This window comes from Chrysoperla carnea, chromosome X, assembly GCF_905475395.1.
Source record: "Chrysoperla carnea chromosome X, inChrCarn1.1, whole genome shotgun sequence".
In the NCBI taxonomy this organism is placed as follows: Eukaryota; Metazoa; Arthropoda; class Insecta; order Neuroptera; family Chrysopidae; genus Chrysoperla; species Chrysoperla carnea.
In genome coordinates, this window is record NC_058342.1 from 1,138,837 (window position 1) to 1,210,925 (window position 72,089).

A 72,089-nucleotide genomic window follows, 5' to 3' on the forward strand; every position below is an offset into this window, starting at 1 on the left:
GTCCTTATTATTTATCAGGAGGTTGCCTAATTTTACGGCAGGCTTAAATGTAATATTAGTTATTTGTTTTCGTAATACACCTGCTATTTTATCGGAAATTTTTCCAAAATAGGTTACTGTTCTGAAAAAGTCATTTTCTTTGTCTTCCATAATAATTGAAGCCAGCGTTAATTTACGAAGAACCTTGTGTTTAATTTGATTTACTATTTTTGATTCAAACCCATTATTAGTCGCAATGATTTTTATAGTATTGAGCTCTTTTTCCAAATTTTCGTTTGATAGTGGTAGTGTTAAAGCTCTATAGATCATCGCATAATATGATGATAGCTTCTGGCTCAATGGATGAACCGAATCCACTGGAGTCGTTGTATCAGTGAATGTTGGCTTACGAAATATATCAAAAATAAATTTGTTATCTACATTTTTGATTCGTAGATCCAAGAACGTAATTTCCCTGTCACATTCCTTTTCCAACGTAAACTGGATTTTGTTGTTTATAGTGTTCACAAAATCCAGAAAACTTTCCAGTTGTCGGTTCGTACCATCGAAACATATGAGGATATCATCAACATAGCGGTACCAAAACTTTATGTATTGTTTGGCTTGTTTTGAGTTCAATACGAGTTCCTCGAAATGGTCCATATATACTTCTGCCAACAGAGGACTAAGAGGAGAACCCATAGCTAAGCCCGCTGTTTGTTTGTAAATTTTTTTGTTAAAAGAAAAATAATTTTGTTTTAGCACTAACCGTAGAGCATCTGTTATTTCACTAATCAATAATGGGTTTGTGTTCTTTCGTTCCAATAAATCAGAAATCTGTGTAACACATTCTTTAGCCGATATATTACTAAACATGTTTTGTACATCCAAGGACGCAAGTTTGTAACCAGGGCTTAGTTTGAAATTATTTAATTTTTGGACTAGTTCTATCGAATTCCTAATACCATTTTTACTTTTGAATTCTGTAGTGTCTCTAACAATTGTGTTCAGTTGTTTTGCCAATTTGTATGTTGGACACCCAATATATGATACTACAGGTCTGATAGGGGCCAAATCCTTATGTATCTTCACCAGTCCATATAAGATTGGTGTTCTAGGATTCATTTCCAATAATTTGGACTTTACAGAACTAGTAAAAAGGACTGAAGAATTTTTAATAAAATCTTTCACTTCTTGTTGAAACTTGTTAGTAGGATCCTTTGAGAGTCTTAATATTTTTTCCTTTTGAATAAAATCAGCAACTTTATTTATATAGTCCTGTTTCTTAAGAATAACTGTCGAGTTACCTTTGTCCGCTTTTGTAATTACCAAATTATTTTTTTCTATTTTCCTTTTTATTGATTTAATGGTTCTACCGTCAAGTTGTTCCGTTTTCTTTCCAGTTGGATTTTCCTTTATGATTTTTTTAATTAATTCAATCGTCAAGTTATCCTTTTTGTCTTTTAGAGCCACCTCCGAGTCTACAATTAATGTCTCCGTTTGGTTGTTAAAATTAAGTTTAGGAGCATATTTGACTCCTTTGTCCATAAGATGCATTTCTGAATTGTCAAAAACAACGTCAGACAAATTAATTGTTCTTGAACCAAAGGTGACTTCTTGAAAACTTCTTTGACTTAGGCTTGGGCCGACTTCCTGTTCAGCACATAATTTGTCCAATTTTTTCTTTTGGGATAAGTATTTTGTGTAAATAAGTTTTCCAACTTCTGAACCGTTCAATAAGGTTCAAAGTATTTTGATTGTAGGTTTGGTTGACAGTAATTAAAAATCAGTCAAATTATAGTAATAAGCGCGATCAAAATCATTATACGAATGGGGACAGAAAAACCCTATCTAAATCTAAACACACACACAAAATAAAAAAATAAAGAAAAATCATTCATTTAAAAAAGTTGAATTAAAATCACGCTAGCGTGTGAACGGACGTTAGTACACGCTAACGTGTGAATAGCCACCATGCGCAATAATTATTAAAATTTAACAAACGAAAAACAACGTAGTTCGCGTAGGAATACAGAACCGAGTAAAAAAGCCAAAAACAATTTAAAAATGAGGTCTCTTAAACAAATCACCCTTGAAGGGTACACTTCGAATAAAAATTTCATTAAAATTAATAATTTTACACGTTTGTGCCCGCAACGCGAGCACGTTTTTAATATTACATCGACAATTCATGGATTGGGATAATCAACGACGGAATTACTCTTGAACAAATCACCATTGAAGGGTACACATCGAATAGAAAATTTATTAAAAATTAATAATATACACGTTCGTGCCCGCAACGCGAGCACGTTTTAATATTACATCGATAATTATACTATCGTGGAGAAACTGGAAATCTTGCAGTCAATAATGTACTCTGGAAATAAAGATAATTGGTTTTAACTTCAAAGAAATGGACGTACATGAACGATTAATTAATTATACCTGGACATTTCATCAACGGCTGGTGTTGTTTGTTTTTGGTCGTGTATCGGTTATCCTATGGTGGTTTTGCTTGGATTTTTAAGGTACCTTTTATTTATCATATTTTCTCCACCCCATCCGTATAATATCGTTGTTGGAGATTTACCTTATAGAAATTCCAAAATTTAATATACGTATTTTTTTGAACTATCCAATTGAACATTTCCGATTTGATTTTAGTCAAGAATGGTAAAGATTGTTTTGTGAAGTGAATCAATACCGCGTTTAGAGGTGTAGCCGACAACGAGTTCAGACTGCCCATGGAAGGGTGTCAAAATCCTCGATTTGCGTTGCACCTCGCGGTTCGTCATCTTCACCATATTCGGCCCCGTGTTAATGCTTGACTACGTTGAGTCACGGGCCGGATACAGAAGATAAATTAGTTGGTTCACTACACAGAACAAAATTTACGTCATTTCGAGAACGTTTTTTGTTTTGTTTAACACCTAGATCGGAAATGTTCAATTCAAACTAGTATCATTTTATAATAATGTAACAAAAAAGAAAAACACTTACTTAATTAAATAAAACCTTGCACAAAGAGGTTATGTAACCTGTTGTAGTTGACTGTGATATTTTTAGTTTATATTTTTTTTAAATTCATTTAATGGTTTATTTAAAGCCATGTTTTAGAATTCTAAACCAAAGAATATTTATATTTTAATGAAATAAAGTAACTTAAGTGTAAAAATATATGTAAATGCGTTTTGTTGTTGTCAAATAATTTTGACATTTCACTGATTAATCCATAGAGTTGTAGTCGTTTTATAGACTTCTACTCAAATCCTAGACCTTTTTTTTTTCAACTTATTCTCTTTCAGATTCGATCACAATTACTAAGATCGCGGTTAAAAAACGCTTCCACTTGTCATCAAAGCCACAGTTGGTAATTTAATAGAAGATGTTTAATAGAAAGTCCTTTTAAAAATGCCACACTTCAATTCGAACTTTGTTATCAAAATCATTGAATTCTAGGTGATGTAATTGGAATGAGAGTTCGCAATGGACAATTTTTAAATAAACAAATAAATTATTTCGTTTAGCGTACCATTCTCTTAATTCTTCCTTTAACCATACAACCTTGGCAATTTTTATGGCTTTTTTTGATGTTAGACTATTCGATCTTGATTTTATCTGAACAAAATTTGGAAAACAATTCATCTTGAGACATTGTTTAATAAACCAAATATTCTGTGCAAATTGACGTGTTTTCTTCCTCAATCTGTAGTAAAACTTCAATAGCTCTGATACACATGCTTGTTTTAGATAATTGATTGATGAGAGCTTGAGTTTGTGGAAATCCATATTAAAACTTGTAAATAATTAGATACTAATTAATATTTATTTTGCAAAGTCCACTTTAATTAAAAATAATTGTGACAATTGTTTCCATTTTTACATCATATTCATACAAATGTGAAGTTTAACAAAATATTTCTGTTTATATAGTAAACATTAGAAAAAGGATATACATTGCTTATGTGTGTTAGACAAAAACAGACATAAAAATTTGTTTTTGTAAACAAAAAAAACAATCTTACAATAAAACGATAATACATTGAATTACCATATAAGGTAAGAATATTGGTTTTCGGATTAAAATATAAAAATACAATAACAGGTACACAAAAAAAAAACAAAAAAACTAAATAAATTAAATTAAGTCAAAATCTAAACATAAATATATTGCCATTACTTAAAGCAAAGGGAACAATCTGGAATTAAAAAGTTCCGTTTGTTCGTTTAGAAGGATTTGAGATTCCTTTTTGTTTTTGTAAACCTCCATAGCTTCTAGAACATCCAGTTTGAAGCCCTTATTTTGGACATGCAAAATTTCCATATCTGATGAAGGTTTGTGACCTTCCTCCATTAAATGATTGGCGAAAGTGGAGTCAGATTTTTTCAATCTTAGCGAGCGCCAATGTTCCTTTTTTCTTGTTTCAAAGGACCTTCCTGTTTGACCTATGTACACACCTTTGCAATCATAGCAAGTTAATTTGTAAACCCCTGATTTTTTATTCTTTTCACACCTGTCCTTATTATTTATCAGGAGGTTGCCTAATTTTACGGCAGGCTTAAATGTAATATTAGTTATTTGTTTTCGTAATACACCTGCTATTTTATCGGAAATTTTTCCAAAATAGGTTACTGTTCTGAAAAAGTCATTTTCTTTGTCTTCCATAATAATTGAAGCCAGCGTTAATTTACGAAGAACCTTGTGTTTAATTTGATTTACTATTTTTGATTCAAACCCATTATTAGTCGCAATGATTTTTATAGTATTGAGCTCTTTTTCCAAATTTTCGTTTGATAGTGGTAGTGTTAAAGCTCTATAGATCATCGCATAATATGATGATAGCTTCTGGCTCAATGGATGAACCGAATCCACTGGAGTCGTTGTATCAGTGAATGTTGGCTTACGAAATATATCAAAAATAAATTTGTTATCTACATTTTTGATTCGTAGATCCAAGAACGTAATTTCCCTGTCACATTCCTTTTCCAACGTAAACTGGATTTTGTTGTTTATAGTGTTCACAAAATCCAGAAAACTTTCCAGTTGTCGGTTCGTACCATCGAAACATATGAGGATATCATCAACATAGCGGTACCAAAACTTTATGTATTGTTTGGCTTGTTTTGAGTTCAATACGAGTTCCTCGAAATGGTCCATATATACTTCTGCCAACAGAGGACTAAGAGGAGAACCCATAGCTAAGCCCGCTGTTTGTTTGTAAATTTTTTTGTTAAAAGAAAAATAATTTTGTTTTAGCACTAACCGTAGAGCATCTGTTATTTCACTAATCAATAATGGGTTTGTGTTCTTTCGTTCCAATAAATCAGAAATCTGTGTAACACATTCTTTAGCCGATATATTACTAAACATGTTTTGTACATCCAAGGACGCAAGTTTGTAACCAGGGCTTAGTTTGAAATTATTTAATTTTTGGACTAGTTCTATCGAATTCCTAATACCATTTTTACTTTTGAATTCTGTAGTGTCTCTAACAATTGTGTTCAGTTGTTTTGCCAATTTGTATGTTGGACACCCAATATATGATACTACAGGTCTGATGGGGGCCAAATCCTTATGTATCTTCACCAGTCCATATAAGATTGGTGTTCTAGGATTCATTTCCAATAATTTGGACTTTACAGAACTAGTAAAAAGGACTGAAGAATTTTTAATAAAATCTTTCACTTCTTGTTGAAACTTGTTAGTAGGACCCTTTGAGAGTCTTAATATTTTTTCCTTTTGAATAAAATCAGCAACTTTATTTATATAGTCCTGTTTCTTAAGAATAACTGTCGAGTTACCTTTGTCCGCTTTTGTAATTACCAAATTATTTTCTTCTATTTTCCTTTTTATTGATTTAATGGTTCTACCGTCAAGTTGTTCCGTTTTCTTTCCAGTTGGATTTTCCTTTATGATTTTTTTAATTAATTCAATCGTCAAGTTATCCTTTTTGTCTTTTAAAGCCACCTCCGAGTCTACAATTAATGTCTCCGTTTGGTTGTTAAAATTAAGTTTAGGAGCATATTTGACTCCTTTGTCCATAAGATGCATTTCTGAATTGTCAAAAACCAAACGGAGACATTAATTGTAGACTCGGAGGTGGCTCTAAAAGACAAAAAGGATAACTTGACGATTGAATTAATTGTGAACACTATAAACAACAAAATCCAGTTTACGTTGGAAAAGGAATGTGACAGGGAAATTACGTTCTTGGATCTACGAATCAAAAATGTAGAGAACAAATTTATTTTTGATATATTTCGTAAGCCAACATTCACTGATACAACGATTCCAGTGGATTCGGTTCATCCATTGAGCCAGAAGCTATCATCATATTATGCGATGATCTATAGAGCTTTAACACTACCGCTATCAAACGAAAATTTGGAAAAAGAGCTCAATACTATAAAAATCATTGCGACTAATAATGGGTTTGAATCAAAAATAGTAAATCAAATTAAACACAACGTTCTTCGTAAATTAACGCTGGCTTCAATTACTATGGAAGACAAAGAAAATGACTTTTTCAGAACAGTAACCTATTTTGGAAAAATTTCCGATAAAATAGCAGGTGTATTACGAAAACAAATAACTAATATTACATTTAAGCCTGCCGTAAAATTAGGCAACCTCCTGATAAATAATAAGGACAGGTGTGAAAAGAATAAAAAATCAGGGGTTTACAAATTAACTTGCTATGATTGCAAAGGTGTGTACATAGGTCAAACAGGGAGGTCCTTTGAAACAAGAAAAAAGGAACATTGGCGCTCGCTAAGATTGAAAAAATCTGACTCCACTTTCGCCAATCATTTAATGGAGGAAGGTCACAAACCTTCATCAGATATGGAAATTTTGCATGTCCAAAATAAGGGCTTCAAACTGGATGTTCTAGAAGCTATGGAGGTTTACAAAAACAAAAAGGAATCTCAAATCCTTCTAAACGAACAAACGGAACTTTTTAATTCCAGATTGTTCCCTTTGCTTTAAGTAATGGCAATATATTTATGTTTAGATTTTGACTTAATTTAATTTAATTTAATTTATTTAGTTTTTTTGTTTTTTTTTTTGTGTACCTGTTATTGTATTTTTATATTTTAATCCGAAAACCAATATTCTTACCTTATATGGTAATTAAATGTATTATCGTTTTATTGTAAGATTGTTTTTTTGTTTACAAAAACAAATTTTTATGTCTGTTTTTGTCTAACACACATAAGCAATGTATATCCTTTTTCTAATGTTTACTATATAAACAGAAATATTTTGTTAAACTTCACATTTGTATGAATATGATGTAAAAATCGAAACAATTGTCACAATTATTTTTAATTAAAGTGGACTTTGCAAAATAAATATTAATTAGTTTCTAATTATTTACAAGTTTTAATATGGATTTCCACAAACTAAAGCTCTCATCAATCAATTAATTTTGTATTGAATTGTTTTGTATTGAATAAAAAAATTTATTCTGGGGGATTCGATCAAGAATGTTTACTTTACTGCATTATTTCGAATCAACAATTTGATATTTCATTTCATTCATTTCTTGCAATTACATTAATTATTCGCATTTTGTCTGAGATTTAAAAGTGGACAATTCAAATTCATTTTCAATATTTTTTCTTGAACTTCGAACATTCGAATTGTGATCTTATCCGTTACCGTATATCATTTAATATAAATTTCTTTATCAGTTTTACAATCTGTTTATTCATTTAATTAAAATCTATGCATTTTATTAAGATTTATTCATTCAATTGAAATTTATTCATTTAATTAACCTCTTCACTACTGGTGTATTTTACATAAAAATCTAGCATACGTATAGTACCAATTTTAGTCTAGAGGAGGAAAAAACTTTTTGGGCTCAAATTTGGTCATCTGGCATTATCCTTATTAAAATAAAACAAAAATTTTGCATTATTTTTTTAAATATATTTTTTGAAATATTTCAATAATAAACGCCTTTATGAATACAAATATCATAGAATATGGTTTATTAATATTCAAAAATAATTATATTAACTGGAAAATATATTTCACAAAAGTTTTGAAGTGAAGCTAGTTATTGTTCCTCATAGAGCAGATGTGCAATAAATTGTACAAAATGCATCAATGAGTGTCAAATTTTCAAATTAATTAAGTACTGAAGAGGTTAAAATTTATTAATTTAATTAAACTTATTCATTTGATTGAAATTTATTAATTCAATTGAATCAAATCATTTAATTGAAATTTATTCATTTAATAAAAATTTATTCATTTGATTGAATTTATTCATTTGATTGAATTTATTCCTTTGATTTAAATTCATTCATTTCAATTAACTTCAATACTTTATCTGAAGATCTCCTAATGTATGGAGAGGAAGCTGATGAAATCAGAAAAACTCTTATCTCTCAACTAGAAACAGTTTTCGCACGCGTCATTGCCATATATGATCTTTTCCAAACATTGTCTGAAAAGGATTTTGTTTACGCCGGAATTCGGACTTTGAACTTATCTTCAAATCCGATTCTGGTTTTTGGTGTTTACACAAATTTTGTTTAAAGAGAATTAAATCTTTTTTTTTTTTTTTTTTTTTTTAACGGAGATATTCTGTCTCCTTTTAATTTGAGTAATTGCCCTTTGCGCAATTTTTTACTTATCGAGAGTTAGTCAACGCAAACCGTTCGTTCTCATTGTGAATTTAAAGCGGACAGTGTGTCCCTCATTTTTGTGCTGTACAACAGTAGTGTAATCAGATAGTGCGTCTGTATACCAAGGACCGTGCGTCCTCATCTTCTATATGTGTTATTAGTTCGTACGTATAATTAACGTTCGGTAAACGGTTTACTTATCAAGTTACTACTTCAAACTAGTTCACTATAATATCCTATAATTATCCATCCTTTTATCCAAATTACGTGGGTGAAACCAGAAGAAGTTTGAAGATTATTACCGGAGTAGGCGTTCAAAAGGTTAGTGCAACCATTTCATTTCATTCACATTTTTCCGTATAAATTTATTCGAGAAGTATTCCGACTTTGAATATTACGTCCATTAGCCAGAGCCACTACATTTAATGGTCCTTCGAAGCGGATTGTGAGCCTGGGGAATACGTTTTTGCATGATTTATGCGGAGAATTGTCGAATTTTTGAGAAAAAATTGGAGTAAAAAACGTGTAAAAAACGCGCGAAAAGATATTTTTAATGATATAACTTGTTTTCGCCAGCAAACAAGCTTGCTAGATAGTTTTATCGTGTGCGCATGTCTACAACGTGAGAGTGAGACAACATTACATACCAATGATATGCGCAGTAGTTACTTAAAACACTGTTTTATTGAGTGAATAAACAGATATTTTTGTTTCACAATATCAAAATTTTCGACGGATTCAAGTCGGTGTTTATTGTTTATATTGTTTGAGTATTATTATCATTATCCTTTTTCTGTAGATTTGGGCATTATTGAGTTTTTGATGGAATAAATACTTTTTACAATATTTATTTCGAAGTAAAGTAAATGGTTATTTAAAACTGGTTACTTGTATTTAATTTAACACACACTTATTGAGTACGTATTGTTTGTGTACATGATAATCAAAGTGTTGATCTTTGTGTACGAAATACTTATAATATTTATTTCAAATCAACCATTTAATCGTTTGTTTACAAAATACAATGCACACTATTTAGTCTATTTGTGTATTACTTGTTTACGTACACCTGGTGTCACTGATTATTGACAATAATGGCTGAAGCTAAATTACAATCAAAATTAAAGGTTTTAACTTCGAAAAAGCAAACCCTTTTCAAAAGAGTACAGCTATTATTTGATAAAAGTCAAAACATTGCGGATGAGACAATTGTGAATGATTTTCTTATTCAGATATTCGACTTTGAACGAGACCTGCAATGAGTCTAAGCTCCTAGTTGATGATATAAATTTAATAAATTTAGAGTTAGATCCTGAATTTGAGCCAAATTGTCAAGAATTGAATGTAATAGATGAATTGTTTTGTTACATTAAATCCGTAGCTGATTCTCTTAAGGTGAAAAAATCCGAGCAAGTAAATGAATCGGTGAAATCGATTGGGGATATAGTTTCTCCTAGGCTACCTAAAATTACGATTCCATCGTTTGATGGCAACCCGTTAAGATGGCCTATATTTTATGCTACTTTCAAATCATTGGTGCATGAAAACATAAAATTGGATAGTATTTCCAAATTACATTATTTATTAGGAAGTTTAACTAACAATGCACTCGCTTTATGTAGTGGGGTACCTCCCACACCTGAAAATTATTCACTTATGTGGGATTCATTAATTGATAAATATCAAGATTCACGGCAGATAGCCTTTATGTATTTGGATCAAATTTTGAAATTCAAACCTTTTTTAGTGGAAAGTGGTCAAAATTTAAACTTATTTGTTGAAAAATTTGATAGTGCCGTTAACGCTTTAAAGGAAGTAAAGGTGGGAGAGTTATCCGATTTTATTTTAATGACAATTGCCTTACAAAAATTGGATGTGCATACACAGAAGTTATTTGAACTGGCTGAATGACTGGCTAAAGGGGTCATTCCCACTTACAATGAACTTTCCGTTTTTATCAAAACCCAAGCGAAAATACTGAGTCGAACTAGTGGTTCAGCTAATTCCAGTAAGCAAGCAAATTCTAAGGCGGTGATGCATTCATTTGCTATTAGTGCCGATTCAAATTCATCCGATGTTATGAGTAATAATACGTATGAGAAATTAATTTGTCCAAAATGTAAGGGAGATCATAAATTATTCAAGTGTCATAAATTTATGTCTTTAACGCCTGCGGAACGAGTCCATGTGGTTAAAGCACATAATTTATGTTTCAACTGTTTGCATTCCAATCACGGTGTAAAGAATTGTAGTTCAAACTCGAGCTGTCGTAAATGTTCAAAACGCCATCATACGCTTTTACATTTTCATCATAAGTCAGATGCCAATGGTAAAGATAATTCAGAAGTTTTAAAGGGTAATCCCTCCACATCGAGTGTGTCAGTTGAATCCAAGCCATCTCCTCCGGTGAGTTTGTGTTCGACATCAGAATTAGTGCAATCGAAATATACTGTATTATTGGCTACAGCTCAAGTACATGTTGTATCTCATTTTGGAGAAAATTTTTTATTTAGATTTTTGATTGACAGTGCAAGTCAATGCAGTTTCATAACTCAGAGGTGTTGTCAAAGACTCAAGTTACCAGTGAATCGAGCGTGTCTGACCGTGTCAGGAATTGGTGTTTCCGAAAAACGCGTCAACGGACAAGCTCAATTAAAATTTTATAGTAAATATGATATTCACAATAAATACACGATGGATGTTTTAATAGTTGATAAAATTACGGATCAGTTGCCAACCTGTGTGATTGATAGTGAAGTGTGTGATACATTTAAAAATTTGCGTTTGGCAGATGATGAATTTTATCGACCGAGTGAGATTGATGGAATGATAGGCGCCGAGTTAGTGCCCTACATTCTGAAGGGACTTCGAATCTCAGGTCCGGATTCGCCAGTCGCCCTTGATTCGACGTTAGGTTTCATTATTATGGGTAAAGCGAAAGCTGAAGTCACTAATAACATTATTCAATCTTATTGTTGTGTTAACTCTCCCCTTAATATGGATCAACTCATCCAACAATTTTGGGATATAGAGGAAGTGCCAAACGGTACCGTGTTAAACGCAGACGATTTAGAGTGCGAAAAATTATTTGCGGCGTCTGTTAAGCGAGACGTAAGTGGTCGATATGAGGTAGCTTTACCATTTAGAAAGATTTTTTCTGATTTAGGAGACTCTTATACTTCTGCTTTAAGACGATTCCAAAACTTAGAAAAACGATTCGCCTCTATGCCTTTGTTTAAAAAACAATATATGGAAGTTATACGTGACTATTTCGACCAAGGTCATCTGAAGACCATAAGTGGTCTACATCCTAAATCATGTGGCTACTTTATTCCTTATCACGGGGTTTTTAAGGCTAGCTCCAGTTCTACACCATTACGAGTGGTTTTCGATGCGACCGCGAAAACCGATAATGGAATATCTTTAAACGATGCTTTATATACCGGTCCGAAATTACAAACTGATATTTTTGACATTCTACTTAATTTTCGTTTCTTTCAATTTGCTATGACATCAGATGTGAAACAGATGTATAGACAAATTGAATTGTGTCCTCCTCATCAAAAATATCAATGTATTTTGTGGAGGTTTTCTGGTGAAGAACCTATTCAAATTTGCCAATTAACCACGGTTGTCTTTGGGGTTAAGAGTTCTCCCTACTTAGCTTTACGCACTTTACGCCAATTAGCTGACGATGAAGCGAAAAAATTTCCTTTAGCGTCCGAGATAATATTACGTGATATCTATATCGATGACAATTTGTTCTGTGGCCGAAAAGTCGATCGCGCATAACATTTATCGTGAATTAGTCGGTTTATTCCGAGCAGGAGGCATGGAACTAGTAAAATGGGCGACTAATTTACGTGAGTTATCTGATGAAATTCCTGATCATGCTCGTTCAAATCAAATTTTGGAATTCCCTACGGAGTTTTTGAAGGTGCTTGGCTTGTAGTGGCAAGCAAATAGCGACGTTCTAAGCTTTTCTATTAGTGTTGAAAATTTAGAATGTACAAAAAGAAATATTTTGAAAACTGTAATGCGTATCTGGGACCCTTTAGGTTTGCTTGTTCCGGTATCTTTACATATGAAATTACTAATTCAAGAATTGTGGCTACTCAAACTTGAGTGGGATGAACCTATTCCAAATTATTTACAAAATATTTGGAAAGTCTTTCAAAATGAGTTAAACGACTTAAGTCAAATAAAAATTCCACGTCATATTGGATTTAAAACGGGTTCTTCGCTAGAATTGTTGGCATTTTGCGATGCATCGTCCAAAGCATATGCCGCAGTTATATATTCCAGGATTATAGATCCGGACCGTCACATACAACTTCATATATTATGTGCTAAATCCAAAGTGGCTCCAGTTAAAACAATTTTAACTATCCCTCGTTTAGAGTTATGTGCGACATTATTATTAGCCAAACTTTTGAAGTGTGTTATTGCCCAATATTCGAATCGAGTGAATATTACTAATGTGTTTGCGTTTTCCGATTCAATGGTAGTGCTTAATTGGATCAATGGTTCCCCCCATAAGTGGAAGACTTTTGTAGCTAACCGTGTATCAAAAATTCAATCGTTAATTGATGTGTCGTCGTGGTATCATATTTCTAGTAGCGATAATCCAGCGATAATCTCGAGGATTATCACCGAAAGAATTTCTTGAACATCCGTTGTGGTTGAGTGGACCATCATGGTGTTCGCGTGATAGGTCAGAGTGGCCTCTAAAACCGTTTACAAAAAATATTGAGCAAGAAGTTGTCTGTGAGGCTAAGACAATTTCGTTACCCGTTTTTTAGAATATTGCCAAAACGGCAAAATATTATAGCTACAGATTTAACCAAAGCCGAGAATTACTTAATTTCTAGTGTTCAACGTGTTCATTTTCGAGAAGAGTTCCGTTTATTGAAGAATGACAAACTGTGTTCTCCGAAAATACGCTTTCTGAATCCTTTCATACAGGATAACATTATTCGGGTAGGAGGTCGTTTAGTCAATGCGGTGATTGCTTACGACCAACAACATCCCATGCTACTCCCCAAAAGAGATCATTTTGTTGATTTATTAATCGATTATAATCATCGATTCAATTTACATGCCGGACCTCATTTATTATTGTCCGTATTGCGTCAAAAATATTGGATTTTAGCCGCGAGAGGAACGGTCCGTTTTCGTGTACAAAAGTGTAATACTTGATTAAAACTAAACCGCGTTCACACGCACCCATTATGGCTGATTTACCCAGTGTCAGAGTATCTCAAGCTAAGGCATTTACTTATACAGGTGTCGATTATGGTGGTCCATTCTATATAACGTTAAGTAGGCATCGTGGAGTACGATCCCAAAAGGCTTACATCTGTCTTTTTACATGTTTGACAACCCGAGCGGTTCATTTAGAATTGGCATCAGATTTAAGTACGGATGTTTTTTTAGCTACGTTCAAGCGTTTTCTATCTAGACGTGGGCCGTGTTCTACAATTTATTCTGACTCAGGTACAAATTTTATTAGTGCTAAACGATATTTAAATGAGTTGTATGAATTTGTTCAATCTAATCTCTACCAATCAGCTATAAATTCAGAGTTGTCTTGTCGACGTATCATTTGGCGATTGAATCCATCCACTGGGAGCCATTTCGGAGGAGCTTGGGAGAGTATGATAAAATCAGTTAGGACTCACTTAACTGGAGTTATTGAGGAGCAAATTTTATCATATGAGGAATTTTCAACCGTGCTTATACAAATTGAAGCCTTGTTAAATTCACGCCCATTAGTCTGGCAATCTTCAGATGCGGCCGAGGGTTTGCCGTTAACCCCGGCTCATTTTTTAACGTTAACCCCTTTACAAAGTTTACCCGCATATAATGTACTTGATAAGCCACTAAATAAGTTACAAAGAAAGGAATTGCTTGATAGTTTGGTCCAATCGTATTGGAAACGATGGCACCAAGAATATTAAGGCGAGTTACAAACGCGACAAAAATGGAATACTCCAACCTGTCCTGTAACTCCGGGTACTTTAGTTTTAATTAAAAACGATAATTTACCGCCACTTCAATGGCTTACCGGTGTAATAGAAGAGGTATTTCCGGGAAATGATAACATTATTCGCGTCGCCACGGTCAAAACCAAAAATGGAGTATATAAAAGACCAGTGGTGAAGCTGTGCCCCCTACCATCCCAATAATTCTTTAAAGATTTCACAAACGGAATCATACGGCTCAATAAGTGTTAAGGACGTATGATCCTAAATTTGAATCTACCAGTTTATTTATTTATTGGTTTTATTTTTTTTATTATTAAGTTACAGAGTTCTTTTTTTTTTTTACTTAATTTTAAAACAGTGTTTTAAGGTGGGGGGAATGTTTACGCCGGAATTCGGACTTTGAACTTATCTTCAAATCCGACTCTGGTTTTTGGTGTTTACACAAATTTTGTTTAAAGAGAATTAAATCTATTTTTTTTTTTTTTTTTTGAACGGAGATATTCTGTCTCCTTTTAATTTGAGTAATTGCCCTTTGCACAATTTTTTACTTATCGAGAGTTAGTCAACGCGAACCGTTCGTTCTCATTGTGAATTTAAAGCAGACAGCGTGTCCCTCATTTTTGTGCTGTACAACAGTAGTGTAATCAGATAGTGCGTCTGTATACCAAGGACAGTGCGTCCTCATCTTCTATATGTGTTATTAGTTCGTACGTATAATTAACGTTCGGTAAACGGTTTACTTATCAAGTTACTACTTCAAACTAGTTCACTATAATATCCTATAATTATCCATCCTTTTATCCAAATTACGTGGGTGAAACCAGAAGAAGTTTGAAGATTATTACCGGAGTAGGCGTTCAAAAGGTTAGTGCAACCATTTCATTTCATTCACATTTTTCCGTATAAATTTATTCGAGAAGTATTCCGACTTTGGATATTACGTCCATTAGCCAGAGCCACTACAGATTTGTTGCAGTGTAAATTATTAGTCCAGGAGCTGGCACCTATTATCGATCAACATAATATTTTTCAAAAAGACATTTATTAATTCAATGCCACTCAAGATAAAAGAAAAGCAATCGATCATGCCAATCCTCAAATCTCTTTCGATCAATTAATATTTTCAATTAAATTGCTTCATAGTCAATTAAACGTTTTAGTCCCGGATAAGATTTCAACCAATAATGTTCAGGTATCTGAAAATAAATCCCAACATTTTCGGGAGACGTCGATAAAAGGCTCGAATTTATTTAAATATTTGACAGTCTTGTTCATGTCAAACAATTCGATAATTTAACCAAATTTCGTTATTTAAAAACTTCTTTAAAAGGAGATGCGGCTTCTATAATTTTCGGTTACTATCTTACACAACAAAATTATTTACTAGCGTACAACGCCCTTCGATTTCGATACGCAAACAAGCGACGAATTGTTAGCTTTTACTTCCAACAAATGCTTGGTTACAAATCATTAAATTTGTCAAACGTCAAAAATTTAAATTATTTTCTCACCATTCATGAAACCGCAGTTCAGTCTATAAAGGCGATAGATTTATTCGATATCACCGACTTTTTGTTCTTTACTATTTCACTGAAGAATTTGGATTCTTCAACCACAAAAGAATTCGAGTTACGACATGCCGATAAAGAAACCCGTTCTTATTCTGATCTAATAAAATTTGTCACTTCGCAACTACGATCGTTAAAATTGCAATCATCTAGCTCTCGTTCGGCTACCTCTAGTAACTCCAAATATCATAGTCCAAAATCCTACGTAGTAAATAGCGCAAAATCATATTGTAATTCGATTATCCCTAAACACGCTAAGCGTTTTAAATGAAGTGGTGCTCACTCAATCTATCCCTTGTCCCTCGTTTATAAAACTTGAATTGAATGTCAAGTATCAATTTATCAAGTCAGTTCAAAGATATTTCAATTGTTTAGGAAATCATCAAAAATTTCATTGTGCTTCGACTAGCGTTTGGAAGACCTGGGGTACCAATAATCACACTTTATTACACCCTCGAGTTGTACATTCTCAACCAGTGGTTTCTCCCAATGCTGTTCCAACTACAAATAATTCTAGCAATGCTTCATCTCCGACAGTTTCCAATACAAAACAATCTTTAATCTTACATTCATGGCACAACTGGATCTTACACATCCAATTGACAGGGAGCACGAGGAGTACTGTTGGGCACTGCTCAAATTATTATCGTTGACAATACGGGAAATCATTTTTTAATTCGAGCGTTGATTGACCCTGGATCACAAATATCTGTAATTTCCTCAAATTGGTGCTTCTGTCGCCGTTTGCCAAGGTATTGTGTCACGTGCTTTAAAATCCAAATATTCTGACGTTTCAATTTCTGCCTTCGCGTATGTAATGCCCTCTATTTCTTCAAATCTGCCTACTGTTCATCTGTCGTCAGAAATAGTAAACTGATTTTCTTCATTTAAGTTAGCAGATAATAAATTTCATATATCTGCACCTATCGATTTCTTGATGACTTGTTTTCCTCTATTATTTAATACGATGATTCACAGCCCATTCGTGGTAACCCCTCAGCCATTAATAGTATTTTCGGATGGCTCATTATTGGTCCTGTTCATGATCAATCTTCGTCTCAATTAATTTCTCTCCTCAGGTAAATAATTTCTGGGAAACGGAAGAAGTTGCCGTTTCAATTTCAATTCTTGCTGATCCACAAGATATAAAAGTGGAAAAGCATTTTCAAAATACTCATACGCGCGATTCAAATAGTCGATACATAGTAGCTTTACCCTTTCGTGATGATGTACCTCCCTCTCTATTCAACAAAGAGCGTACGCGCGCCTGTTTCTTTAATTTAGAAAAACGACTGTCCAAATCTCCCGATAAATATCTTGCGTATCAGGAATTTATGAACGAATATATCTCCTTAAATCATATGTCAGATTACGTGATTCCTCATCACTGTGTTTCCAAGGAAACAAGTACCACTACTAAATACCACTCTTAATGCTACCGATTTGGGTCGGAACAACCATTCGTTAAATTCACTGTTATTACAGGGCCCAAAATTACAACGTGATATTTCACAAATTTTGTTATCTTTTCGATTTTATCTCAATGCAATTTGAGGGGACATTCATCAAATGTATCAACATGTGCTGATTCGACCTGAGAACCGTCACTATCAACACATATTTTATCGACCCTCTCCAAATTTGGAATTAAAAGAGTATGAACTCAACACGGTCACCTATGGCCTCACGCCTTCAGCATTTCTGGCACAACGTTGCCTCCCTCACTAGTTTAAGATGAAGGTAATCCGTATCCTATCGCCTCTAATGCGCTTCTTCACCAAACTTATGTGGACATCGCTATAACTGGAGCTTTGACAGCTAGTCAAGCTAAATCATTGGTGACTCAACTACAAGGCTTAATGTTTAAAGGGGATTTCGAACTTCGTAAATGGGCCAGCAGTGATCCTGCAGTACTCTCCGATCTCCCAGTTGATCATTTGGAATCTCCGCTTCTTTTTAATGACGATCATGTATTTAAAATTCTAGGTTTACTTTGGGATCCTCAATTCGATAATGTCATTTTTCATTCAAAACCCTTCAACGCCTTGTTAACAAAGCGGACACTTTTGTCCTTTATGTTTCTTAGCTCTTATTACCTTTGGGATGAAAAATGTTTTACAAAAATTGTGGTTGGATAATTTCGACTGGGATGATCCAGTTTCTCCTCAAATTCATGAACATTGTCTCCCTTATCGGGAGCAGATGCACCTGTTGAAAGACATTAGCATACCTTCTTGCTTAATTCCCAATAAATATTCATCTCAGTGGTTGGCTGGTTTCTGTGACGCCAGTCAATCCGGGTGTTCTGCTGCATTATACCTGTGTTCGAACAACGGCACAGAAACCATCACTCATTTATTGGTCGCAAAGACAAACGTATCGCCTCTCAAGACGCTCACTATCTTTCAATTGAAACTGTGCGGTGCATTGCTACTCAGCAAATTATTAATATCTGTTAAAACCTTCATATCAAACGCTTTTGATATTTCTCCTCGATTGTTCAATGACGCAAACATTGTTTGTGTTGATTGAAAACATCTCTACACTTGTTAAAAGTCCATGTAGCCAATCGATTGGTGGCTATCAACGAGCTTACCAAAGATGCTATATGGTCATATGTCCTTACTTCGATTAACCCTGCCGACATGACTTCTCGCGGTCGTCAACAAACCCAATTGTGTGAGCCCTTCTATCGAGATTTATGGTTTCAATGTGCCTCGTTAGTTAAAGCACCGCTTAGTCAATGGCCTCCTCAATATTTCCGATTTACCCGAAATAAAACCTCCAGATTTAACAGCTAATATAGATTCACACGGAAGTTTTGTAGACATTTTAAACCGCTTCTCCTCTTGGCGATGTCTTCAACCTGTATTTGGATGGATTTTTCGTTTTTTTTAAACAATGTAAATGTCGTTTGCAACATGCAGCTCGTCCTCTCTCTGTTTCCAAATTAACCGCTGCGCGCAATAGGATAGTTTATGCTACTCAACAGCATTATTTTTCTAACGAGCTTCAAGCCCTCAAGGCCGAACGACGCCTTAACGGTGGCCTGAGCAGATTGAATCCATATTTGTGTAGCTTTCAACTTAGATTTGATGGTCGCCTGGACCATTCCCAACTCTCATTAGCTTCCAAGCACCTCTTTCTGTAGCACGTTCATAATTGTCTATGAATGTTGTCTCTCATTTTCTTGTATTTTGTATCAGTTAAGAAGGATATTAGTTTCCCTTTTAACGCGCTCACTTTCCTGTGAGCGTGTATCTTTTTCTTGTGTTTTGTCTCAGTTAACAAGGATATCAGGTCCCTTGTTAACGCGCTCACTTTCCTGTGAGCGTCTCTCATTTTCTTGTATTTTTTCTCTTTTAACAAGGACGCCAGTTTTTCTTGTAAATGCGCTTATTTTCTATTCTCTTGTGTTGTTTTTTATTTGGAAGTTAACAAGAACATCAGTTTCCTTGTTAACGCGCTTATTTTTTGTGAAGATCCCTCATGTTTTTGTTTTTTCTTGTAGCTAACAAGGGGTCTGTTTCCTTGTTAACGCGCTTGAAATTGTTTTTTAAGCGCTAACTACTTGTTCTCTATGTCTTTTTCTGTCCCGCTAGTGGGGCGTCCGTTACCGCCTCATAGTACGTTGTTTTGTTGTAAATTTATCGTGTTAACAAGGGCTGCTTGTTAACAATTTCACAACTCTCGATCAGAGATTTATTAATTTTTTTCGTTCAAGGCTAATTCCATTGAATAAGACTCTCAGGATTTAACAAGTAGTCACTCGTGCGGCTCATAAATTGGTCCCTTTAGTTGAGTCTCTTAACTGAATCCTACCTCAACGTCGTTTCTACCATTCTCTCTCCCTCTCTGTTTTCACCCTCTTTCCATACAGTCCACTCTCTTCTTATTTTTGCTCTGCATTCCTCGATTTTCATTTGATTATCTCCTCTATTTTTTTCTACCTCTTGTTACTCCCTCCTGGCTTCCCTGGCAAAATGCAGTCACATTTGGAGGGGGGTTTTATGTTCACGCCGATTTGTGTAGTACAAAACATTTTCGTTTATCTTTAATTAAGGAAGTGGCAAACGCTGCCATCTGTTTTCATGACCGTGTACTAAAAGCTCACTTCATCAAATGTTTTACACGGTCAAGATCATTAATTCAAAAAAATTCGTTAAAAGTGGCGAGGGGTCAGCCGTTGGTATTACCTTATTGATTATGTAATTTTGTGTGTATTAGAAGTTCAGTTAAATTAGAATGTTAGAACAATAAAGTTCGATTCGTTTTTTTTTTATTCTCATTAATTAATTCATTAACTAAGGTCGTTCAAGTTTTTTTCTTACATTTTTTTGTATTTATTCGTCGTTTCGATAAGCAGTAATTTTGTGCCATATTCCCGAGTTTTTTGTGTTTACGTATTAACTGTTAACAAAGTGTTCAAATTCAAGTAAAATTTAAGTGAAATGTACTAAAACTAAAACCACTATCCCCAATTTTCCTGCATACCCTTTTTTCTCCTGTGGTTCGCTCAACATCTTCTAACATAGTTTATCAGCACATTAGTGAGTGTTTCTACTTTCATTTTATTCAATCAAAATCATTATTTCAATATTTCTAAACTTCATAAAGTACGTAACAATAGGTGGTCATAAAATCAAGTTGTTTGTCCGTTTTCGATTGTCTGTCCGTCTGTACTTCTGTCTGACGACACGATAACTCAAAAAAGTACTTTTGCTTAAATTATTTTTAATCATTAAGTATTCCTCTTTCAAAATACTTTTGTTTGAATAATTTTTTCCTAAACATCATTGTTTACCCTTTAAGGCGCAAATTATTTATTATGTATTATATGGAAATATCAGTTCTGTGTGGCTATCTAAGAGTAGTAAAAAAAAAAACTGTGGGGGCATTTACTCCCAAACAAAAAGAATGAGACTGGACTGCGTTGAGAGTGGACTGGTTTGAAAATTTACTCACATGTGTTTCGATGTTGTTCGCGTGCCAATAAGTTTTGATCGGAAAAATATGATAGAAAAGAGGAAAATATCTTTAAGGATGATCCAACCTCGTTGCTGGATGTTTCTTGAACACTGCACATGATGTCACGTAGGTGATTTCAGAAGACACAATGTTTAAGTACGGAATTCAACATTACAATAACAATTTGTAAAGATAAGAATATAAAATTACACAATTCATTTAAGTTGTAAACCTTTGAATGGATTAATATTAGTCATTAAACAAGTTGGAGAAGCATCGAACTTCCAACTAGCAAATATGTTAATAAAACAAAAAATATTTCCCGAGGAATGGACAACAGGAGTGATATGTAATATATATATATATATATATATATACATATATATATAGATATATTACATACCATATCACACATATCACAATATATATATATATATATATATATATATATAAAAGGGAAAAGGTGATGTGCAGAGTCCAGATAATTACAGCGGAATAACCTTGATGTCGAGTTTAAGCAAGTTATACACCAAAATCTTGTCGCTACGAATTCAGAAATGGGCAGAAACTGAAAATATTATCAGTCAATTTCAGTCTGGTTTTAGAAGTGGGTTTGAGGCAATGGACAATGTACTTGTAATAAAGACTTTGATTGAAAAAACCTTAAAAGTTAAACGAAATAAACTTTATTGCTGCTTTATCTACTTTGAAAAGGCTTTTGACAAAGTGGATAGAAACATATTATGGAACAAACTTCGGAAACTTGAAATGCCAATCAACATGATAAATATTTTAAAAGCAGTATATGAACAACCTACTTGCTGCCTTCGTATTAATAGATTTTCGGCCACTGAGAAATTCCAGACGCATAGAGGATTACGGCAAGGATGTCAACTCTCTGCGATTCTATTCACCTTATATATAAACGATCTACCGAAATATCTCGAACCTGTCCACATTCTGTCCCCATGCTTAGGAGCTACCGAGGTTAAAACTTTACTATATGCTGATGATGTAGTACTTTTTTCGTCATCTATTGGAGGGATGAAACGTGCTCTAAGTGCCATAGAAAATTATTATAATAGTTCAAAAATGACTATTAATGTAAAGAAAACTAAAATGCTTAGGATAAGTAAAGGAAAGAAATTTAGCCAAAATGAAACTTTCATGATCAGTAACGAATATATACAAAATGTTTTCAACTTTCAATATCTAGGTATTACAATAACAAACAATGGTAACTGGAAACTACATCAACAAAATATGGTGACTTAAGCGAACAGGGCACTAATGGTTATCAGAAAATTTATATATAAATATAAAGATTTTCCAGTCAGCTTTATAATAAAAATGTTTAAAACAATAGTTACTCCAATAATAACATATGGCAGAGAAGTGTGAGGTATAGAAGGCTGTGGAAAAGAAATAAAAACTTTCACTTATAATTTTTATAGGGAATATTGGGAGTCTCTTTATCCTCGCCAGTAGTATAGTCATGGCGGTCCTGGCACAAAAGAATGGTACACTTTTCCAAAAAGGGCAAACCTAGGTGAATGTTGGAAACCTCGGTTGAATGCGAAGTCGGAGGGGATAGATGACGTCATTGACCAATAGTAAATCAAGATGGCGTTGGGAGGTGTGGTGGGGGTGAGGGATGACATAAACGGGGCTTGACTAATAGTGGTAGGCGTGGTTGACAGGAGTGCGTTTCTTGGAAGTGGAGCTTAAAGGGGGCGGGAATTGGACGTTAGATGAGATAATCGAGCCCAAATTCAGCTCAGTTGGATGGTACACTTTTCCAAAAAGGGCAAACCTCGGTTGAATGCGAAGTTGGAGGGGATAGATGACGTCATTGGCTTTGACCAACAGTAGCTCTGTAAAAATCAAGATGGCGTCGGGAGGTGTGGTTGAATTGGTGGGGAGGAATGGCTGCCTAAGCATAAACGGGGAATTACCAGGTGACGTCATTGGCTTTGACCAATAGTGGCGCTGTAGTCGGCGGAGAGTGAATGGAGTGAACGGGGGGCGGGACGTTGACATTAGTCAGCAATTGTCAAGAATATGTTGAAATAGATTTGACCTTGAAAAATATTGTAATTTGACACTTTAAATATACATGATAAAATTCAAGACACGTGACCGGATGTTAATTTTTTTTTTTTTTTTTATTGAGTCAGCGATGTAATATGACACTTGAAATTTACATAATAAAAATACATGTTCAAACTTGTTTGAATGGACTTTGATCTTAAAATAATTTTACACGTGTCAGCAATTCTCAAGAATATGTTGAAATAGATTTGACCTTGAAAAATATGATATCATCATCCTGTTACAAGTTCAAACTTGTTTGAATAAAAATACATGTTCAAACTTGTTTGAACATGTTTAAACTTGTTTGAATCTCATTAGATCTTAAAATAATTTTACACATGTTATGAGATTAGATAATAATTTCTGCTGGTGGGGGATTTATGGAGTGGTGGTAATCATATAAAAAAGGCGCTCGACATTACGGTTATATCAGTTTTCATTAAATATTCATAATATTAATCAAAATGAATAGAGCAGAATTAAAATTATTAGATAGTTGTTTAGTGCGACCATGCATAAAAATGGACGACTTGCCACTGAAAAAAAAATTAAAAATACTAAAAATGGAGCGGATTCTAACGATACATGGGCCATCAATAAAAGTTTTACTGGATATAAGCCTAGATGGTACAGAAAACGAGGGAGTTTTTCTACCATCTAGGTTTGCAGTGTTGACGGACAATATGATTAAATTATTTAACACGAAACAGGGGTATTTAAGGGTGGAGGAGAAAATTGGAAGAAGTCACCAATTAACGCTGCGCCTATTCGAAGATGATGTTAACGAAGATGGCAACCAGATCAACCCAATGTTGAACAAATAGAGCCTGATCAACCAAGCGAATTAATCCCATGGGTAATTCTAATACAACAGACGTTTTGTATTAAATACATCAGAAATTTCTGAATAAAAAATCATTTTATAAAATCTATGTATTTTTATTTTTAAATATTTATAATACAACACTGTTTATTTAAATAAGAAACTTACAATAAAAATAATATTTTTACAATGTGAAATTTTTTATTTTTTTTATAAATCACAAGTATGTTCACAAAAGCGGTCCACTATGACAAATTTTTGTTTGTTACAAGTATGTTCGCAAAAACGTTCCACTATAAAAGGAGACTTTTTTTTTATCAATATATGAATCATGTAAATAGTCGAACCCTAACCACCGGACTTTAAATTTGGAGCTAAGACCTTTTCCACTAAATAAATGTTTGGATCGTAAGCTTTTTGTAATTCTTCGGCATAAAAACCACCCTTTATATCATCGTTGTTGAAGTCCTTTAGTAAATATGTTCTTGGGTTTGTAAGCAGATACAGACCAGTATTAAACATATTAAAACCAGTATTAAACAGATACAGACCAGTATTAAACAGATACTGACCAGTACTAAACAGGTTAAAACCAGTATTAAACAGATACAGACCAGTATTTAACAGGTCAAAACCAGTATTAAACAGGTCAAAACCAGTATTAAACAGATACAGACCAGTATTAAACAGGTTAAAACCAGTATTAAACAGGTCAAAACCAGTATTAAACAGATACAGACCAGTATTAAACAGGTTAAAACCAGCATTAAACCGATACAGACCAGTATTAAACAGGCCAAAACCAGTATTAAACAGATACAGACCAGTATTAAACAGGTTAAAACCAGTATTAAACAGATACAGACCAGTATTAAACAGATACTGACCAGTATTCAACAAGTCAAAACCAGTATTAAACAGATACAGACCAGTATTAAACAGGTTAAAACCAGTATTAATCATCACAACAACAGCAGGACACATTTCTGAAACAACAGCAAAAATTAGCTAAATATTAAAAACATAAAATATAAAATACTTACACTCAACAAATAATGCTATAGTGGCCCCATGGTTTTGTTTCACATGAATTGTGAGTAATGTATCGTTTTTGGTCAAATGGTGATAAGCCCACTTTCTGCTGTTTGATGGTATGAATTTTGTGGCGCTTCGATCGAATGCTTTGTTGATGATTATATGATTTCCGATTCTCTATCAAACATTTTTTATAATCATCAAAAGTAAGCTTTCGAATTGCTGACTTCTTGAGACCTTTTGATTTTTTCGTCTCTGTCTTGTTTTGCACCCGAACTGTATACATCTTACTTCGCAATCCAACAAATTCCAACATTACTTCACCGTTGTTTTCATCAGACATTAAACCTTTTACTTTCTTATTACGAAGCGGTATTTTTTAGATGTCATCAGGTGCGAAGTCAGCAGTATCAAAGCGATCAATATCCTGCCTCATGACGTCATAGACGGAAATATTTGATATATCATAAACTAAACTGTCGGTATCTGTGTATAAAAGCTTAACATTTTCACGACCGTATCGAGGGTACATGTAATTATAATGAAAATCATACACATACGTCTTCGATACATCCAAAATAGAGAAGCCTACATAGATTGGTTTGTTTAAAAATATTTCAGTCTTTTTCAACTCTACAATACTGACGTCATTATCGAGCACTGTCATACTATGAAAATTGGGCTTAGCAATCAATTTTTTTACTCCATGCTTTCCATCCCAATTTTTTCGTATGTAAACAACCCGGTGTTTTCTAATATTCTCCATGGTTTTACCGAATATTGCATTGATCATCAATTTGAACAATGATTTTTCAAAATCATTCGTTGCGTTCTTACGCATTTCGGTATTGAAATCAATGTATGATTTCAACCATGGAGATTGATCAAACTGTAACACACGACGGTATTTTGTTACTTTCACATCAAGTTGTATATATAATTTTAAAATTCTATAGTGCACGATATATCTGGTCTTGTTGTACAGAGTTGTAAGCAGGTATTTTTGTTTTGAGCCTGGTGGTTTTGCTATCTCCGGACATGGTGGTAGATCGCTAAAGTAATCATGCAGATTTTGGGGTATTTCCAGATCCACTTCTAAAATGAAACCGACTGGTGAATCGTCTGCAATTTCCATGACGTCTGGTGTGTCAACCCACTCGAAATTTCCAGTTGGTAAAGATGTAGACATTGTAGCTCCATATTCATTCACCACATCGTAATACATCAAATAATGTTGTGTTTCATTTGGATTATACCCCTCTGTCATGTACTTATTATTAGCTTTTGCATAGCGATTAGAGCAATGTTTCACACCACCTCTGATTCCTCTCTCGATAAACAGAAACTTATCTACATCAGTGAACAATTCCAGTTTCTTATCGGTGTATTTCAACATGGCTTCCCATGTGTAGCCAGCTAGTGTATAAGAGTGAGCTGGATCAAGGCCATATTTATGCAAACAAGTTTTACGGAAATTTTCAAAAATGTCCGCAAGTAGAAACACATCAGTTTTCATATACAGGTCAGAGTATTCACCTAGTGTATGTAAACCAAATGTATTCCATACTTGTATAGCATGATTATAATCCTGATCCGTTATGTGCTCATCTGTTAATGCACTGTAGAACGCCTCTTTTGTGGGTAAGCTTACCTCATCAAGACGTTCCCAACTAGACATGTATTCATAAGGAAATACACCTTTTCTTGTTAACAATTGAAATTGTTCATCATCACTGACCTGCAAATAAAAAAAGATACGGCTCTGTATAAAGTATTTATTTATTTATATTTTTTATGACTTACCTCTCTATGTAAAATAGTTTTTTTATCATTATCTAAATAGGAAGCCAGATTATCTAATTTTTCAGAGAGAAACTTAAAGGAATCAATGAATCGTAATTGAATGTCCGAGACGTGTTTGGTAAAACTGATGTACTTTTCTTTGTTGATGGGCAACACATCAACATGACCATCGAATTCTGTTAGCAGAGGTTCTATTATAAAATGTGCATCATATCCGCTTAAATTATGCATCACAACAGGTATCACCCTTGAATTTTGATAATTTAAGTTACAAATTTGGTGTGCTGGACCTCTGTAATAACCTGTAAAATAAATATTTAAATTAGATAAAATTTTAACAATAATAAATATGAATACATACCTGTGATGTGTGAATGGTCACGCACACGGATACTATTTGTTGGTGTAAAAGATTTTTTACAAATATGACACTTTTCTGCACACAGAAACTCCATTTCTTGTTCGATGGTGAGCGGTATCATTGGTTCAACGTGTTTAATTTTCTTTTCCAATGTATACGCAACCTGTTCCAGTTCTTTAACAAACCATTTTGCGCAATCAGTACCACGGTATGCCTTATAAAACGATTGGTTGGGATCATGGGTACAATGAACATAGTAACCTACACTGTAGGGTACATGTTTTTGAATATTTTGCGTATAAGACCCATGATCCATTTCCATGTCTTCATGATGTTGTGGTACCAATAACGCCTCAAAATCTGCATATACAATATATGGAATTGGTTCTTGATGAGAAAATTTCTGAAACTCAACGAACCGCTCGTCATCAGTTTCAGGCATTCGTACCCGCACCGCTTCTTTTTCACCACAATTTACTGAATGCTGTTGGAGTTTGCCTTCTGTAGCAAAATAGTTGAGACATCGATCACCTAAAAATATTTTATGCTCGTGTTTTGTCACACCCGATCGATTCAACTTTGCTAAATTTTTTATCCAGCAAAAGTGGTGACTGTTCCCATTCTCCACAGCCAGTAGATGAATTTTTTGCCCCGCAGTGTTCGAACTAACGCGTACAGGGAAAATTTCTAAACCATGTAGAAACGTATCTTTGTAGCCGTATACGTTAATCGAAAGCTGCGGGTTCATGTTTTCAAATTTAATTATTTGATCTAGAGACATGGGAAACTTTAATCCATCATGTTTTAAATGATATTTATAGTGCGGGTACTTAGTTAAACGATGAGGATGCTTTTCAACCGGGTAAAGTGCTGACATTATCGACCATAGAAAACAATGTTGGTCTTTATTCTGGACATTAATCACAGCCAATTTATTTTTGATGACTGGTGGTAGTTCACAAAATGTTCCAGCTGTGATCGGAGAGTACTTATTCATGTGGACTCGAATATTTATGATCATGTCAAGAGCCCAACCGCTATCGCGTTCCTGGAATTCTTCCAATTTTTTCAACAAATAGTTTTTGACATGATCAGTGTACCACTCCTGCATGTCCATTGTCAGATACATTTCCTTGGCCGACGTTATAAAAATTTTCAAATCCTCCTCTTTGGTGGTGGGCTTAATGAAATTGCCCGTGAACATAATATACACCTGAAATAAAATTCAAGATCTCATTAGACTATTTAAATTATAAATCTTAAATTTTACTTACCTTGAGGGGATGCTTCACTAGCTCACGCCGAACGTGTCTTCTAAACATTGGAAATGCCCGGTTGAAAAATATATTTGGATCTTTATAATCCAAATTGGTAATCATACCAGTCTTCACCCTGCCCTGATGGTGGGTTTCAATTGTCTCCCAGATTAGATGTCGATTTTGTTTTTTGGTGACACCACCACCTTGTTTAACTAAATCTAATCGCAGTCGGTGAAGTTGCCGCTGGTATGATTTACAAAGTCCAATATTAGCTTCAAGACGCAGAGGATTTTCTTTCTTTAACATTAACATCTTTTTCAATAAGCGGATGTTCTGCTTATTAAGTACCATCCATCGCTCAGCTTCCTCCACCGTCTTGATGAGCCTCAACGCTCTCTCCACTTTCTTCGTCATATCCGTGCTACCACCTTGAGGTACCACGTTTAGCGTATGCATAACATTTTGTTCGTAGGTGTCCATCTTTCAAAAAAATTATATTTAAGTTTCACAATAATATTTAAAAAATTTTTACACTTACTATTATATTTTCAAATACTAAGCAAAATATACGTTACCGAACGTTCAACACTAAAGTTAACTTACAAATGAGTAATATTTGTTTTTTTTATAAAATATATAGACTAAGTTTAGAATAATAAATATATCAAAAACAAAATAATAATAATAATTATAATAATAATAATAATAATAATAATAATAAAAATAAAAATAAAAAATAATTTAAAAAATATATGCAGAAAAAACTAACTGAAGCAAAGGTGAATTTCAAAAGAGATACTTCAACAGCTACGTACATCACTTTTTATAGCATTATCCCCCCCACTAAAAAAGTTGTAATTTGATATTTTTATAATCGTAATTCAAACTAATTATTTTTTCTTGGAATTCAGACTTGTCCATACTTGCAAATTATTATCTAACACGTGTAAAATTATTTTAAGATCAAACAAGTTTAAACATGTAAAATATGATGATATCATATTTTTCAAGGTCAAATCTATTTCAACATATTCTTGAGAATAGCTGACTAATGTACACATGTAAAATTATTTTAAGATCAAAGTCCATTCAAACAAGTTTGAACATGTATTTTTATTATGTAAATTTCAAGTGTCATATTACATCGCTGATTCAATAAAAAAAAATATTAACATCCGGTCACGTGTTTTGACACATGTAAAATTATTTTAAGTCGATTCAAACAAGTTTGAACTTGTAACAAGATGATGATATCATATTTTTCAAGGTCAAATCTATTTCAACATATTCTTGAAAATTGCTGACACGTGTAAAATTATTTTAAGATCAAAGTCCATTCAAACAAGTTTGAACATGTATTTTTATTATGTAAATTTAAAGTGTCATATTACATTGCTAATTCAATAAAAAAATATTAACATCCGGTCACGTGTAAAATTATTTCAAACAAGTTTGAACTTGTAACAGGATGATGATATCATATTTTTCAAGGTTAAATCTATTTCAACATATTCTTGAGAATTGCTGACTAATGTCAACGTCCCGCCCCCCGTTCACTCCATTCACTCTCCGCCGACTACAGCGCCACTATTGGTCAAAGCCAATGACGTCACCTGGTAATTCCCCGTTTAAGCTTAGGCAGCCATTCCTCCCCACCAATTCAACCACACCTCCCGACGCCATCTTGATTTTTACAGCGCTACTATTGGTCAAAGCCAATGACGTCATCTATCCCCTCCAACTTCGCATTCAACCGAGGTTTCCAACATTCACCTAGGTTTGCCCTTTTTGGAAAAGTGTACCATTCTTTTGTGCCAGGAGCGCCATGACTATACTGCTCTCGCCAAACTGTGCAATCGATCTGGAATTAGGATTAACATCTATTGAAGCATTTGTCCTTCAGCACTGTATGAGCTACTATTTTAGAGTTCGTTTATCGGAGAAGGCAATACAAAAAATCTGTCTGCAAATGGGCTGGGAGGGTTTGAATAAAAATAAAATTAACGAGTGGGGAATCAATTGGTAAGAACTATTATCGGGAAGTTACAATAAAGTGAAACAAATTTTGATGGTAAAACCAAAAGACTACTTCCTCACCAAGGCTTTAAATGAAGCCAAAGTACAGATTTGGATGGGAAAACAAGAGGGAAAATGGGAATGGTGAAAAAATATGTTGTTTGTGTAGATGGGAAATTGAGAATGTGAGGCACCTTCTACAAGACTTTCAAGGGACAGAAGGGCATGAAAGGAATGAAGTTCTAAGGCGAGGCTATGAAAATGCCATAGACATTCTGGGAATAGGTAAAAAAGAAGATATAGAGATAATATGTAACTGTTGGGGCTATGATCGCTGGTTCACGAAAACTAAAATATTTCCCAACAATTAGCGAGTTTAACAAAGTTTGAGAATAATGGACCGCATGAAAAAAAAGGAGTTATGTACTCACCAGTTTTTATCCAGGTTGACACTAGTTAAAGAAAAAAAACTTGATAGTTAAAGGCTTGATAGGATAAACTTAGGAGAAAGGAATTTAGGAGAATTTATCAAACCTTTACGGTGAATTTGTTCACGCTTTTGTTAATGTTAGTTTATTGGCTTTTGATTGATGCACCTTTCTTTATAATGAGAATTGCACGGGTAAATCTCCAACATGTGGGCCACTCGAGTAATATGGAATATGCGTTAAATCACCTCAATGGCGCGAAAAGTATATAAAATGTTTAGCTCACTGCACTAAATCACATAGCTCACTTGTAATTATATCGATATGAATTCAAAATTAAACTTGATTATCAAGATAAATCGATTTAGAAATTAAACTTTAACACGTTGTTAAATAGAAAAATAAATGTTGAAGACCACGCGTTTCAACATTGAAAAAGTTGAAAAATTGAAACTTTTGAAAAAGAAAACAGAATCACTGACTCGACAACGTTTTAATTATATTTAGATTGATTAATTAAATCAATCGAAAGAAAAAGATCCATTCAGATCGAGAAACGAATTAATAATAATAAAAAAAAGAAAGAGTTATGAACTCAATTGGCCGGCCCGGTGGCCAGCCAATTTAAAAGTGAGTAAACAAGAACCACAGCACAACGACGACTGTGATTGGCGGATTCTTGGTATAGTCAGTTAGTACCAACTCAGTATTAAAATCACCAAAAAAAAAGGAAAGACACTAAACTTTGTGAAATGGCCCTAACATAAGTCGCCCCCCAAAATTCGATAGAATTTGAGCCTACCTAAACAAAAAGGGAAAAATTCAGTTACATGGGACCGAACAAATTGAAAGTTTCAACAATGTACATGAAAGAAGAGAAAACAAAGGATATTTGAAATCTAACGGATAAAATATTTGAATTCCAAAAAAAATAAATAAATGGGGGAGCGAAGGATAAAATGGGATTACTCGATCGACCCACGCAATGGAAGCAGTCTGGCGACCGCCCGAGTAACTACTTGCTGATCCGCAAGTTTTAAATCGGCAACACGAGGTATACCGTCTGCAGACATGTGAAGTCTGATTATACGACCAATAGGCCAAGAAAGTGGGGGAGTTTGATCCCCTTTTACTAATACGACATGCCCAACCTCAGGGGTGGCGGCAGGCAATTTCCATTTGTTTCTTTGAATTAAAGTATTTAAATACTCTTTAGACCAACGCTTCCAAAAACTTTGAACCAACCGTCGCAGGTTCAGCCAACGGTCACGAACGGGCTGTTCACAAGGTGGGTACCGTTCGGGCAACGAGGTCAAGGGGGTGCCGGTAAGAAAGTGTCCAGGGGTTAAATAAGACGATGCCTCAGAAGGATCAGCAGGCAGATCGCACAGTGGGCGACTGTTCAACACCGCTTCAATGCGGGCGAATATCGTGAAATAATCTTCAACGGAATAGGAAGATTCCTTGAACATGCGTTTGAGGAGCGATTTGGCGGATTTGACGCCAGCTTCCCATAAACCTCCGAACCAAGGTGCATATGCACAGTTGAAATGCCTTTGTACACTTTTAAGAGACAAATAATCGGAGATGTTCAATTTCATTTAAAAGGCGTGAGGCGCCAAGAAAATTCCGACCTTGATCGGAATATATGTCGGATGGAAGACTCCGACGGGCTACAAATCGATCCAGTGCTGCTAGAAAGCATTGAGTAGTGAGTTCCGAAGTAAACTCAAGATGGACACATTTTGTGGAAAAGCACACAAAAATGCAGAGATAACCTTTTGTTAAACGAGGTTTACGTGGGTTGCCGGATTTAACAACGAATGGACCGGCGAAGTCGACTCCGGTATGAGAAAATGGTTTAGAGGGGGTGACTCGAGATTCGGGTAAAGCGGCCATTTGAGGCGCAAAGGGCACAGCACGAAATCTGTAGCATGTGGGACAGTTACGTATCACTTTCCGAACGAGACCACGAAGCACGGGAATCCAATAAATAGCTTGAACAGAAGCTTGGACTGCTCTGGGCCCAGAATGAAGAGAACACAAATGAGCATGAACGCATATTAATTGGGAGATGTGTGCCACTTTGGGCAACAAAATGGGGTGCTTGGAAGCTGAAGAGAGTGGGGAGTGGTTGAGGCGATCACCCACTCTAATTATGGAAGAGGAATCTAAAAACGGACTTAGCGAGCTGAGACTGCCTTTAAGAGCTTTATGAGCGGATAACAAACGAATTTCGGAGGAATAATAATATTTTTGAGTGAGATGAATGACTTTGATTTTCGCAAAATCTAATTCAGTGTCGGACAACGGACCAGAAATGGGTTCTAGATGCTGTAGGCGTGCTTTACACTGTTTGATGAAACGAAGCATCCATGCGACTACTCGGATCAAACGCGTCCATGACGAAAAGCGAGAAAATAATTCTAACATTTGATCCGGAGTAATTAAATTGGCTGCGAGAGCCAAGGGTTTAATTTCGGGCAGCTCAGCAATATTGAAAATTGTATCCGTAAAAGGAGGGGGCCACTAACTGAGAGGCTCCGAAATTAGCGATGGTCCGTGAAACCACAAGTTATGTTGAGTTGATTTGCAAAACTGATCAGGGGTCAGTCCGCGAGATGCGATATCAGCAGGGTTGACAGAAGTATGAATATAAGACCAGCACATTTGTTGAGTAATTTGTTGAATGGCTACAACACGATTGGCAACGTAAACTTTGAGTAAATGTGGAGGAGTGTTGAGCTAATATAAAACGATGTGAGCATCGATGAATAAACGTGGGGGAATTTTGAACAAATTCGGCATAGTTTGACGGACAGACGAGACGAGTTTGCTAAGCAGAGGTGCTCCGCAGAGTTCCAGGTGCGGTATGCTCAGGGTTTTTAATGGAGCCACCTTAGTTTTAGCAGAAAATAAATTTGATGTTATTGAGTATCCATTATCACAACAGAGATAAAGCACAGCTGCGTATCCAAGCTGACTCGCGTCAGAGAAACCGGCCAACCATACCGACCTACTTTCTGAAGGAGCAATGAAACGGGGAATGCGAATTTGAGCTACGAGATACATGTTTTGTTAATGGAGGTCCCAAATTTGACGAATATGTGGAGGTACAGGGTCGTCCCACCCTGAGTGATCTAACCATAACTTTTGCAGAATACACTTCAAGCTAAAAGTAATAGGTGCTAAAAAACCCAAAGGATCATACACTCCTGCCACATGTGAAAGCAAAGTGCGTTTTGTCAAAACGTTTTCGAATGATTTAAATTGAAATAGAAAATTATCTGTGTTTGGGTCCCACAGCAGCCCAAGTATTTTAAACACAGTCTCCGTTTCGAACATAAATGGCGTCTCGATGTGATCTACAGGGAGATCAGCTAATATGGAAGGATCGTTACTAGTCCATTTTCGCAACTCAAAACCTCCCCTACTCATTAAAGTTTGTAATTGTATCAGTAAAGTTTTGGCTTGTTCAGGAGACGAAGCACCAGTAATGATATCATCAACGTAAGTGTTGTGCAAAAGGGCTTGAGAAGCCAAAGGATAATGATTGCCTTCGTCGATAACTAATTGTTTTAGACACCTTTGTGCAAGAAAAGCGGAAGGAACTAAGCCGTATGTTACGGTATTTAGTTCAAATTCAACGACGTCGGATTCAGTGGATGGTCGGTAAAATATAAGCTGATAAGTACGATCTTCTGGACGTACCAAAATTTGTCGATACATTTGACGTATATCAGAACACAAGGCTATTGCGTTAAAACGGAATGAGTAAAGGATATCCGAGATATCGTTTTGTAATTTAGGACCGGCCAACAATAATTAATTTAAAGAAATTTTGTTATAACCTGGGTCCGATGCGTTAAAAACAACACGTAATTTGGTGGATGTACTAGTGTCCTTAGTGACACAATGATGGGGAATTATGTAACCTGATGAGTTAGTTGCCTTTGACATGTGATATAATGAAATGCATTCATCCATGAATTCGGTATACGCCTTGTATTTTTCTGGAAATTTAGACAATCTTTTTTCCAAATTAATAAAGGAAGCGAGTGAACGCTCCTTGTTGAAAAGAGCAGGGAGGCTGCCCGGACGAAACGGAAGAGCGACAATGTATCGACCCGTTGAGTCACGCGAATGCGTGTCTTTAAAATGGCGTTCCGCCAAAATATCTAAAGGATTTGAGGGGATGGAAACCGAAACTTCTTCAGTTTCCCAAAAATTTTGTAAGTGGTCACTTATTTGAGCAGTGCTCAGAAGTGAAATGGGTTGAGTAGGGGGGTTGCCTTCAACAGGACCGATAATTAACCATCCAAAAATGCTGTTTATGGCGGAAGGGAATCCCTGAATATTTTGAGAATCCGTAAAGGATAATATAGAGGGGAACAAATCTGCCCCTATTGAAAAATCCACGGGAGATGATTTATAAAATTGGCTATCTGCCAATTTGAGTGACGTGAAGCGACTGATGACTTCTTGAGATAATTCAATTGAAGGTAAATTTAACGAAATAGTAGACATGACATATGCAGTTGTAGAGACTTTTATGTCAGAATATTTTGACTTTAAAATACACGAAACCGTACCATGACAAGAGGTTTCGGTGGCGCCAATACCAGAAATTTGAGTTGAAGTGGGTTTAATAGGTAAACCCAGAGCACGACAACATGATAATGAAATAATTGACACTTGGGAGCCAGGGTCCACAAGTGCCCGAACAGAAAGATAATTACCACTGGGGGTATTAATTAAAGTTTGAGCTGTGCCCAGTAAGACCAGTAGAAGAGTCAGCCCACTCCTGGCACAGTTTGACCTCAAGTAACCCCGCTTTGATGGTACACTTTTCCAAAAAGGGCAAACCTAGGTGAATGTTGGAAACCTCGGTTGAATGCGAAGTTGGATGACGTCATTGACCAATAGTAAATCAAGATGGCGTCGGGGGATGTGGTGGGGGTGAGGAATGACATTAACGGGGGGGATGACGTCATTGGCTTTGACCAATAGTGGCGCTTGACGGAGAGTGAACGGGGGGCGGGACGTTGACATCATGTACGTTTTGGCCTAGTTGGATGGTACACTTTTCCAAAAAGGGCAAACCTAGGTGAATGTTGGAAACCTCGGCATTGACCAATAGTAAATCAAGATGGCGTCGGGAGGTGTGGTGGAGGAGAATAATGGCTGCCTAAGCATTGATGACGTCATTGGCTTTGACCAATAGTGGCGGAGAGTGAACGGGGGGCGGGACGTTGACATTAGTCAGCAATTTTCAAGAATATGTTGAAATAGATTTGACCTTGAAAAATATTGTAATTTGACACTTTAAATATACAAGATAAAATTCAAGACACTTGACCGGATGTTAATATTTTTTTATTGAATCAGCAATATGACACTTGAAATTTACATAATAAAAATACATGTTCAAACTTGTTTGAATCGACTTTGATCTTAAAATAATTTTACACGTGTACATTAGTCAGCAATTGTCAAGAATATGTTGAAATAGATTTGACCTTGAAAAATATGATATCATCATCCTGTTACAAGTTCAAACTTGTTTGAATCGACTTAAAATAATTTTACATGTGTCAAGACACGTGACCGGATGTGAATATTTTTTTATTGAATCAGCAAATATTTTTTTTTTTTTTTTTTAATGAAATAAGATGAATCAGCAGTGTAGTATGACACTTGAAATTTACATAATAAAAATACATGTTTAAACTTGTTTGATCTTAAAATAATTTTACACGTGTTAGATACTAATTTGCAAGTCTGAATTCCAAGAAAAAATAATTAGTTTGAATTACGATTATTAAAATATCAAATTACAACTTTTTTAGTGGGGGGGATAATGCTATAAAAAGTGATGTACGTAGCTGTTGAAGTATCTCTTTTGAAATTCACCTTTGCTTCAGTTAGTTTTTTCTGTATATATTTTTTAATATTTTTTACATTATTTTTATTTTTATTATTATTATTATTATTATTATTATTATTATTATTATTATTATGATTTAAAATTTGAAATTAACGAATTCATGCCTGCCAAGGAGGGAGAGAGGATACAGGATTTACACCCCAGAGCCTCCCATCTCCTTGAGAGACATAAATCTTCACAAGGCAGCTACGTCTTTTGATGAAAGTTCACTGACTTGTGGCCGTGTAGTCTGTACGTCCGTCAGTCAACGCGACGTCCGTTTGTCCGTCTGTCTTCCGAGTCGGTGGTACGTAAGTCTGTCTGATGTCCTGGTCAAGCAGGCTCCGTCCCTGCACCGCAGCGATGTGGAACCTACTAAAAGAAAGAAAAAAAAAAGAAAAAAGATACTTCAAGGGCTGTTACTTGAAGACAGTCTGATGCGATCTCAATGTACGAAGGGTGCCTATAATGACAGCCTTCTGCATGGAAGAGATAAGGTGACGAAGATGTGACCTGCAGACCGGAATTTGAGATAGATTTGTCTCGAGAGTGGGACGAATTCCGACTAGGCAACCGATAATGAGGACAACCATTTTGACTGAGTAGCCAGGGTGTAGTTGTCGTAGTTCTTGTAAGAGATCAAGATATTTAGTCCGTTTTTGCTCCTCCTTCGTGACTATGTTTGTTTCTGCAGGCGCAGAGAACTCGATGACGTACATAGCCTTAGATAAGATATCCTGGAGCACTATATCAGGCTTAGTAGCAGAGAGCTGCCTGGTAGTTGGGAACGAGAAATTCCAGAAAATAATGCATTTCTCGTTCTTGACGACGGACTCGATCTCGCCTGGAGCATATGGTAGGACTGGCGTAGGGTCCACTTCATACTTGTGTCTCAAGAAGTAGTACAGCACGCGGAGGGCAGCGTTATGGCGATGTATGTAGGTGTTCGTGGCATAAGAAGGACATGCCGAGATGAGGTGCATCAGCGTCTCCGGCTGAGATTTGCACGCTCTGCACATAGTGGTGGAGACTGCTTGCTTACATACATACTTTTGGTGAGTTAGCGTCGCTATCACACCATCTTGGGCAGCGATGATAAAGCCTTCTGTTTCGGACTTGAGTCCAGCTGATCGGAGAAAAGAGAACGTAAGATCAACGGAAAGACTACAGGTGTCTAGATGACGGTAGAACATTCCCTGATGGTCACGATTCCGATGATCTTCGAAGAGGGAGCGTATTTCAGCTCGTTTTACAGCTGAACGAAGTCGAGATTTGGAGAGAAGGACCACGTTATCATCAAGATCACGATTAGACGGATCAAAAGCAAGGCCCAATTTAGACGCTGCATGTTGTGCTGCAGAGAACAAGAATGCTCCTTTACCCTGTAACTCATGATCGCGCACGAGTTCCATAAGAGGGTCTGAACTATTTATGACCTGACAAGCTATTCCTAAAACTACCCTATCATGTAGACATTCAACGGATAGGAGACCTCTTCCTCCTTGCTGGCGTGGGAGGTAATTACGCGGTACAGAAGCACGTGGGTGCAAACTACGATTGACGTTCATGAGTTTGCGAGTGCCTCTGTCAAGTTCCTTAAGCTCCTCTATTGTCCATTTGATGGAACCAAAAGAATAGAGAAGGATGGGTATTGCAAGCATATTAGTAGCACGGATCTTATGGATCCCAGACAATTCTGATTGCCAGATTTGTCGAAGACGGTGCCTATACCTGCCGCGAAGAGCTTCCTTGACAGTAGACACACTTTGAATGTGGTTTTCAACGACACCCAAATATGTGTAGAGCTCTTCTTCATCGAGATGTTTCACGATGCTTCCATCTGTGAGCTGCACGTCTGCATCGTAATCGGAGACACGACCCCTCTTACAATGAATGACGGCACATTTATCAAGTCCGAATTCCATGCCAATAGCCTTCGTGTACTGATGGACAGCTTTGAGAGCTTGAGATAGACTGCTCTCAGAAGAAGCATAAAGTTTCAGGTCATCCATATAGAATAGATGAGTTACCTGATGCTTCCTATCTGTCGGGAGACCACAACGGTAACCAGTTTCTTCTCGCAAGCGCAAGGAAAGGGGCATAAGGGAGATGCAGAATAAAAGCAGGCTAAGGCTGTCGCCTTGATAGACACCACGCTTATACGTTACCAGATCTGTTGAGACTGTACGTTTACCACATCTAATGGTAAACTTGGTCTTCCACAAAGGTAACAGCTCTTCGATGCATCTGATGATATCGGGGTAAATTTTCAAGCATTTGAGCAGCACCAATATGAGTTGGTGAGAGGTAGTGTCAAATGCTTTCCTATAATCCACCCAGGCCATACTCAGGTCGCGTTGATAGTGACGAGCGTCTTGACAGATACATCTGTCAACAAGAAGATTATCTTTGCAACCTTATATATCTCGTTTGGAGCCGCGTTGCTCATATATCATCTGCCAAACCGGTTCTATGGTTGTGAGTATGCGTTCATTAAGAATGGAGGTGAACGCTTTGTACACGGTATTGAGACATGTAATCGGGCGATAATTGCTCGGAACTGAAAGGTCTCCTTTCTTGGGAATCAAAACTGTTCGTCCTTCCGCGAACCACGTTGGAAAGGTCCCGTACCCAAGGATGTATGAAGTAAAGTGCCTAGCAAGATGCGCGTGTGTGGAAGTTAAACGTTTCCACCAGAAGTTGGACACAGCATCCATGCCAGGCGCCGAATGATTCTTCTTGCCTTTGAAAGCAAGGGATACTTCATCAGCGGTAACAGATGTTAGGACCGCTTGTTCTGCTAGGCGCGCGTTGCAGAACCTTTCGAACAGTTTGATTGGTCTTATATTTTTATCTACACTGGTCGACTTTTCATATAAATCACGCCAGTAGCCATCGATTTGCTCTATCGAAGGTGGATTCTCGACGAGAGAAGGGGGTTTTGCAAATAAACGGGAAGGATTCGATACAAAGATCTTGTTCTCTCGAATACACTTCTCGCGTTTAACTAGCTTTTTCCGAGCGAGAGCTAGTGCACGTATCTTTTCAATGTTTCGCTGCTTGATAGTGAGCAGGATACCCTTGTTTAGTGTGTGGTGTTGGTGCCTGAGTTCACGCGCGAAGGCTCGCACCTTTGGGGTGAAGGGTTTACCAGCTTTCTGGTACTCTAACACACACTCAATACGTGATACCGTCTGTCGTAGAGGGGTCAACTTGGAGTCAAGTTGCTCTATACGCTTGCGTGTTTTCTCCTCGGCTGTCTCAGTAGACTTGGGGGCAGGAGAAAGAGCACACATTGCAGCATAGACTGAGCTATCGATTTCGAGTAGGCTACTTGTGTGATTCAGATGATCGTCGACGATCTGGTTGATTAAAGCAAGGTCTTGTGCTTTGGCAAACGTTTTGCGGTACTTGGGACGTTTGCGTTTGGAAAGGTCATTATCGGTTTTGAACAGGATATTTTGAAACCGTTCTTTAAGCTCTTCCAAACGAGTGGTTGGTGGCTCAGCAGGAAGGATCGGAGTTTCCTCTACGTTCGCTTCCGAGGTCGAAGTGAGTGGCGTGGCTGTTTCCGCCGTTAACACAGGTAGTGCTGGGATATCTCCGGGTATCGGAGGCGTAGGTGGTGAAGCCTCTAACACAGGTGAAGTTGGGGTATTTTGACATACCCGATTCTGTGTCTCAGTATCAGATCTCTCACTCTCTAATACTGGCTCATCCTGAGATATTCCATCCTGCGTCTCAGCGACTAATGTCTCACGTGTAGAATGAACTACACCAATAGCAGCCGGCTCTATCTCATCACCTCGATTCACTTCCGCTTGCGTAGTCCTGCATCGTTTCTCTTGTCCTGTTCGGGGTTTGTCAAATCCGGTTTTTCTGAGACGGGATACTTGATCGCGTAGATGTTGCGATTTCATATGGGAAAGTTCGGGATGCTTTTGGCACCAGAGGGTGTGCATCCTGCCCATATAGCCACGTCTCGATGGTTCACTTGCTTCGTAGCAAGTGAGCAGGTCAGCCTTAAGTGCCTTCGTCCATTGAAAGCGCTGAAGACGACTGTTTTGTGTGCTCGCTCGACTTTTTTGAGAAGTGCCTTGAGATGGCTCTTCGTCGTCAGCGGAACGTCTAGTCTCCGGGACTAGCCTGGGATCCAAAGCCAAATTTGATTGCTCTCCCTCATATCCGCGAGAGCTACCCCCTATAGGTAAGGTACAAGCGTCACCTGCAGGGGGGCGGGGTTCTGTAGGACTGGGTCGACTACTACCCGCCTGAGGACCGAAAAATCTGCTTCTCAAATTTGACATTTTTTGGATTTGACTCATTTAGCTCCGCTGAGTCAGCACGGACCCACCTCGTTAGCCCATCACTTTGAGCGGAATTGATGGTTACCGGGTATGACACGTGTCCTAGTGTTAGGCTCGGACGTGAGGTTAGGGATTGCCTGCCCTTATTATTATTATTATTATTATTATTATTATTATTATTATTATTATTATTATTTTTTTGTTTTTTGTTTTTGGTATATTTATTATTCTAAACTTAGTCTATATATTTTATACAAAAACAAATATTACTCAGTTGTAAGTTAACTTTAGTGTTGAACGTTCGGTAACGTATATTTTGCTTAGTATTTGAAAATATAACGGTAAGTGTATAAATTTTTTAAATAATATTGTGAAACTTAAATATAATTTTTTTGAAAGATGGACACCTACGAACAAAATGTTATGCAGACACTAAACATGGTACCTCAAGGTGGTAGCACTGATATGATGAAGAAAGTGGAGAGAGCGTTGAGGCTCATCAAGACGGCGGAGGAAGCTGAGCGATGGATGGTACTTAATAAGCAGAATATCCGCTTATTGAAAAAGATGTTGATGTTAAAGAAAGAAAATCCTCTGCGTCTGGAAGCTAATATTGGACTTTGTAAATCATACCAGCGGCAACTTCACCGACTGCGATTAGATTTAGTTAAGCAAGGTGGTGGTGTCACCAAAAAACTAAATCGACATCTAATCTGGGAGACAATTGAAACCCACCACCAGGGCAGGGTGAAGACTGGTATGATTACCAATTTGGATTATAAAGATCCAAATATATTTTTCAACCGGGCATTTCCAATGTTTAGAAGACACGTTCGGCGTGAGCTAGTGAAGCATCCCCTCAAGGTAAGTAAAATTTAAGATTTATAATTTAAATAGTCTAATGAGATCTTGAATTTTATTTCAGGTGTATATTATGTTCACGGGCAATTTCATTAAGCCCACCACCAAAGAGGAGGATTTGAAAATTTTTATAACGTCGGCCAAGGAAATGTATCTGACAATGGACATGCAGGAGTGGTACACTGATCATGTCAAAAACTATTTGTTGAAAAAATTGGAAGAATTCCAGGAACGCGATAGCGGTTGGGCTCTTGACATGATCATAAATATTCGAGTCCACATGAATAAGTACTCTCCGATCACAGCTGGAACATTTTGTGAACTACCACCAGTCATCAAAAATAAATTGGCTGTGATTAATGTCCAGAATAAAGACCAACATTGTTTTCTATGGTCGATAATGTCAGCACTTTACCCGGTTGAAAAGCATCCTCATCGTTTAACTAAGTACCCGCACTATAAATATCATTTAAAATATGATGGATTAAAGTTTCCCATGTCTCTAGATCAAATTAATAAATTTGAAAACATGAACCCGCAGCTTTCGATTAACGTATGCGGCTACAAAGATACGTTTCTACATGGTTTAGAAATTTTCCCTGTACGCGTTAGTTCGAACACTGCGGGGCAAAAAATTCATCTACTGGCTGTGGAGAATGGGAACAGTCACCACTTTTGCTGGATAAAAAATTTAGCAAAGTTGTGTCGATCGGGTGTAACAAAACACCGCCGCCAAATTTATTTATGTGACCGATGCCTCAACTATTTTGCTACAGAAGGCAAACTCCAACAGCATTCAGTAAATTGTGGTGAAAAAGAAGCGGTGCGGGTACGAATGCCTGAAACTGATGACGAGCGGTTCGTTGAGTTTCAGAAATTTTCTCATCAAGAACCAATTCCATATATTGTATATGCAGATTTTGAGGCGTTATTGGTACCACAACATCGTGAAGACATGGAAATGGATCATGGGTCTTATACGCAAAATATTCAAAAACATGTACCCTACAGTGTAGGTTACTATGTTCATTGTACCCATGATCCCAACCAATCGTTTTATAAGGCATACCGTGGTACTGATTGCGCAAAATGGTTTGTTAAAGAACTGGAGCAGGTTGCGTATACATTGGAAAAGAAAATTAAACACGTTGAACCAATGATACCGCTCACCATGGAACAAGAAATGGAGTTTCTGTGTGCAGAAAAGTGTCATATTTGTAAAAAATCTTTTACACCAACAAATAGTATCCGTGTGCGTGACCATTCACACATCACAGGTATGTATTCATATTTATTATTGTTAAAATTTTATCTAATTTAAATATTTATTTTACAGGTTATTACAGAGTTCCAGCACACCAAATTTGTAACTTAAATTATCAAAATTCAAGGGTGATACCTGTTGTGATGCATAATTTAAGCGGATATGATGCACATTTTATAATAGAACCTCTGCTAACAGAATTCGATGGTCATGTTGATGTGTTGCCCATCAACAAAGAAAAGTACATCAGTTTTACCAAACACGTCTCGGACATTCAATTACGATTCATTGATTCCTTTAAGTTTCTCTCTGAAAAATTAGATAATCTGTCTTCCTATTTAGATAATGATAAAAAAACTATTTTACATAGAGAGGTAAGTCATAAAAAATATAAATAAATAAATACTTTATACAGAGCCGTATCTTTTTTTATTTACAGGTCAGTGATGATGAACAATTTCAATTGTTAACAAGAAAAGGTGTATTTCCTTATGAATACATGTCTAGTTGGGAACGTCTTGATGAGGTAAGCTTACCCACAAAAAAAGCGTTCTACAGTGCATTAACAGATGAGCACATAACGGATCAGGATTATAATCATGCTATACAAGTATGGAATCCATTTGGTTTACATACACTAGGTGAATACTCTGACCTGTATATGAAAACTGATGTGTTTCTACTTGCGGACATTTTTGAAAATTTCCGTAAAACTTGTTTGCATAAATATGGCCTTGATCCAGCTCACTCTTATACACTAGCTGGCTACACATGGGAAGCCATGTTGAAATACACCGATAAGAAACTGGAATTGTTCACTGATGTAGATAAGTTTCTGTTTATCGAGAGAGGAATCAGAGGTGGTGTGAGTCATTGCTCTAATCGCTATGCAAAAGCTAATAATAAGTACATGACAGAGGGGTATAGTCCAAATGAAACACAACATTATTTGATGTATTACGATGTGGTGAATGAATATGGAGCAGCAATGTCTACATCTTTACCCACTGGAAATTTCGAGTGGGTTGACACACCAGACGTCATGGAAATTGCAGACGATTCACCAGTCGGTTTCATTTTAGAAGTGGATCTGGAAATACCCCAAAATCTGCATGATTACTTTAGCGATCTACCACCATGTCCGGAGATAGCAAAACCACCAGGCTCAAAACAAAAATACCTACTTACAACTCTGTACAACAAGACCAGATATATCGTGCACTATAGAATTTTAAAATTATATATACAACTTGGTGTGAAAGTAACAAAATACCATCGTGTGTTACAGTTTGATCAATCTCCATGGTTGAAATCATACATTGATTTCAATACCGAAATGCGTAAGAACGCAACGAATGATTTTGAAAAATCATTGTTCAAATTGATGATCAATGCAATATTCGGTAAAACCATGGAGAATATTAGAAAACACCGGGTTGTTTACATACGAAAAAATTGGGATGGAAAGCATGGAGTAAAAAAATTGATTGCTAAGCCCAATTTTCATAGTATGACAGTGCTCGATAATGACGTCAGTATTGTAGAGTTGAAAAAGACTGAAATATTTTTAAACAAACCAATCTATGTAGGCTTCACTATTTTGGATGTATCGAAGACGTATGTATGTGTATGATTTTCATTATAATTACATGTACCCTCGATACGGTCGTGAAAATGTTAAGCTTTTATACACAGATACCGACAGTTTAGTTTATGACATATCAAATATTTCCGTCTATGACGTCATGAGGCAGGATATTGATCGCTTTGATACTGCTGACTTTGCACCTAATAACATCTATAAAAAACCGCTTCGTAATAAGAAAATAAAAGGTTTAATGTCTGATGAAAACAACGGTGAAGTAATGTTGGAATTTGTTGGATTGCGAAGTAAGATGTATACAGTTCGGGTGCAAAACAAGACAGAGACGAAAAAATCAAAAGGTCTCAAGAAGTCAGCAATTCGAAAGCTTACTTTTGATGATTATAAAAAATGTTTGATAGAGAATCGGAAATCATATAATCATCAACAAAGCATTCGATCGAAGCGCCACAAAATTCATACCATCAAACAGCAGAAAGTGGGCTTATCACCATTTGACCAAAAACGATACATTACTCACAATTCATGTGAAACAAAACCATGGGGCCACTATAGCATTATTTGTTGAGTGTAAGTATTTTATATTTTATGTTTTTAATATTTAGCTAATTTTTGCTGTTGTTTCAGAAATGTGTCCTGCTGTTGTTGTGATGATCCTCAAAGTGGTTCGGTATTGTGATAGGTGTACAAACAATTGATATAGTAGTGCGCATGAACAATTGATAGAGTAGTGGTTTTATTATGTAAATTTCAAGTGTCATATTACACTGCTGATTCATCTTATTTCATTAAAAAAAAAAAAATATATTTGCTGTTTCAATAAAAAAATACTGGTTTTAACCTGTTTAATACTGGTCTGTATCTGTTTAATACTGGTTTTGACCTGTTTAATACTGGTTTTGACCTGTTTAATACTGGTCTGTATCTGTTTAATACTGGTCTGTATCTGTTTAATACTGGTTTTAACCTGTTTAATACTGGTTTTAACCTGTTTAATACTGATCTGTATCTGTTTAATACTGGTTTTAACCTGTTCAATACTGGTTTTAACCTGTTTAATACTGGTCTGTATCTGTTTAATACTGGTTTTAACCTGTTTAATACTGGTCTGTATCTGTTTAATACTGGTTTTAACCTGTTTAATACTGGTTTTAACCTGTTTAATACTGGTCTGTATCTGTTTAATACTGGTTTTAACCTGTTTAATACTGGTCTGTATCTGTTTAATACTGGTTTTGACCTGTTTAATACTGGTCTGTATCTGTTTAATACTGGTTTTAACCTGTTTAATACTGGTCTGTATCTGTTTAATACTGGTTTTGACCTGTTTAATACTGGTCTGTATCTGTTTAATACTGGTTTTGACCTGTTTAATACTGGTCTGTATCTGTTTAATACAGGTCTGTATCTGTTTAATACTGGTCTGTATCTGTTTAATACTGGTTTTGACCTGTTTAATACTGGTTTAAACCTGTTTAATACTGGTTTTAACCTGTTTAATACTGGTCTGTATCTGTTTAATACTGGTTTTAACCTGTTTAATACTGGTCTGTATCTCTTTAATACTGGTTTTAACCTGTTTAATACTGGTCTATTAATACACAACAAACACCTCCGTATAAAGATCTATTAAAAAATAAAGTAATAAATACATAATAATATTTGTAGTGCAATGTTGATGTTGATAGATGCATGGGGCTTTTGATCCACTGTCATTCTTATAGAGCGGTTTTACACCAAATTTTCGATGTGGACTACCTTTACAGAATTTTGAATTAATTTTTTAATCCAAATTTTCTTTTCTTCACCTTTGTAGTATATAACGTTATGATTAGCAATGTGTATTAAAATGGTTGATAATTCACAATAATCGGTGGTTCCTTGATTCCAGTATAATCCATGGTAATTAGTTGTTTGATTGGGGTTGTTTTATCGGACGGTTTGTAGAAACACTACCCCTAAATTGTATACATAGATGTCCACAAATCGTAGTATTGATTGAATTGTGTTGGTTGTGTATTACATATTGATATTTGAAAATAACCATTTAATTTTTTCAGACTCTCGTTAAATATTTCAGCAGTTTTATTGATTTTATCACTAACATGATTAATAAGGGTGTATAAATCCACAGCATCAGTTGAAAATTCTGGACTTGCTACATTACTTATTTTTATATTTTTTGTGTCAAAGTATGATTCTTTATCATCTAATGACAAACACTGTCCAAGACTTTCCAAGTTCATAACATCTTGCTTATTTATAGGTTTCCCGACATTCACAATTCGTCTTTGTTTTGCATCAAAGCAATTATATCCGCCATTACATCGAAGTATTGATTCATTATATGATGTATATTAATCTTGATAATTTTTGATAAAATATATAAAAGAGCTATCCCACAGTTAAAGTAGGCATGTATGACATCTTGATTTTGAATGATGTGAATACAAGACTTGTTGGTTTATTTATTTAATAAAAATTGTATACATAGATGTCCACAAATCGTAATATTAAAACTGCAGTTGTATATCAAAATTATATTGAATGTCACATCCGTTAAAATATTTAATGACTTACACTGGTGGTCTCAAATTTCCAAAACTATCATAATAGATGACACTTCGATTATACTTTTTATATACCGTGCAGTGTGTACCACTATTTTTGGATACATCATGGTTGATAATTCCTGTTTCATATTTATATGATCTTTTAGGTAGGGTGTCACACATAAAAACACTACAAAAATACGGAATTTTAAATTGTTTAGCATACGCATGTAGATCTGTATCGTAAATTGCTCTGGGTTGTATTGAAATTTTAGTCTTAGTTACATTAAAAATGCGTTTTCATAAACAACAACCCGCTCTGAGTGTTTATTACCAGAAAGTACAGACACACAAACATACCATGGTCCTCTATTTTCAGATTCACTACGAACAATAATATGTGGCCCTAGTGGTTGTGGTAAAACCAATGTTATGTTGAATTTAATTTATGATGAAAACGGTTTACGCTTTGAAAACATTTATGTGTACAGTAAATCTGTTTACCAACCGAAATATCAATTACTAGAAGAGACTTTAAAATTAGTGGAAGGGGTTGGCTATTTTCCATTTAGTGATACTAGTGAAATTCTTAGTCCGAATGAAGCTCGAAAAAAAAGTCTTTTCACTTTTGATGATGTGAGCTGTCATTCACAACAGAGAATTAGAGAATACTTTAGTATGGGCCGTCATCGAAAAATTGATTGTTTCTACCTATGTCAGAGCTACGCACGTGTTCCAAAGCATAATATAAGGGACAATGTTAATTGCTTGGTGTTATTCAAAACGAACGAAATGAATCTAAAACACATATTCTACGATCATGTTGGCTCTGATATGAATCTTCAAAAATTTCATGATTTATGTTGACATTGTTGGAGTTCACCAAATGGATTTGTTGTAATAATGAAAAATTTCTCTATGAATGCAGGTCGTTATAGGAATGGATTTGATGAATTTATTGAACTGTAGTGTCACCCAATACTTTATATTAAAAATGAATTTATTCTATTATATCGGTGCATCGAATTTCTAACGCAGATTCCTTGAACTGAATTATTTGAGAATTGTATTTATTTTAATATAAATAGAATTATTTTTTCTACCTTGAGTTAGTCTTTCATTCATTTCAAAATTGAAATTTATAATTGTTTGAAAGTTTTTTTGAAAAAAAAAAAAAAAAAAAAAAAAAAATGTCATCATCTCTATGTTTATATTTACACTATTTAATATCAACAAGTATGTTTAAAATTTTATTGTTAACTAATAAATTAATTAATTATAATTTTTTGTTTTTAAGTGCAAATAGGAAATGCAAGAGACACTATTATATTCATGATAGAGGGGGATTACCCCCATGAGTGTAGGTTGTATAAAATGGCCTACTTAATAACATTCAGTAAGTCTCAATTTTTTTATATTTTTTTTAGAATAATTTATTTAAGGTTTTTTATTATTTTTAGCGCCAGATAATTATCTGGTTAGGGCGATGGAAATTGCCCAGAAGTTAGTTGAAGATAAACTTCAACAGGAGATTGAAAGTGAGTTATTTGCATGCTTTTTTTTTTCTTTTTTGTATGATTTCTAATGTTTTTTATTTTTATTTTTCAGGTTAATATTTATGATATATTTTTTATTAATTATATATATTTTTTATTTTATATTTATATTTTTATATGTATTGGTTTTTTAAAATACATGAAGTAAATTTTAAATTTCTTTTTTTTAATTAAAATAAAACCTTCTTACATTACATTACATTTAAAATATTGGGTTATTATTTACAATATTTCTGTATTTTGCAAATATTCACAAGAAAAAGAATCCATATTCTGTATCTGTTGTGTACATAATTACAATAAATTACCGTCTGTTGTATTATAATTATCCCATGAGATTAATTCGCTTGGTTGATCAGACTCTATTTGTTCAACATTGGGATAAACAGGTCTGTATCTAGGATATATAAATAGAATTATTTTTCTAGTTTAAGTTAGTCTTTCAAAACATAAGTTAATTTTTTAAGTTTCATTAAGTTAATTTTTGAATAAAAAAAATATCTATTGCAAGTAGGTAAGTAAAGCCGATTCCAAATCACTTTTTCATAAGATTTAACATGGAGAAAAATTGTCATTTTACTTCCGGTGTAGTATAGAAATAATATGAATATGTTTATGGTTAGAAGCTGATAAGGAAATGATTGTGGTTAGTATTAATTCAAAACCGCATGTTTGTGGTTAAAATAAAAGTATGCATTTAAAACCGCAAAATTTGATAAGGCATTGTTTTAACTAAATAATTTTGGGGTGCCGTACCATTCGCAGTTGATGGTGGCGGTCGGCTGCTGACCGCCAGCGTTTTTCGCACCCAGTTGTGAACCAGAATTACAACTGAACCGATTTTATATAGTTGTGGTTCATTAAAACATCAAATCACAATATTTCAATACCATTTGCTAATACTATTTCTTATTAAGATTTATTTTACTTCTGAATAAATTTGAGAGGTTTACATATAAATTGTGTTTGTTAAATATCTGTTTTATTTGAGTTTAATATTTTGATAGTGACAGATCAGTTTAAAGAATGGATTATGAATATAATAGTGCTTGGTCAACAGAAAAAAATATGTTAAATTATCATACATTATGGAATGGAAATTCTTCAACACAACAAGAATCAACAATGAATCGTAAATTTGTGGAACATTCTCAATATATTATGGAGAAAACTTTTTATTCAAATAAATCAAAGAGCAAGTTAATTACTATTTGTATTGAACTTAAAACGTGGAATGTTAGAATTAAATTATTATCGAAATTTCGTTCGTTGGTATTAAAAACAGAAGATTGGTATGATTTATTGAATCAAAAGTCACAAATTATGTTTTTCATGCTAAATGATTTGGATGATGTGCAAATGGAAATTGGTAGTTTTAAATCATCTCTAACCAAATATCAAAATAATAAAGTGTTTAATGTGTGGGATGAAAATGATCAAATTATGTTGGGTGAAGTAACAGTGTTTGAATTATTTAGAATTTCTGGACTTATGAATGTATTTATAGAAGAATATAAAAACTTAAATATAAAACAAATGATCAACAACATAATATTTACGGCTTCGAAAATTACTGGAGGAATGCTGACTTACGAAGTTATTGAAGATATATTACAGAAAGTTGGATCAAAATATGGAGCAATTAAATATTTCGCCCTGAATGAACTTTTTTATTATTATTATGAGATTTTTCAATTATAATAATAATGTATTTCTATTTTAATGTAAACTTATCAATAATTAGTGTGATTTTTCTGACTATATTACTAATTACTTCATATTCTAAAAATGTGTTGGTGTAGTTTTTTAAACGAAAAATGAATTCAATAAAAGGAAATATAAATGAAACAATTAATTATTAAAATTTCAAAAACTTTATTAAAATATACAAATTTTATGTAAAAAATATTTATTTTAAATAAATGGTAATAATGATATACAAATGTTTTTTTCGTTAAATTTTTTATACATATTTTCAGCATTTTCTAAAGCACACATAGTATTGGAATATTTGTGATTTGTACATCTTCGACTTGAGTAATTATTTTTTAATTGCTTCAATGTTTCATAACATTTAATATCTTCAAAGTTGTATATTTCTCCATCAGTATATTCTTCAACCCATTTTAGTTTTTCTAATCCTTTTACGATGATCACATCAAAATTTTTTAAAACGTTTCTTATCAACTGTTTACGTTCACTGTATGCGCAGTGTCCATCTATCCAACTTATTCCATGATAAAATTGACTTAGATACCGCACTTGTTTTTGAATATTTAAAGTTAAACTTGACAATGGTTCCGGTGATTTGAAAATAAAATGTTCAACATAATTTGTAGAAACCATAGCAAATTCTTTAATAATAAATTTGTTTTTTTGATTTTTAAATCCTTGTACATCTACAAAACAAATCATAATATATTTTGTTTTAAATTTCTATTTTCAATTGGTTCCGGAGGGACACTGCAGAACAAAATAATAATAATAATAGTAATAATAATAATAATAATAATAATAATAATAATAAAAATAAAAATAATGTAAAAAATATATACAGAAAAAACTAACTGAAGCAAAGGTGAATTTCAAAAGAGATACTTCAACAGCTACGTACATCACTTTTTATAGCATTATCCCCCCCACTAAATTTTGATAAAAAAAAAATAATGATAAAAGAAAAATAAAAGAAAATTTGATATTTTTATAATCGTAATTCAAACTAATTATTTTTTCTTGGAATTCAGACTTGCAAATTATTATCTAACACGTGTAAAATTATTTTAAGATCAAACAAGTTTAAACATGTATTTTTATTATGTAAATTTCAAGTGTCATATTACACTGCTGATTCGTCTTATTTCATTAAAGAAAGAAAAAAAAATATTTGCTGATTCAATAAAAAAATATTAACATCCGGTCACGTGTCTTGACACATGTGAAATTATTTTAAGTCGATTCAAACAAGTTTGAACTTGTAACAGGATGATGATATCATATTTTTCAAGGTCAAATCTATTTCAACATATTCTTGAAAATTGCTGACTAATGTACACGTGTAAAATTATTTTAAGATCAAAGTCGATTCAAACAAGTTTGAACATGTATTTTTATTATGTAAATTTCAAGTGTCATATTGCTGATTCAATAAAAAAATATTAACATCCGGTCACGTGTCTTGAATTTTATCATGTATATTTAAAGTGTCAAATTACAATATTTTTCAAGGTCAAATCTATTTCAACATATTCTTGAAAATTGCTGACTAATGTCAACGTCCCGCCCCCCGTTCACTCTCCGCCACTATTGGTCAAAGCCAATGACGTCATCAATGCTTAGGCAGCCATTATTCTCCTCCACCACACCTCCCGACGCCATCTTGATTTACTATTGGTCAATGCCGAGGTTTCCAACATTCACCTAGGTTTGCCCTTTTTGGAAAAGTGTACCATCCAACTAGGCCAAAACGTACATGATGTCAACGTCCCGCCCCCCGTTCACTCTCCGTCAAGCGCCACTATTGGTCAAAGCCAATGACGTCATCCCCCCCGTTAATGTCATTCCTCACCCCCACCACATCCCCCGACGCCATCTTGATTTACTATTGGTCAATGACGTCATCCAACTTCGCATTCAACCGAGGTTTCCAACATTCACCTAGGTTTGCCCTTTTTGGAAAAGTGTACCATCAAAGCGGGGTTACTTGAGGTCAAACTGTGCCAGGATTGGGCTGACTCTTCTACTCACAGCTGCCGCATCCCCTTTCAACGAGATTTTAATGTATCGAAATTTGCAAATGTTGTCCATATGTTTTGAATGGACAAGGCTGTCAAATATGGAAATAAATTCCAACCAGGAATCTATATCGCCATTGAATTGGGGTAAATTAATACGAGCTAAACTGTTATCTTGTTGAAGAGGTTTGACCGAATCAACCGTTGTTGAATCAGAAACTTTGTTTGGCATTAACGCCTTCATTTTGTGGTAATGCAGCTTGATTGAAAATGTCAACTGATCGTAAGCTATTTGAGCTGAAACTGTTTCGATTCGCTTACGTTTTTCTACAGCAGAATTAAATTTCAAAATATCACTTTGAATTATTTTATGATTTTCAATGAAGGATGGCAGTTCTTTATATAATAATTCACACTGTAAAAAATCGGCTTGTGCAAGACCCCTTACAGTGTCATAAATTGCGTTTACTTGCGCAAAGGCATTTTCACGATGAAGGACTAGGTTTTCCTTCACTGCTTCCATGGTTTCTCCATATTGGAGTAAGCTGTCAACAACTTCTGCCATACTTGAATGAAAATGCAAATAAAATTGAAAAAAAGGAATAACTGTTAATTGATGAAGGATTGATGAAACAATCAAATGACTTTAAATAATTAAAATATTATTGATGAGCGATACGTTGATGATTTCAATCGAATTACAGAACCACTGAAATTAAATTTGTTTAAAATCAAAAAAAAAAATTCAATAAATATACTAAAGCAAATCAGCACAGTTACCCGGACACTCAGTATTATATATGAATTAAAATTTGTTTTGAAACCCTCGAATGTAATAATACTTGAGACTGGATGAAAATCAATGAATGAATAATGAATTTATTTGATACCCAAGAATAAACAATTTAAACTTTTTAGAATACAAGTGAATTGAAATAAAAGTATGAAATTAATTAATTTAAAAAAAAATGCAATCAAAGTCAATAACCATACGAAATTTACGAATTTTCCCTATAAGAAATTGAAACTAATTAAATCAATTGAGTATTAAATAATATTGAATTAATACGAAATTTTAATCAAATGCGATTTAATTAAATGAATTTTAAATTTTTTCAGAAAAAATTGAAATTAATAATTAAAGTCAAAAAAAATAAATGTAAATAATGACTTTGAAATGTGATTTAATAAATTTTGACAATTGAAAAATACAATGTAAATATTATGATTTACGATTTGAACATTAAGATTTTTTTTTTTTTTTAAATAGTCAATAGTGACATCTATTTTATGAAAAGAGTAGTTGTTAATTTTTTATTATTAGTCAAATATCAAATATCAAAATGGCGTCGACTGGTGAGAAGCCAGGGTTGTTTATCAAAAAAAACATAAACTATTACGCAATTGTTTGTCAAGAAAAAAACACGAAAAACACTGTTCGCGTGATTATTTGAATTGAATGAAAAAACATATATTTGGCTTGAAGTGACCAAAAATGTTGGGGCTATGATCGCTGGTTCACGAAAACTAAAATATTTCCCAACAATTAGCGAGTTTAAGAAAGTTTGAGAATAATGGACCGTATGAAAAAAAAGGAGTTATGTACTCACCAGTTTTTATCCAGGTTGACACTAGTTAAAGAAAAAAAACTGGATAGTTAAAGGCTTGATAGGATAAACTTAGGAGAAAGGAATTTAGGAGAATTTATCAAACCTTTACGGTGAATTTGTTCACGCTTTTGTTAATGTTAGTTTATTGGCTTTTGATTGATGCACCTTTCTTTATAATGAGAATTGCACGGGTAAATCTCCAACATGTGGGCCACTCGAGTAATATCGAATATGCGTTAAATCACCTCAATGGCGCGAAAAGTATATAAAATGTTTAGCTCACTGCACTAAATCACATAGCTCACTTGTAATTATATCGATATGAATTCAAAATTAAACTTGATTATCAAGATAAATCGATTTAGAAATTAAACTTTAACACGTTGTTAAATAGAAAAATAAATGTTGAAGACCACGCGTTTCAACATTGAAAAAGTTGAAAAATTGAAACTTTTGAAAAAGAAAACAGAATCACTGACTCGACAACGTTTTAATTATATTTAGATTGATTAATTAAATCAATCGAAAGAAAAAGATCCATTCAGATCGAGAAACGAATTAATAATAATAAAAAAAAGAAAGAGTTATGAACTCAATTGGCCGGCCCGGTGGCCGGCCAATTAAAAAATGAGTAAACAAGAACCACAGCACAACGACGACTGTGATTGGCGGATTCTTGGTATAGTCAGTTAGTACCAACTCAGTATTAATTAAAATCACCAAAAAAAAAGGAAAGACACTAAACTTTGTGAAATGGCCCTAACAGTAACTATTTAAATTTTATTTTGAAAAAGAGGCAGAAGAACTTATAAATCTCGTAATATCTCACAGAATATAGTTTTATTTTATTTGGTTGGGATTAGTTTATATTAGTTGTTCTTAATTTCTTGTCAGATTATCTGCAATTTTTTTTTCTTTTTTTTCTTTGTTTTACGTATATTTTGAATTTTGTATTTCGTATTATCATATTTTCATAGTATCAGTTTTATATTTTATTATTATCATTTATGTATCGTGATAAGCCGTTGGCAAATCAAATATAGAATAATAATAATAGATTAATATTAAAGTTACAATGGCAACACATCGTCTCACAAGTTATACACGTAGAATCAACGAATGGCTCGAAAAACAACTCACTTTTTAGAATCAAAAACTACGCAAAAGTCCCAAAAATATAAATTGATACGAGGAAAATCGAATTTAATTAAATTGAATTAAAGTTGGAGAAAAGATGTTTCTCCAACGAAAGTAAACGTTTAATTCAGAATCAGTAGTGGTTCAGTAATATAACCATTGGCAACCTAAGAATAACTAAAATTACTATTAAATGTAAAGGGTGCGTTCAATAACTAACTTTGAAATGGCTCAAAGGGATCAGCAGACAGATCACATATTGAGCGACTATTTGCTTCAACATCGCTTCAATTCGGGCGAATATCGTGAAGTAGTCTTCAACAGAGTAGGACGACTCATGGAACAGTTTAAGCGTTTAAGCAATGATTTGGCGGATTTGACACTGGCTTCCCATAAGCCTGTGAACCAAGGGGCGTTTACGCAATTGAAATTCCATTGTACGCTTTTAAGAGATAAATAGTTGGAAATTCCGACCTTGGTCGGAATAGATATCGGATGGATATCTATTCCTTGTATTTTTCAGGACATTGGGACAATCTTTTTTCCAAACTGAGGAAGCAGGCGAGTGAGCACTCCCTGTTGACAAAGGCAGGGAGTCTGCCCGGGCGAAACGGAAGAGCGAAAATGTATCGACCAGTTGAATTACGCTATTGGCGTACCTTTAAAGTGACGTTCAGCGCCAGTATCTAATGATTGGATAGAAACAGAAAATTTTTCAGGTTTCCAAAAATTTTGCAGCTGATTGATGATATGAGCAGTACTCAGAAGTTAAATAGGTTGAGCAGGGGTTTGCCCTCAATAGGATCGATAATTAACCACCTAAAAATACTATTAATATCGAAAGGAAATCTCTGAATGGGTTGTGAATCCGTACAGGATTATATTTCAGGGGAATAAATCGGCGCCTATTTGAAAATCCACGGGGGATGATCTGTAAAATTGGTCATCAGCCAATTTGCGTGACACAAAGCCACTGATGACTTCGTGAGACAATTCGATTGAAGGTAAATTCAAGAATGAATGCCATTGTAGACATGACATAGTCTGTTGTAGAAACTATTATGTCAGAATATTGAGACTTCAAGACGAAACCGTACCGTGACAAAAGGTTTCCGTAGCGCTAATACCAGAAATTTTAGTTGAAGTGGGATTAATAGGTAAACCCAGAGCACGACAATATGCGGATGAAATGTTTGACAAGTGGGAGCTAGGAAAGTTTGTTGAAGTTTTATTATTATTAATTAATAATTAAATATGGATAATTAATGTTTTTGAATAATTAATTATTAAATTTTAAATAAATATTTAGGGATAATTTTTTTAAACTAAAAGACAAGCAACATGAACATATTATATAACTTAATTAAGTGTTATTAATTTAAAGCGGAAATAAATTGAAAAGTAATTATAAGAAAAATTTTTTCATAAAAAAGGTGAAACAAATTGATATAGATGAAATAATTATTCGCGGTAACAATATTTATTTATAATATTGAACAATATTTTTATATTTTTATATTTTACAACAATAAGTTTAATGTTGGCTTATAATTTATTAAATTTATGTTTTACTTGAAAATTTTTGTGTGAATAAATATAATTCTTAAAGTATAAAATTATTATTCGCAGTATTTAATATTAATAATGAAAGAAATTTTGAATTGGTAATAAATTTCCGGTTATAGGTTAAATCTGCTGTTAGACAAATTATATAAATATAATCAGTTTTTACTTAGTTGTTTATTAAATATAATAAAATATTAATTTTAGGTGAAATTTTCTATTAATATTAAAATAAATTAAATTATTTGAAGCAAATGAAATTTTATAATAAACTAGGATTGTAAACCCTACTTTTAAAATTTAATAAATTAAAACTAATGTAGTAATAGATATATTCTTGAAACTCACAAAATTTGGCAGTGTTTTAGTCATTTTAAAAATTTTTGTATAATTTGTATACCGTCGTTATCAGATTATTTATATTTTTATTTCAGATAAAGGTGAGGTTTATAATTTAGAAGAAATGGGTTACAATTAAATATTTATATGGATTATTGGTTGAAAAATTGATATAAAAGTGGACTTAATAGTAAATTAGAAAATTTTTTTAATTGATTCTAGCTCTAAAACATGTACGTATCGCCCGTTGCTCTTTGCCTTTAAAGGAAGATTAGTCGTAACATAATAGATGTACTGGAAAGTGTATCTAGAATGCAAATTAGAGCTTGAATAGTATAGCACTTCATTTAAAATGAAAATTTGCCGTGCCATCCGATTTGATTTGATATAAAAATTTGTTTTAATTTAAATGTTAAATTGATATATATTAAAAATAATTTTATAATTATTTGGTTAATGTATTTTCTATAAATAAAATAATTTAAACAATAGTATATTTGTATAGTAATAGAAAATTGAAATATAAATAATTAATTAAAATTAATTTTAATTTAATGTAAATTTTTTATCAGGGTTTATTAAATGTATTTTAAGTATATTAAATATTTCGAATTTTAGAGAGCTAAAACAGTGTAAGTTATTGTATTTTGTTTGTTTGTTTGTTTTTTGTTCATAGGTTTTAGGGCTGCATCGATTACTTGGATCATTAGCAGGCCGCCCACACATATGCGATCTTGAACACCATTTACAAAAAAATAGGATAAAATTTATATAACAATACTCAAGTACATAAAAAAAACATTTTAAATATACTTAAAAACTGTCTAAAATATACACTTGTAAAAACAACTAAAATATTTTGAAAACCAGACTGAAGATCGCTAGATTCTTCTAGCAATGCATCACAGTATGCATGTCACACTGCCAAAATTCACACAAAATGTTTTTTTAAAAATAGTCATTTTTCCCTTCTGGTCTAGGTCTTAGCCTATACCTGGAGGCCTTGATAAAATCATCATCAATGCGCAGGCACTCCTTTATGAACGAAGAGCATTGACCGATATAACTCAGCAGCCTGCTGTCTGAGAGTTTATCGATATCTTCCCTTGTTCTTGCGTGGGTCATACGCAAGAACAAAGGAAGATTGCTAACCTTGATTCGAGTATACTCCCGAAAGTGTTCACTATGTCCAGATGGTGCATATTTCACTTGCAAACCGTGAGAATATCAGCATCTGGATCCAGCAATCATCTCAACTGCTCGAAACTCAATGTTTCAGCACGAGCCTCTGTGGCGCTAGATGTTGGCTCCGCACTTGACGTTGAAGCAACTGGCTGAACTTTGAACGAGCAGCCAGTTGATACACTACTTGGAGTCGTAGCGATCTCAGGATCACTTGTAGAGTTGATGTCCCCGAGAGACGCCGACCAGGAAATAGGCGAAAAAAGGCTTGGTATTGCAAAAGGAGGCCTTAGTATTTTTTGCTGTTTGGCAGACCTCTCAGGAGTTGCCGGTGACATCGGTCGCTTCACGACTGGAACCAACTCCTTCCTGGTCTGCGTTTCTAAAACTTTTCTCTTTAGAGCAACAGAGATTTTGGGACCCTCTGGTGTAGTAGTGCGAGTCCTTAGTTTCTCCTGTTGCTCTAATTCCTTCCCCTTTCCCGTCTAACTGGCGTCGGTTTCTGCCCCTTTGGCGGCCGCTGCTGCTGCTGACGTTTTTTCCTTTGTTTCTTTAAAACCTGACCTGCAACAGGGGTTGCATGTATACGCTCCTGTGGTGAAAGATGTTGTTTCACCTCTTTGACAATCAGAGCCTCCATACCTTTTGGAGGGCCAGCAGTAGTTGGCCGAACAGTGGCCGCAGCGCTCGTGTATGACACGCTGGCGTTGCTTTCACCCGAACCAACCACCCGGGGACGAGCCTCTAGATATGCAAGACCTTCTTGCACCTTGAGCCGCTGAACAGCGGCTCCCTGCTTGTAGATCAAGCAGTTTTTGCTACGTACGGTGAACGCACCTTTATAGTGCACACACTTCCTTCAAGGGATGGACACATTGTGTGCCTTTGTGCGGCGGCTTACCACACACACAAATTTCCCTCTTTTTACATTTCCGTGATGCCAGGTGTCCATATCCTTGGCATCGAAAGCAGCGAAACGGTTTCAGTACATAAAGACAGACCGAAACACGCTGGTGAATTCCAACATCGATGTATGTTGGAAGACTGGTTCCATCGAATGTTAATAACAGCATTGGTGATTCCACCAATACTTCACCTCTCCTTCACTTGATTCGTTGGGCCGCGCTGATACCTTACCCAATACCGCGGACCCAGCTCGTTCTTGATCTCCTTAATTGTACAGTTGAGGAGATCACTGCAAAAACCAACACCTTTTGTGTAGTTCAAGGTTGGATGAGGTGTGTTGTTTACCTCATCATCTCCCAACCTTGAAACAGATAGTAAGTATTCTGCCTGCTTGGCAGAAAATACTGCGACAAGTAGGTCGCCACGAGTCTTCTGGACGCTTTTGACACACTCAGCCGACTCGTAGATGACCCTAGCGATAAGGAAGGAACATGATCTTTCGAAAGGCCCATCCTTCTTTTTCACTACGAAGAACCTCTTAGGGTTCCTCGTTACACCCTCGGGGGAAACCAATGATATTGTCTTGCTGCCCTTAAACCCTTTTTTGTCTAGGGGGTTGCCCCCCCCCCGACGTTTCAGAACTAACCGAGACGCCGCTCGGGGCACGTAACGTGCAATCCATCTCTGAACACTTCCGGTACTGGGGATCCTACCCCATGCACCGTAGATTTTAATTTATTCTGATTTACCTTTATGAAGTATATATTTTTTTGGTTTGAAGGGGTTTTCCCTCCCCACGCACAGAAGAATTTGGTCCGAAAGGAACGAGCTGTTACCGGTACCGCTGTCATCGGTAGAGTAGTGCAGACCGATGGGCGTTACCCTATTCACCACCCGGGGTCCCGCCCAGTAGGAGTTGACTCCTCCTTTGTTGAGTACTGCAGCAAAATGCAGCACCCCCTAGTACTTGGAAATTATTGTATTAAAAATTATTTTTAATACCATTTTAGTAATGAAAGTTAGACGTTCTTAAGTATATCTAGTTTATTAAGAAATGAATTTAATTAATTATTCACTTTATAATAATTTCATTATTAAATTTAATATAATTGAATAAAAAGTTTTTGGGGATGAGCTTAAAAAATTTTATTATAAATTAATAAAAAAAAAAAAATATAGGATTAGAAATTTTTATTATTAATAAAAATGTTATAATTTATTATAAATTACATTGTGTTTACATGTAACCTAAAAATGTGTTTAAAGGTATGATAATTATCTTCAAATTAATTTGGAAAAGTAATATTCATTAGTTAAAAGCATGATAAGTATTTTCCTTTAAAGAAAATTATAGCAAGCGGTACTCCATAAAATACATTTAAAATGATGCATTTGTGTGTTCTTTCTTCTATGCTTGATTTTTTCTACATATTAATGCATCAATATCTCAAAAATATGGTATACATCGAATTTTACTCTTAATTTTCGTCAAATTTTTACAAGTTCTAACAAAATTCGTTTTCATAATTTGAAACGTTAGTCTCAAATATTTGCACTCATTTTTTAGGAACATCCTTAAAGTATTTCTAGCATGAAGGCACTAATACTAAGAATAGTGTTACCTGTGAAATCCCGAAATTGTAAAATTTTTGGTCGCTTAGTTCGCAAGATAATCAGCTCCAAGGTTCGCTATTTCGAGGATATAAGCATGTAAAAATCATTGTCCACCCAGCTATTTTTTACGATATTAAAAAATTGTCTCGACAAAATTAAAACAAAAAATAGGAGAGTTGAAATGAACGTTTTTAGAATAAATTCAAAAAAATTAAATAGGTCAAAATTAGCTAAGGCATTAATTAACTCGTGTTTTAAACTGTCAAAATTTCTGAAACTTTGGAATTTAATAGTAAGCCATATTCTAAATCTTATACTTCTTGTAAAAAAAAGGATCCACAAGTGCCCGAATGGAAAAATCGTTACCACTAGTACTATCAATTAAAATTTGAACAGTGCCCACAAAACAACTCAATTTGTAAAATGAAATTAAATAGAATCATTGAACAGTGTACAAGCCAAATGCATTTCAACTTTTTGGGTAAAATCAAATTGAAATTAATGAATTGAATGTATTGAATAAAACACTAAATTCGTATGCGATTTCATCAAATGAAATTTGAAAGTTTTTGCAATAAACAAGCATTATTTTACACAAAATTGAATGGTAGCTTGAAAGTTTGACAATCATAGAAAAAATGTAGATATCTGAATTGGCACCAGAATACCATTTACTGGTCGATTAATGGAAATTTAAATATTTATGGTGCATACCAGCTAAAATGGCGGCGTTGATTCGAAAAAAATAATAATTTTAATCAATGAAATGCTTACAAATTTTAAATAATGAGATTTATTCTTTATGAAATTACCCAATTATGTTTCGAGATTGGACTCGAAGTTGACCAAAAATGTTGGGGCATTTACTCCTAGACAAAAAAAAATTAGATAGTGGTTCGAAATAGTGGTTTTGAAAATGTACTCACACGTGTTTCGATATTGTTTGCCTGCCAATTAGATTTGGTCGGAAAAACGGATGGAAAATTAGAAAATATCTTTAAGGCTGAGCAAACCTCGTTGCTTAATGTTTCTTGAATGCTGCACATAATGTTACGTAGGTGATTTCAGAAAACACAATGTTTAAGTACGGAATTCAACTTTGTAAAGATTACACAATTCATTTAGGTTTCACACCTTTGAATGGATTAATATTTAAGTTACAATCGAAACACCACGGCTCACACGTTATGCACGTGGAATCAACGAATGGCTCGCAAAACACTTTTTAGAATCAAAAATTTCGCAAGTATCACAACAGTATAATTTGATACGAGTAAAAACATTTTTTTCGAATAGAATTAAAGTTGGAGAAAAGATGTTTCGCCAATGAAAGTAAACGATAAATCCAGAATTAAAATAAAAAATACATTCTATCAAAGAGGTCCTTAGTCAAAAAATAGGTTGTTAGCCATTGTTCTAGAGGGTCAAAAATTTGCATGTAGGTTTGCAAAATCGGGAAAAGAGCAACTAATAGCACTAAATTTTTTGGACAAAACGGATTTGGTTTGAGGTAGTAGAGTAAGGGCATGCATAGGTTTCACTGTAAACGCTTTACTTTTTCGTAAATGTTTTACTGGATTCTTAAAGCTTATAAATAGCAACTAATTGCCATATATTGACTATTTGGTTTTGTGCTGGCATTACGATTTGGGGGAGCTAGCGTGATTTTAACCTAGCTCTCTCTCCTTTAATAGTGGATTTCTGCTAAACGGCTTGAGCAACAAAATCGGGAATAGAACAATTAATTTGTTCTATTTGTGGTTTGTGGTAGGAGGGGAAGTGCATGCATACGTTTCACTGTAAGCGGTTGGCTTTCTCGTAAATGTTTTTTGTCTTTCATGGTTTAATCTGAAAAATACTAAAGTCTGTGGAAAAAAAGTTGACACAAATTATATTTTACATTAACTAAATCATTTTATGTGAAATTTAATATAAAATCATTTACTGATATATTTTTTATATCTATGTTACGAGTTAGAGTTACACGTATCGGTAAGATATTATACAATTTGTAACTAATAAAACGTTTAACCTAATAAAATACAATTTGCTATAAGAATTTGCTATATCTAAGCAATTTCATTTAATATTATATAATAAAAAATTTTTCATTTATATAAATTATAAAAAATTTGTTTTTCTAATGTTTATAAGCGTAAATAAACATGTAGTAATGAAAAAAAAAATTTGCATTTCACGGAATAACGATATATTTTCCAAATTTTTATTATCCCTAAAATTAATAATACTTAAAAATTTATTTAAAAATTAATAATATTGATATACTAATAAATATATATTCAAGATAATATATTTTATATTAAATAGTATATTATGCGTTTATGTATTCATATTTATATTTTTTTTTATATAAAAATAATTAATTTTTATTTAAAAAATTGGATGGCTATCTTAAAAACAGAGCCGTTTTTATAAGATGGTGTATGTTTATGTTATCAATTAAATAATAATTTCGATTTATTTATTTTGTTACAAATTTAGTACCTTCCCTAACAGCGTGTTTTGTCAATTCACTAATAATTATCGAACTGCGGTATGAATTTCCCGACTTGTGATTGTTGAACGTTTGTTATAATGATCTAAACGTAATCCTTCAGCAGCAATACGTTAAAAAATATCATTATCAAAACTGTTCAGATACTCATAGCTTTACTAGAGATACCAGTGTCAGGATGCACTTGTTTTAATACTTTGTAAATGTAAATTGCATATTATTCGTTGCGCTTTACCAGCTTTTTTCGCTGTTTTTCCACTTTTTTAACTTCCCGCTAAGAAAATAGGGAAGTTATTGTTTTCACCCCGTTTTACCAAAATCGAGTTTTCATCAGATCTCGACATTTTAAGGTGTCAGGAAGCTTCCCTGACAACTTCCGCGAGGATGTCTGTATGACTGTATGTATGTATGAGTGTGTGTGTGTATGTAAACCTCTCATAACTTTTGAACGGCTTGTCCGATTTGATCGCGGTTGGTGCCATTCGAAAGGGTTTGACCTAACTTAGATTTTGAGGCCTATTTGAACCGATAGATTTCGAGAAATCTCCAAAAAACTGCAAAAAAAAATTTTTTTTAGGTGGTTTTTTTTGAATATCTTTTAAACGGCTGTATCGATCAATTCTAAAAACAATCAGCTCTCAACATCAAAAAACCACGTCGATCACCACCAGTCCGGTCAAAATCGGGTGATTCGTTCGTGAGTTATCGTTGACGAAAGAAAACCCAAAAAAGCGTTTTTTCGGAATAACCTCAAAATTTTTTCTTCTATCAATTGAAACTTAAAGATTCTTCACGAAACTTCAAAAACTGCGTCGAATGTCACCAACCGCGTGAAAATCGGTTTATTCATTCTATAGTTATCGCGATATCGCGATTTGAAAATTTAAAAAATATGGTTTTATCAAACGTCTATGAAATTTTTGAGCTAGAAGCTCAAATCAGATTTTAGTCTAAGATCACATCTAATTACAATAAAATGCGAGTGGATATAACATCAGAATAGATAAAATTTTTTACACGTTATGAGTCAATACTTAGCGGGAAGTTACAGAGATTTCCTGCAGGGTCAACCGTTTTCAAAATTTTTTTTGGTGGAATTGTTACAAACACTTAATATACGCAGATAGTTAGAGAACACCAGTCAGTATATGTATGAGCATGTCGTTATTTATTTATCATCAATAATTAGTTACAAAATATCTTGAATTTGTCGTTCCTAATCTAGACTTTACCTATACTGCATTGCTTATTCTAAAATACATCGAGATTTATAAACATTATAGATCGTTCTTAAATGAAAAATTTGATAAAAACCATTCAAACCCTAACTTAACCTACTTTGGATGGAAAAGTCATTCCTACAGCTATGCTTTAAATAAATAAATATTGAAATAAAAGAAATATACAATTAGGATTGCACTGAGCCAGTTGTAATCGATATCGTGTGGCATGCGGCATCTTTTCCTGAAAAGCATCGTACGAGGGTCAAAGTGATCCAGTTCGATTATTTCCGGGGAAAGAATTTTCACGGGATGAGGAAAAAACTGATTTGGACATGGTTTGGATGGCTAAGTGACTAGTTTCTCAGCGGAGAGCTTCAGCCGGATATTGCAAGGGGACTTTCGAAATCGTCCGAAGACACAATTTAAAATTTTTTGGGTATGTTAAATTTGGAAAGTTTATGGATAAGTCCATCGTGCCAAACCGTGTCGAAAGCTTTTTCTATGTCTAGAAGGACCATGCCTGTGAATTAATTCCAGTTGAATCCAGTGAAAATGTGGTCAGAGAGTCGGTGAAGCTAGCTCACTGTTGAGTGATTCGATCTGAAACCAAACTGTTGGGAAATCAATTGTCTGTGGATATCTTCATGTGACTGCAGCCGGTTCAAAACTACTTTCTCCATGACTTTGCTGAGAGGTGGCAGCAAGTTGATGGGTCGATAGCTTGAAGACGACTTAGGTTGTTTTGCTGGTTTCGGAAGAGCTGGCACTTTGGCAGTTTTCTAAAGGTCAGGAAAATAACCAAGTCTCAAGCAGGCAGTATAGATGTAATTGAGCAGCACAACCGTCTTCCGAGGAAGATAGCGGATCACAGCATTAGTTATTCCATCATCACCGGGAGCCTTCTTACACTTAAGTTTAATATAAATGTTTGGAATCTCCTGATGTGATACACATTCAACATCGTTCGGGTTTATGACAGAAAACCGAATATTTTTCAAAGATTCGGACACCAAGCGGGCCATTTCTTCATCATGATTTAGAGAAGGTGTCAGCAAGAAGTTGGGCCTTGTCAGAATCTGAGTAAAGGTACCCATTTTCCGACAATAGAGGGGGTAGTCTCTTGGAACGCTGATGCAAATTTCTGGCAATTGTCCAAACAGTATTGTCACGAGTGGTCAGAGCCGAAATCCTCTTCCCAAATGTCATCTCTGGTGCGCGTGACTTTTTCTCGAATATCAGCTGACATTCGCTTCATTGCGTCATGAAGCTTAGACAACCTTACTATTTTCCAAAATTTACGTAGTTTGTTCCGAGTCCGTATGAGTCGTAGTGTCATCATCTAATTTTAGTTGAAATCCGAAGGATTGAATTTTCTTGGGAAAAGATTTTTCGGTAGCAGCTACCAGATTTCTCGCCAGTTTGCTAACCTCGAAGTCTATTTGGTCGGTGGTTTTGATGTGTGGAATGATCCTGGTTTCGACGTTGAGATACTGTTTGAAAAGTTTCCAATCCGTTTTCTCAAAATTCAGTTGAGTTTGAAAAGTTGCAGGGCTCCTCATTTCACCTAGGGAGAAAGTAATAGGGCGGTGGTCGCTGTGCAAGCCCAAGTGAGATTCGACAACAGTGTACAATTCTTGAGTGTCGCTGATCGATGATCTGGGATTGGAGGTGGGTGGTAGGCAGCATCAGAGTATTAAGTGGATAGTAAGTGGGTTCCTTGGGATACGCAACAATGAAATTACGTTTGAGAGAGTGGATAAAGAGTGCGTTCCGATTTGAATTGTTAGCCATACAATTTCAAGACATACGTCCCGCATTAAAATAACCCATGATCACAGCGCGATTATGGGTTCTCAGAATACGGTTTATATCTTTTCCCTATAAAAATCTATCGGGGGGATTATTTAAAGATGAGACTTTATAATTAGAGGTGTTTGCCGAAATGAGAATGGTTGAGGCAAGATGGAGTGGTTGAAATCGCGTCGAACGAATAGGGAAACACCACCACCATTTCTGTTGTCTCGATCGCGGCGATAGGTAATATAACCTGGGAAACATGGATCTGATGCTGTTGTAGAAATGAGTGAAGCTCGCGAAGTTTGCGATGGAGACTTTGAGAGTTCCGTTGCAGAAATTTGATTTGGGATCTAACAGATGGATGGAATGCCTTTTTCGAAAAAAATGAAAGGTCATCTCGAAAAAAACAAGAAGCTCTTCAGAATTCGAATTGCATGATTTCCATGCTGTTTCCAAGAGAGTCTCAAAAGAGTCATGAAATCGATAAGATCAGTCTCCTCTGAAGTAGGAAATGGTGGAGATTCTAAGACCTTGGTCAAGAATGGGTTGAGTGCTGAAAGGGGGGTGTTACACAATAAGTTGATGACCTCCTTTTCAGATGTTTTCTTCATTGTCCACGGATGTTTTGTGGGTGATGGCGCGGAATATATTTCATGGCTGGATCCGGTTGTAATATCTTCGTCCGTTGCTTGGCTGCTTGGATGTAAACCTCTCTTGAACAAGGTAGAGGAATTCTCTGAACCAAAAGTGGGTGCAGGGTGGCCTTGCGCCACGCCCGGAGCAGCATTGCGTTTCGCTTCAATTGCTGCTGCTGAAATGCCGTTTTTAGTAGAACTAGACGAATGCGCAGCACTGCAGCTGCAGCACTTTGCAGGCTCCGATCGCTAGGCTGTGCATTTGAAAACCATGGCTGTTGCCACACTTCTCGCAACGAACAGTTCCGCGATAGTTCCGTGAACCATGCTCGTATGCTTGTCATTTTTAACATTGTACAGCACCCCGGCTATTGATGTAGCGTTTCGCTCTGAGGCTTACACTACAAATCCATTTAATATTGAGGACGCTTTGGGCTTGCGTTCCCTTTTCGAAATGCACGAGACGGGATAAACGAATGCTCTCGTCTCCGTTTTTGGCAACTCTTCGGCAACCATATCGTCTGTGTGGTGGCGCATGATGCCGTGAATAACAAATTTCGGCTCAACATCTGCTTTCGTTCCATAAAAATGGAACGGCATTTGGATTTGTTCCAGTTTGTCTTTACACTTTTTGTAATCCTGGTCGGTTTTACAAGGGGCCGAGATTGTCCTTGGTCCAAAAGTGAAGCGAACTGTGCTTTTGGCTGCCGCTTTTATTGCTTCCTGCACTTTAAACTAAACTAGTAAGTCCCATGTAGACGACTATAGACGATGGTTTTTTGTGTGGAGTCTTTAATATCTTGTAGATATTCATATTTACTTTGTACCTCTGTTGTCGATCTTTTAGCAGACGATGACGCTACCACACGTCTCCTCCTCTTTCTTCCTCCTCGCACTTCCTGGAACTCTTCTTCCATAGGGGTGGATGTTGATGATGATGTTCTTGGTGTCGTGTGGACCGGTTACAGGGCCACCGCCTCATTGACAGTGGATGCTATTTTTAATTCGCTCTCCAACCTAGAGAAAAGAATAAACAACCATTAATTTTAAAAAATTTTAAATTGCCTACATATAATGAAAAACATTTAATGATTGTGAACAACCAGAAAATATATTTCAAATAATTTGAAACACAAGTTATTCTAAAAATATATCAGGTACAAAAATAAAACATAAAATAAAGACATTTATCTTAGAATCATCATCAGTAAAGGACACATCTGTGTAATTTTATATTAACAAATTTTAATTAAATAAATTTATTCGCCATGTCTGGACGAGGTAAAGGTGGTAAAGTTAAGGGAAAGGCAAAGTCAAGATCAAGCCTAGCAGGATTACAATTTCCTGTTGGAAGAATTCACAGATTATTACGAAAAGGAAATTATCGCGAACGAGCAGGTTTTGGTTCCCCAATACAATTTGGCTTCTGTTATGGAACATATGGCTGCAGAAGTTCTCGAGTTAGCTGGTAATGCTACTCATGATAGCAAAAAAAGTCGTATCATTCCACGTCATTTACAAGAAGAATTAAATAAATTATTACCTGGTGTAACAATTGCTCAAGGTGGTGTATTACCAAACATTCAAGCAGTGCTTTCACCAAAGAAAACTGAAAAGAAAGCATAAATTATATACATTGCATTAATTTTTATACATAGGCCTTTTAATAAAAGGCCACAAATATATATATATATATATATATATATATATATATATATATATATATATATATATATATATATATATATATATATATATATATATGTCAGCAATTTATTTTATAGAACATACTTTGTTTGATAATAAGGATAATAAGGAAGAACGTACTTAACTTACATTTATTCTTTCTGGACAGAGTTACCAGAGTTAAGTGTTTTGATTTAATTATAACCCTATCTTGGCTCTGACAAATCAGGTGTGGGGTCAGAACAAAAACTTTTCCTGTGAAAATTAAACGTAAAATCAGTGAGTGCAAGTGAGATAGACATACGACTCATCAATCGTATGTGTTGTAAATAAAATTTAAACACGGGGCACGCTCCAACGTTCTGCATAAGCCACGAGTAACTTAAAAGTTATTGGCAGATCACTACAGAGCAAAATAAATTCAAAATCGAGAAAATACCGGACGCGGAAACAAAAGAACAAGGTGTCGAGTTGAAAGTAAAACAAATGAAAATTTTCGTCGAAGGTGATGTAGAAATGAACACGAACATGAAAGATTCAGAAAAGTAGCAATTACTGTAAATTTTAAACAATTATCGTAAATGTTTTGCAGATTAACTTGACGAATTGAGAAAAACAGAAATGATTGAGATGAAAATCGAATTACAATCTACCGAACCGATCAAAAGCCGACCCTACCGAGCGCCCTACGCCCAACGTGAGAAAATTAATAAAATGATGGATGAACTAATGCAAGCAGGAATAATACAAAAATCAAGTTCTACGTATGCTAGTCCGGTAATATTGGTGAAAAAACGAACGGGGAAGACTGTCTCTGTATAGACTATCGGAAAATAAACACCGTCATAAGAAAAATGCAAATACCAATACCAATTATGGAGGAGGTCATCGATAAACTCACAAATCAACAATACTTCACCGCATTGGATTTCGCAAGCGGGTACTAGCAAATTTCCATAGCGGACGAAAGAGAACAATACACCGCTTTCGCTACGAGCGAAAATCTCTACCAATTTAACAGAGTCCTATTTGGACTTGTAAGCGCGCCGGCGGTTTTCAACCAATTAATGGCCAAATTACATCAAATGGATGAAGGAAGGAATTTTGATTACTACATGGGCGACATGATATTGGCGAACAGAAAATATTCATTCCTCCAAGAGCAAATCGGTTTTCTAGGCTACGAAGTGGATGGCAATGGAATCAAACCGGGAAAACGAAGAACCGAGGCAATCAAAAAATTTAATCGACCGGAATATGTACACCAAGTTAGACAATTTCTGAAACCGAGTGGATTTTTTAGAAAATTCATTAAAGCATATGCGGAAATTGCCAAACTCCTGACCCAACTAACAAAAAAGGATTAAAAATTTATCTGGGACGAAACTCAAGAAGAACTCAAGAACTCAAGACTAAACTAATGTCCCAACCGATATTGGGCATTTATAATCCAGAATTGGAAATCGAAATTCATTCAGATGCCAGCAAAATAGGAAAGGGGGGAATGATGCTGCAACGCGCAAACAACAATTTACTCCGAGTGATAACTTACTATAGTCGACAAACAACGGAGCAAGGAGCGCAATATTCAAGTTTCGAACTAAAGGCACTGGCGGTAGTGGAAACGATCAGACGATTAAGAATGTATTTACTAGGACGAAATTTCAAAGTTTTCACAGTTTGTAATTCACTCAAGGCAACAATGTACAATCGCGAATTAAACCCAAGGATTGCGAGATGGTGGCTGAAACTACAGGAGTATGATTTCACGCTAGAACATCGACCTGGTGACACTATGAAATATGCAGATGCGTTAAGCCAAAATCCAAGTGAAACGAGACGTGAAGTGGAAACAGCGAATCTAAACGTTATGGCATTGAGAATATCTGACGCTGATTGGCTCCTTACCATGCAGCTTCAGGATACCAAAATCAAAAATATATTTATTCATTTATTTGATATACCCATTTGGGTTAATCAACATAACAATTAACAATTAACAATTATTTACCAAAATACATTATATAATTACAGCAAAAATATTAACAATTATTACTACAATTTGTTATTTATCATTTTTCTACTCCTCTGTAAGAATTGAGCCATCATGAGCTGGTCAGTCTTATCGTCCATTATATTTTCCCAGTCAATATTTTTATTAAGGAATTTTTGTCTCAGCTCAGTTAAACCGAGACATTCGTATATCAAATGTCTTTCATTTCCCTCACTTTGCTCGCATAATACACATATCTTATTCCCATTTTCATCCCTCCTCTGTTCATACTTCCAGCTTTGCAGTCTAAATCCTGCCATTTCTCTTCTCCATTCCAATTCCAGGCTAGAAATATATGTAGCTCCTTCTTCGTAATGTGCCAATTCCTTAAAATATAAGTTCACCTTTTCTTCCATCCCTTGCATCAGCTTTTTATTCCCCCATTCCATTATTTTTTCATGAATTATTTTTAACTGTTTATTCTTGTCATAGTTTAATACTTCAACGCTTACATCCAGAATATTAAATTTATTTTTAACTTTGACACCCCAACTACTGTAATTTTCTATCTTTTTATCTTTAACACACTCATACTGCAATATTTTATCATTTTTATTACCATTCTTGATATAATGTTTTAATACATTCTTATATATATGCACCTCAATTGGAAGCTGCCCCACCTCTATCAGCACTTCACAGTTAGCCGTTGCCCTGCTGATTCCTAATACTTGTTTAAAGAAGTTTGTTCTCAGTTTATCAATTACTGTAAAGTTATCTTCTACACCCCAAACTTGACTGCCATACAGTAATATTGGCGCAATCAATACTTTAAAAATCCTAACCATGATTTTTGCTGATAACCACTGATTACAGTCCATAAATCTTTTTATTACGCCTATTCCTCTTTCAGCTTTTTTTTTAATTCTTCGAAATGCTTCTCCCATTTTCCATTCCAATTCAAGGTTACCCCAAGATAGTTAAAGTCATTTACGTTTTCAATTAGTATACCTTTGTATCTCCATTCTTCTTGTCTACCCAACTTCACTCCCTTTCTAAATACTAACACTTTTGACTTCTTCTCATTAACTGTTAGCCTATTTTCTTCACAGTAATTTTGCAGCT

At 34.8% G+C, this 72,089-nt stretch overlaps 3 protein-coding genes and 1 long non-coding RNA gene across 4 annotated transcripts; 3 read left to right on the forward strand and 1 right to left on the reverse strand.

Annotated features, from left to right (window-relative positions):
* Positions 1-2,123: 2,123 nt before the first annotated feature.
* LOC123302685 lies at positions 2,124-3,171 on the reverse strand. The gene is made up of 3 exons (XR_006535545.1): positions 2,983-3,171; positions 2,428-2,572; positions 2,124-2,359 (listed from the first exon to the last, which is right to left on the reverse strand). It is a non-coding gene; the product is annotated as an uncharacterized LOC123302685 (long non-coding RNA).
* A 7,485-nt stretch (positions 3,172-10,656) lies between these two features.
* On the forward strand, positions 10,657-12,414 carry LOC123302288. Its single transcript, XM_044885160.1, has one exon. It carries the CDS (start codon positions 10,657-10,659, stop codon positions 12,412-12,414), a length of 1,758 nt encoding a protein of 585 aa, XP_044741095.1.
* Positions 12,415-13,853: 1,439 nt separating this feature from the next.
* On the forward strand, positions 13,854-14,582 carry LOC123302289. The gene has a single exon (XM_044885161.1). It carries the CDS (start codon positions 13,854-13,856, stop codon positions 14,580-14,582), a length of 729 nt encoding a protein of 242 aa, XP_044741096.1.
* A 27,053-nt stretch (positions 14,583-41,635) lies between these two features.
* On the forward strand, positions 41,636-44,632 carry LOC123302290. The gene is made up of 5 exons (XM_044885162.1): positions 41,636-41,728; positions 42,852-43,335; positions 43,395-43,696; positions 43,762-44,516; positions 44,611-44,632. Exons 1-5 carry the CDS (start codon positions 41,636-41,638, stop codon positions 44,630-44,632), a joined length of 1,656 nt encoding a protein of 551 aa, XP_044741097.1.
* Positions 44,633-72,089: the final 27,457 nt, after the last annotated feature.

What these genes read in the sequence shown, in the direction of transcription:
- LOC123302288 (XM_044885160.1), top strand. Translation starts at nt 10,657, where the DNA reads ATGCATTCATTTGCTATTAGTGCCGATTCAAATTCATCCGATGTTATG.
- LOC123302290 (XM_044885162.1), top strand. Translation starts at nt 41,636, where the DNA reads ATGGTACCTCAAGGTGGTAGCACTGATATGATGAAGAAAGTGGAGAGA. An exon ending in TGACCATTCACACATCACAG is followed by an intron (nt 43,336 to 43,394) that starts GTATGTATTCAT and finishes TTTATTTTACAG; the next exon opens with GTTATTACAGAGTTCCAGCA. An exon ending in AAATACCTACTTACAACTCT is followed by an intron (nt 44,517 to 44,610) that starts GTACAACAAGAC and finishes CGTGTGTTACAG; the next exon opens with TTTGATCAATCTCCATGGTT.
- LOC123302289 (XM_044885161.1), top strand. Translation starts at nt 13,854, where the DNA reads ATGGCTGATTTACCCAGTGTCAGAGTATCTCAAGCTAAGGCATTTACT.